The sequence below is a fragment of the Rhinoderma darwinii genome, chromosome 6 (genome assembly GCF_050947455.1).
Source record: "Rhinoderma darwinii isolate aRhiDar2 chromosome 6, aRhiDar2.hap1, whole genome shotgun sequence".
NCBI classification, from domain to species: Eukaryota; Metazoa; Chordata; class Amphibia; order Anura; family Rhinodermatidae; genus Rhinoderma; species Rhinoderma darwinii.
In genome coordinates this window covers 147,492,754-147,547,763 of record NC_134692.1, presented here as the reverse complement: position 1 = coordinate 147,547,763, position 55,010 = coordinate 147,492,754, and the positions used below count along the sequence as shown (strand labels likewise).

The window sequence follows — 55,010 nt, the reverse complement described above, 5'->3', positions numbered from 1 at the left end:
TGCTCCATGCTTTCCAGCACTCCGCCACACTCCTCCCGGGGGCAATCCCGATCATCAGAGCTTCTGCACTTTAGATTGTCCCTCACATACAGTCTCCCATGGAAGCAACGCCAAGCCAGATCCCAAAACTTCTGGGGAATCCTCGCTGAATTTAAAAGTTTTAATCCCACCCCGAGGTCACTACTTGGGCAGTCTTTGAGCGCCAGGGGCTTCTGGAAGTGGGTCATCAGGACCCTCTTGTCAAGAAATTTTCTCGACATGGTCCTGATCTCCCACACCTCCAGACCCCACCGGCGAACAATCTTCAGCACCAGGGTGGCATAAGCCGGGAGATGTCCGTGAGGTGTACGCAGGTCTTTCACTTGCCCTCCTCTCTCCCATTCCTGGAAGAAAGGCCGAAACCACCCCCTGCAGGAGGATATCCACCAAGGAGCCCTCTCTTGCCAGAGGTTTGCCAGGTTGATCTTAACAAAGGTGTTCACTAGGAACACCACCGGGTTAACCATACCTAACCCGCCTAGTGTCCTTGGTAGGTAAGTAACCTCCCTCTTGATTAGGTTGAGCCTGTTCCCCCATAACAGCTGGAAGAACAGGCTATAGACCCGAGTCCAGAGAGGTTCTGGCAAGATGCACACACTGCCCAGGTAAAGCAACATGGGCACCAGGTAGGCCTTGGCCAAGTGAACCCTTTCCCTCAGGGTTAAGGACCAACCCTTCCATTGGTCGACCTTCTGGGCAACTAGATTCAGCCTATCCTCCCAGTTCTTCTTGGGGTAATCACCCGGGCCAAATTCGACTCCTAAGATCTTAGCAGACCCCTGAGGCTCCGGAAGGGTGTCCGGGAGATCAAAACCAGGATCTCCTCCTCCCAGCCAGAGACTTTTGCACTTATCCCGGTTGATCTTGGACCCAGATGCCAATGAGTAACGCTCCACTTCCGACATCACCCACTCTGCTTCCCCTCTCGAGGAGACAAAAATGGAGACGTCGTCTGCGTACGCAACCACCCTCTGAGTGGCCTCCGGCCCCTCCAGGCCAGCCCTGACTCCCGCCAATGGCCCACGATCGATCCTTTTAAGAAAAGGATCAATTGCGAACGCATATAGCAAAGGGCTCAAGGGACAACCCTGGCGGACACCAGACCCAACCTCAAAGGGGGTTCCAACCCAACCGTTCACCAGCGCAAAAGTCTCAGCCCCAGTGTATAAGGTCTGTAGCCAATTGACAAACCCCCCCGGTAGGCCGTACCTCAGAAGGACCGACCAGAGGTACTCGTGGTCCACCCGGTCAAAAGCCTTGGCCTGGTCCAAGGACAGGATGTACCCCTCCCACCGACCAGAATTTCCCTGCTCCACTGCCTCTCTGACACTGAGGACAGCACTAAATGTGCTGCGGCCTGGAACAGAGCAATGCTGGACCGGCGAAAGGAGCCGGGATGCAAACTTCACCAGCCGATTAAACAGCACCTTTGCGAGAACCTTTCTGTCCGTATTGAGCAGCGCTATGGGACGCCAATTCTCAATACGGGTCGAGTCTTTACCCTTCGATAAAACGATCAAGGCCGACCTCCTCATTGACATTGGCAAAGTACCCGAGGAAAGGCACTCATTAAACACCTCAGTCAAGAGGGGAACTAGGGTTCCTTTAAAAGTCTTATAAAACTCGGATGTTAAGCCATCCGGCCCTGGCGATTTTTTGAGGGCAAGCCCATCAATCGCCAATCCCACTTCCTCTTCCTTGATCGAGTCTATCAAAACACCGAGAGAGGGGTCTACCCCTGGCTCAGGGATGGTTTCAGCCAGGAAAGCCGACATCTCGTCTCGGTTTGGATCTTGCTTCCCCAAGAGGTGCGAGTAGAAGGATCTGACGACCTCCAAGATCCCTGATTTGGATCTCTTCAGAGATCCTGTACTATCAATCAGTCCTGTCACAACCTTACGACTCACTGACATCTTACAGTTCCTGTAGGGGTCGGGCGAGCGGTACCTCCCGAAATCCCTTTCAAGAACTAAAGATGTGTGCCTATCATACTGACACCTCCTGAGCAAAGCTTTCACCACGGAGATCTCCTCCCCACTACCCCCGGTTGAGACCAGATGTTCGAGTTTCCTCCTCAGTTCCTGATATAGGCGGTACCTACTCATGGACCTGAGGCTCGAGAGCCTGCGGAAAAATCCTGCCACCCGGACTTTAAACAACTCCCACCACTCAGACTTAGTACCACTGAGATCCAACAAAGGTACCTGGCTCTGAAGAAAATCCTCAAAGTCCTGTCTTATCTCCGCTTCTTCCAAGAGAGTAGAATTCAGCCTCCATATACCTCTTCCCATCTGGAGGGACTCTGCAATGTTCAAAGAGAAAATAATCATACAGTGATCGGAGAACTCCACCTCAACAACGGACACTGGTGAAGAGATGGCTTCCTCCTTCAAAAAAAACCTGTCTATCCTAGACCTACAACTACCTCTACGATAGGTGAAACCCGAGTGGCCTGGGGTATGCCTGATGTGGATATCCACCAGGCGAGCATCGCTAACTATATTTTTTAATGCTACACTATCATAGGTCAATTTTTTATCTCCGGAACCTCCTCTATCTCGGGGCCTCACGACAGTATTGAAGTCCCCTCCAAAGATAACTTGTCGACCTGTAAAAAGGAAAGGCTTAATCCTCATGAAGAGACTTTTACGGTCCCATTTGCTCTGGGGTCCGTATATATTGATTAGTCTTAATTCCTGTCCCCTCATGAGGACATCTAAGATCAAGCACCTCCCCATTTCTAACTCAATCATCCGTCGGCATGTTACCGGTGCGGTGAAAAGGACCGCCACTCCGCTATAGGGCTCAGCCGCAAGAGACCAGTAGGAGGGCCCGCGTCGCCACTCCCTCCTAGATTTAACGACGTCTGCCAAAAGTGACAGCCTGGTCTCCTGCAAAAACAAAATGTCGGCTTCAACTCGGCCAAGAAAATCAAAGGCTGCAAATCTCGCCCTATCTGACTTAATGCTGGCAACGTTAATTGATGCCAGCGTCAACGGAGTGGGTGCCGCCATCATGGATGTTTGAGTTAGACGGCTTTCTTCTTCCCACCCCCCCCTCTATCTGATGAGGACCCCCCTTCTTTGCCTCGCTTCTTGCAAACTGAGGAGTCCATACTCACCACCCTATTCCCATCTTCATCCCCAAGTTCCGGGTCAACCTCCCCCTCTGGGGGCAACGGCCCCTGCAGCAGGGGAGGCTCAACGACTCTGGGGTGCCCTACCATGCCCTCCCTCTTAGTATGGGAGGCTGGAACGTCCACAAGAGCATGGTATCGATCAGTAGAGCGCACCAGGGGGGTACAGGATTTACCTTCCTGGGCCAGGGCGGGGCCAGATGTATTTGGCCCTTGGGTTTTGCCCGGTGTCCCTTTTGCTGTAGGCTGAGTCCTCTCTTCCTCTCCCACACTTTCATAGTGGGAGGACTGAGAGTCCTCAGCCCTCTGCTCCCTTTGGATCCTCCTCATCTCCTCGTTCAATTCGGCCTCCCCAGGGGCATCAGCTTCAGGGGGGTCATCCAGATCCGAATCAGAGGTCGTCCCAGTTTCCTGGAGCGCCCTCTGAATCCTCTCCTTCCTTCGCTTCTCCGCCCTTCTCTGGCGAGAAGGGGGACCCTTCTTTGCATTCTTCCCTTGCCCCTGTGCCCCATCGTCCCTGCCCGCACCCTCACCCACGGAGGCCTCCCTCCTCTCATCCTCTGCAGGTTTGGAACAAGCATTGACAACAGAGCGAGGACACCGACTGAACGGGTGACCTAAGTCACCACACAGGTTGCAGCGAATCCGGTCACACGATGCGGCTAGATGACCAATCCCCCCACAATGAGCACACTTCTGCACCTTGCAGCCTGCACTCAAATGTGAGGGGTCGCCACACCGGTGACACAACTTCGGCTGCCCCTGGTAGAAGACAAGGATCCGATCTCTTCCCAGGAAAGCAGACGATGGTATGTGGGACACCGTCTGTCCCAGACGCTTTAGTTTAACCATGAACGTCCAGGCCCCTGACCAGATGCCAAACTCATCCATGTTCTTCCGTGGCATCTCTACTACCTCTCCGTACCTTCCCAACCAGGTCATGATATCTATACAAGAGAGTGACTCATTACGGGTAAGAACGGTCACTCTCTTGGGACCACTTTGGCGAGAAATTGCTTGTGCAGCAAAGTCTCGCCAGCCAGGCTCGTCCTTCATCAGCTCGTAGTTCCCCCAGAAGACCTCAAGGCCCCCTAGGTGAACAAAGCTGATGTCAAACTCGACCGAGCCATGAGGATGTATCAAGGCAAAGATGTCACTCGCCTTGAAGCCCATCCCCAGCAGCAGCTCCACCACCCTCTTTCTGGGAGGGCACGCATCATTGCCACGCCACCGGAGACGGACCACATTCCTCCTGGCTACAGCCTGCCCGGCTGTTGGGAGCGACCACTGATCTCCTCGTTGCTCTCGGAAGGCATTTAGACCATATCTGTCTATCCAGAAAGACAGGTCCTTCTGCACTCCCCCTATGGTTAGGGTTTGCTTTCCCTCTCTTAAAGCGTCCAAGAGACGTTGTTGCAAGTTACCGTCCCCGGACCTTGAGGATGAAGATGGGTGGGCCCGCTGTCCCCCCGCTGCCACACCAGCATAAGACCTGCCGGATGTCACAGCAAGAGGAGCGCCAGGCCCATTGCCCCTGGTTGATACCCCATCCCCACCACCCACCACCTCACCACCTACAGACACAGCACTCAACACCCCATTACCAGCAGACACTCCAGCAACTTTATTTACAGACACCTGCATACCCCCAGCAGTTCCCACATCCACAGCCGCAACTTTTTTATTTAACCCACCAGGTCCCCCTGCAGTCATCCTTCTGGCCAGGCCTGGTCCTATGTTATGTATTTTTCCTGTACATTTTGTGTGGGTAGACACTGCTTCAGTCTCCGCATCATCAGGCACCTTTGCAGGGACGCCACCAGATGTTATAAGCGGTGTCCCCGCTGTGCCCTCCGCCTCATTAACCTCCATCTTTTCTATGTGCGGAACATTTTTGGGAAAGGGGCCACCGCCGCCCCCGACGCCAGCAGCCCCCTTCTCGCCTACACCACTTTTCAGTGATGCGGACGAAGGAGCCACTGATGTCACTGGAGCCGCCTCCGGCGCCGGACCACTCCCCCCTCCCACAGAGGAGTGGCCAACAGAGCCGGAGCCCCCTCTGTGACCGCCCTTGTCCGGAATGTCTGACGGCTTTACTGCGACACCGACAGACTTCCGGCTTTCAGACACCACATCCGGTTTCTGGTTTACCCGTTCTCCAGACCGCTGACTCGCATCAGAGACCAGTTTCCCGGGCTCGCCATTAACCGGACACGGGGACACACCCCCTTGCGTCACCAGGCCACCAGTACCGCCCCCTTTGCAGGGGTTGGCGTCCGGCGCCATTTTGACCACCACGTGTTCTAATGCCGGACCCGTAACACTCTCCCCGCATTCCCGCTCCAGCCCCACTGCAGAGGCTTGAGCTGGGGGTCTTGCGGGACCTGCGCCCTGATCCTGACTTGCATCTGGCTCAGAGCACAGGAAGGATCTTGCTGTATACACCATTTTAAATGAACCTTCAGCAGATTTTTTTTCCTTTGTCTTTTTTTTCTTCTTAAATTTTTTTTTCTTTTGCTTTTCCTCCTCTGCGGGTAACTCTGCACCGAAACAAAATCCCTGGAAGGATACCGGCGACTCCACGTTACGGATCTGTGTAAGTAATCCTGGAGGCCGCTCACTGTCAGTATCAAAACTCTCCTGATTTCTCCCAGCTGTGAGTCCACCCTCCTCCTCCTCACTGCTCCTGGGTGCCTCAGAATCTGAGCCTTCTCTGGACTTTGCATTCTCATGCTCCATTTTCTCCCCCACAATTTCCTTTGTTGTGTCTGGGGCTCTGCTGTCTTCCTCCACACTTTCTATTTTTATAGGTTCTGCCATCTCGGCAAACCTCTCTTCATTTTTTAATTTTTCACCAAACACCCCTCCGCCTGCCAAAATCTCCTCACGTCTCTCTTCCACTTCTTTTATTTCCTCCAACAAGGATTTCACATTTAAAAGGTATCGGGACCTCTTACCTCCTGAGGCTTTTGCAGCTCTTCCTCTGGCGACCGCCAAGTCCGCACGGAGCCGTTGCAGCGACTTCCTGAGGTCCCGATACTCCTCCAACCGCATAGCCAGACGGGAGCTGAAGTTCTCCACCGTCTCTCCGGTCCTCAGCTGTCCCCATTCCTCCACACGACCGTCATTCAAATGTCCGGACGGCGCTGGTCCTTCTCCAGATGACAACACCTCGATCACCCTGCCGGACCGCGTCTCCATACCCTTATCCAGGGTTCCAGCGTCAGGGGGAGCCAGGACAGCCTTGCCCCGAGATGATCTCCTCACCCCCGCGACTGTTTGCATATTCCCAGCCAGCTGGGATGACCCTCTACTCCCCGCTGGCATGCTCCGGGAGGTAGAGGTCTGAGGCTCCATCCTAGGATGGAACCCCCCTCAGGGTACTTTCCAAGCCCAGGCAGATGGTATGAGGCCTGGGCAGATAGAATAAGGAAAGTCCCTGGATCCAAGGCCTGCACGGTAGTCTCAGCAGCTCTCTCCACACCTCCTACTCCACCCACTCCAGAGCTGCACTGACTATTCTGCTGGTGGAGTCACTGTGTACATACATTACATTACTTATCCTGTACTGATCCTGAGTTATATCCTGTATTATACTCCAGAGCTGTACTCACTATTCTGCTGGTGGAGCCACTGTGTACATACATTACATTACTTATCCTGTACTGATCCTGAGTTACATCCTGTATTATACTCCAGAGCAGCACTCACTATTCTGCTGGTGGAGTCACTGTGTACATACATTACATTACTTATCCTGTACTGATCCTGAGTTATATCCTGTATTATACTCCAGAGCTGCACTCACTATTCTGCTGGTGGAGTCACTGTGTACATATATTACATTACTTATCCTGTACTGATCCTGAGTTATATCCTGTATTATACTCCAGAGCTGCACTCACTATTCTGCTGGTGGAGTCACTGTGTACATACATTACATTACTTATCCTGTACTGATCCTGAGTTATATCCTGTATTATACTCCAGAGCTGCACTCACTATTCTGCTGGTGGAGTCACTGTGTACATATATTACATTACTTATCCTGTACTGATCCTGAGTTATATCCTGTATTATACTCCAGAGCTGCACTCACTATTCTGCTGGTGGAGTCACTGTGTATATACATTACTTATCCTGTATTATACTCCAGAGCTGCACTCACTATTCTGCTGCTGGAGTCACTGTGTACATACATTACATTACTTATCCTGTACTGATCCTGAGTTATATCCTGTATTATACTCCAGAGCTGCACTCACTATTCTGCTGGTGGAGTCACTGTGTACATACATTACATTACTTATCCTGTACTGATCCTGAGTTACATCCTGCATTATACTCCAGAGCTGCACTCACTATTCTGCTGGTGGAGTCACTGTGTACATACATTACATTACTTATCCTGTACTGATCCGGAGTTACATCCTGTATTATACTCCAGAGCTGCACTCATTATTCTGCCTCTTTCAGAGCTGAAATCTCTACCCTGATATAGCCGGGACGTGGACCCTGTGGTCGGCAGCTTCTTCAGGGGGTCGGGATACTCCTCGTTTGACTGCTTTTTCACCTTTCTCCATTATATTTGTTCTCCAGTTTACTCCGTCTAATGACCTCAGGAGACGCGGAGACTCGAGAGGGCGCCCCCCACAGCTGGGATGGTGGCATGGCTTCTCCCACCATGGAGGAACATTTTTACCCATTCTTGATAGAAAGACGACCCTCCTACCTAGAAGAGGATGACGAGGAGCGGCGGGAGGAAGACCTGAGTCTCGCCCTGGAAAGGAAGGACAAGGACCTTCTCCTGGCAGCAGAACTCGGTAAAGCTCTTCTGGAGAGGAACGACTACCTGGAAAAAAGCCGGGAGGCCCTAGAGGAGGAACTGAGAGAAACCCAAGAGGTGAGCGGAGGGCGGCTATGCCTGATATATATCCTCTACTTGTCTGATACTCCAGTCACATCCAGAGCTGCAGTCACAATTCTGCTGTTCGTGTGCTATACTCCAGTCACATCTAAAGTTTGTCACGATTCACGTAGATTCCCATGGTGCTTCCGTTTTGCACTTTTTCAGCCTGCAAATATTAGGGAGCGAAAATGAAAAACTGCGTCGCTAAAAAAACGCCATGTCGCTCCTTGAGGTGTTTTCCGTATTTCACAGCGTCGTGCAGCCGCAGGCCGGTTTTACCGAGGAATACACTTGGATTACGGATTTGAGGCAGATTTGTGTAGAAACGTGTATAACATCTGAAAGGTGTGAAAGGCGCCCGGAGGTTCTACGTGAGCAGATAGTCACCCGTGTTTACCACATTAAACCAGCGCCATCTAACAACACAGTTGCCGGTCGGAGTGCGGGGATATCCGGTCACTACGATCGCTCGTAGTCGGTGGTTTGTCGCCGTTTACACGGAGAGATGTGCTGCCGACCAGCCACCATTTTTTTTTGCCGCATAAAATATGCGATCAGTGGACGATCGAGTGCTCGATCATTCATCGGCTGACCTTTTCCCTGTACGCAGCTAGTTCGCCTGATCGTTGGCTCGTGTAAAATGACGGTTTTGACGTTTCGTTAGTGACCACCTGCAGTGCATTGTGGGAGAAATAGAACTACATGTCCCACAATGCAACGTGCATCCCTCCCCTCCCCATGGAGATATGAGATCCAACCGGATCATGTTTTGTGTTGCAGCGTCTGGAGCAGGAGAAGCACGCGCTTCGCCTAAAGATGGAGGCGAAAGATGGCGAATGGAAAGCGCAAATCACGGACCTGGAGAGCGACCTGACCGAGGCCCGACTACAAATACGACAACTGGCGTCCGAGCACAAGGACTGCGGCCGGGAGAGCGCGAGCGCCGTGCAGGAGCTGTCCGAGCAGAACCAGAGGCTCATGGAACAGGTGGTGCAGGTGAGCGGGTCGTAGCACACCAGGCTTAGATACAGCAGACCGTATCACACAGGATCGGATTAGATACACAGCAGACCGTATCACACAGGATAGGACTAGATACACAGCTCAGCAGGGAGTATCACACATGATAGGATTAGATACACAGCTCAGCAGACAGTATCACACATGATAGGATTAGATACACAGCTCAACAGGGAGTATCACACATGATAGGATTAGATACACAGCTCAGCAGACAGTATCAAACATGATAGGATTAGATACACAGCTGAGCAGACAGTATCACACATGATAGGATTAGATACAGTGGCTGAGCAGACAGTATCACACATGATAGGATTAGATACAGTGGCTGAGCAGACAGTATCACACATGATAGGATTAGATACACAGCTTAGCAGACAGTATCACACATGATAGGATTAGATACACAGCTCAGCAGGGAGTATCACACATGATAGGATTAGATACACAGCTCAGCAGACAGTATCACACATGATAGGATTAGATACACAGCTCAGCAGACAGTATGACACATGATAGGATTAGATACAGCAGCTCAGCAGACAGTATCACACATGATAGGATTAGATACACAGCTCAGCAGACAGTATCACACATGATAGGATTAGATACACAGCTCAGCAGACAGTATCAAACATGATAGGATTAGATACATGGCTCAGCAGACAGTATCACACATGATAGGATTAGATACACAGCTGAGCAGACAGTATCACTCATGATAGGATTAGATACACAGCTCAGCAGACAGTATCACACATGATAGGATTAGATACACAGCTCAGTAGACAGTATCACACATGATAGGATTAGATACACAGCCCAGCAGACAGTATCACACATGATAGGATTAGATACACAGCTCAGCAGACAGTATCACACATGGTAGGATTAGATACAGCAGCTCAGCAGACAGTATCACACATGATAGGATTAGATACACAGCTCAGCCGACAGTATCATACATGATAGGATTAGATACACAGCTCAGCAGACAGTATCACACATGTTAGGATTAGATACACAGCTCAGCAGACAGTGTCACACATGATAGGATTAGATACAGTGGCTCAGCAGACAGTATCACACATGATAGGATTAGATACACAGCTCAGCAGACAGTCAGGTTTGGTCATTCTGATCGTAAAAGTGAAATGAAGTAAGGTGTGTGAAGGGCTTAGATACAAGTTACATACATGTTCGGGCCTGTGGTCAGTGTAGCAGTAATGGGGACAGAATCCTCTTATCATGTAATCCTATAATCCGGAGTGCTGGGGGAGGGGTGACAGCTGGTGGCTCTGCCGCCCTCTAATCCTCAGGACTGGGGGGGGTGTCGTGATATCAGGGCGGCAGTTCCCGGCGTCAGGCCCCCAGGTATCACAGGCCTCTCACCCGCTGCTGTTCTCTGGTGTTCACTACATGCCCTCCGCGATCATACACCGTATGTAGCAGTCAGTATCACACATGATAGGATTAGATACACAGCTCAGCAGTCAGTATCACACATGATAGGATTAGATACACAGCTCAGCAGTCAGTGTCACACATGATAGGATTAGATATACAGCTCAGCAGACAGTATCACACATGATAGGATTAGATACACAGCTCAGCAGTCAGTATCATACATGATAGGATTAGATACAGGGCTCAGCAGACCGTATCACACATGATATGATTAGATACACGGCTCAGCAGTCAGTATCATACATGATAGGATTAGGTACACAGCTCAGCAGACAGTATCACACATGATAGGATTAGATACAGTGGCTCAGCAGACAGTATAACACATGATAGGATTAGATACACAGCTCAGCAGACAGTATCACACATGATAGGATTAGATACAGGGCTCAGCAGACAGTATCACACATGATAGGATTAGATACACAGCTCAGCAGACAGTATCACACATGATAGGATTAGATACAAAGCTCAGCAGACAGTATCACACATGATAGGATTAGATACACGGCTCAGCAGACAGTATCACACATGATAGGATTAGATACAGTGGCTGAGCAGACAGTATCACACATGATAGGATTAGATACAGTGGCTGAGCAGACAGTATCACACATGATAGGATTAGATACACAGATCAGCAGACCGTATCACACATGATAGGATTAGATACACAGCCCAGTAGACAGTATCACACATGATAGGATTAGATACACAGCTCAGCAGACAGTATCACACATGATAGGATTAGATACACGGCTCAGCAGACAGTATCACACATGATAGGATTAGATACACAGCTCAGCAGACAGTATCACACATGATAGGATTAGATACACAGCTTAGCAGTCAGTATCACACATGATAGGATTAGATACACAGCTCAGCAGACAGTATCACACATGATAGGATTAGATACACAGCACAGCAGACAGTATCATACATGATAGGATTAGATACACGGCTCAGCAGACAGTATTACACATGATAGGATTAGATACACAGCTCAGCAGACAGTATCACACATGATAGGATTAGATACAGTGGCTGAGCAGACAGTATCACACATGATAGGATTAGATACAGTGGCTGAGCAGACAGTATCACACATGATAGGATTAGATACAGCTCAGCAGGCAGTACCACACATGATAGGATTAGATACACAGCTCAGGAGACAGTATCACACATGATAGGATTAGATACACAGATCAGCAGACAGTATCACACATGATAGGATTAGATACAGCGGCTCAGCAGACAGTATCACACATGATAGGATTAGATACACAGCTGAGCAGACAGTATCACACATGATAGGATTAGATACACAGCTCAGCAGACAGTATCACACATGATAGGATTAGATACACAGCTCAGCAGACAGTATCACACATGATAGGATTAGATACAGCAGCTCAGCAGACAGTATCACACATGATAGGATTAGATACACAGCTCAGCCGACAGTATCATACATGATAGGATTAGATACACAGCTCAGCAGACAGTATCACACATGTTAGGATTAGATACACAGCTCAGCAGACAGTGTCACACAGGATAGGATTAGATACAGGGCTCAGCAGACAGTATCACACATGATAGGATTAGATACACAGCTCAGCAGACTATCACACATGATAGGATTAGATACACAGCTCAGCAGACAGTATCACACATGATAGGATTAGATACACAGCTCAGCAGACAGTATCACACATGATAGGATTAGATACACAGCTCAGCAGTCAGTATCACACATGATAGGATTAGATACACAGCTCAGCAGACAGTATCACACATGATAGGATTAGATACAGTGGCTCAGCAGACAGTATCACACATGACAGGATTAGATACACAGCTCAGCAGACAGTATCACACATGATAGGATTAGATACACAGCTCAGCAGACAGTATCACACATGATAGGATTAGATACACAGCTCAGCAGACAGTATCACACATGATAGGATTAGATACACAGCTCAGCAGACAGTATTACACATGATAGAATTAGATACACAGCTCAGCAGACCGTATCACACATGACAGGATTAGATACAGTGGCTCAGCAGACAGTATCACAAATGATAGGGTTAGATACAATGGCTCAGCAGACTGTATCACACATGATAGGATTAGATACAATGGCTCAGCAGACAGTATCACACATGATAGGATTAGATACAGTGGCTCAGCAGACAGTATCACACATGACAGGATTAGATACAGTCTTCTCTGGGGGGGGGTCGTGTGTAATAATCGGTCTCTTCTCTCTCTTTAGACCTCTCTGCTGGAAAAGTCTCTCACTCTGCAGCTGGAGTGTCTGAGAGAAGAAAACCGAGAGCTGATACTGAGACGAGGACAGTTCACCCCCGTGCTGCAAAGTCTGCAGAGCGAGGTGAGGGGATCATGTCATACAGCAGATGATGAGAGTGCAGTGTGGGGTCAGATAAGTGAGGATACATGGAGGATGATGAGAGTGCAGTGTGGTCGATGAAAGTGCAGTGTGGTCGATGAGAGTGCAGTGTGACGACTGTGCAATGTGAAGGATAAGAATGCAGTGTGGGGTCAGATAAGTGTGGCTACGTGGATGATGATAGTGCAGTGTGGATGATGAGAGTGCAGTGTGGATGATGAGAATGCAGTGTAAATTATGACCGTGTAATGTGGATGATGAGAATGCAGTGTGGATGATAAGGGTTTAGTGTGGATGACAGTGCAGTGTGGATGATGAGCATGCAGTGTGGGGTCAGTTACGTGAGGATAATGACAGTGCAGTGTGGATGATGAGAATGCAGTGTGGGGTCATATAAGTGAGGATACATGGAGGATGGTGAGAGTGCAGTGTGGATGATGACAGTGTAGTGTGGATGACCGTGCAATGTGAAGGATAAGAATGCAGCGTGGATGATGAGAATGTAGCGTGGATGATGAGAATGTAGCGTGGATGATGATAATGCAGTGTGGGGTCAGATAAGTGAGGATACATGGAGGATGATGAGAGTGTAGTGTGGATGATGAGATTGCAGTGTGGAAGATAAGAATGCAGTGTGGATGATAGTGTAGTGTGGATGATGAGAATGCAGTGTGGATGATAGTGTAGTGTGGATGATGAGAATGCAGCATGGACGATGACAGTGCAGTGTGGATGACAGTTCAGTGTGAAGGATAAGAATGCAGCGTGGATGATGAGAATGCAGTGTGGGGTCAGATAAGTGTGGATGATGAGAATACAGTGTGGATGATGTTGAGAATTCAGTGTAGATGATGAGAATGCAGTGTGGACGAGGACAGTGCAATGTGGATGATGAGAATGCCGTGTGGATGCTAAGGGTTTAGTGTGAATGACTGTGCAGTGTGAAGGATAAGAATGCAGTGTGGATGATGAGAATGCAGTGTGGGGTCAGATAAGTGAGGCTACATGGAGGATGTTGAGATTGTAGTGTGGATGTTGAGAGTGCATTGTAGACGATGACAGTGCAGTGTAAATGATGATCGTGCAGTGTGGGCGATGACAGTGCAGTGTGGATGGCAGTGCAATGTGGATGATGAGAATGCAGTGTGGGGTCAGATAAGTGAGGCTACATGGAGGATGTTGAGAGTGCAGTGTGGATGTTGAGAGTGCATTGTAGATGATGACAGTGCAGTGTAAATGATGATCGTGCAGTGTGGGCGATGACAGTGCAGTGTGGATGGCAGTGCAATGTCAATGATAAGAATGCAGTGTGGATGATGAGAATGTAGCGTGGATGATGACAGTGCAGTGCGGATGATGGGAATGCAGTGCGGATAATGAGAATGCAGTGTGGATGACAGTGCCGTGTGGATGATGTTAAGGCAGTTTGTATGATGACAGTGCAGTGTGGATGATGAGAATGCAGTGTGGGGGGGTCAGATGAGAGTGCAGTGTGGGCGATGACAGTGCAGTGTGGATGACAGTGCAGTGTGGATGATGAGAATGCAGTGCGGGTGATAAGAATACAGTGTGGTTGATGAGAATGCAGTGTGGGTAATGAGAATGCAGTGTGGATGATGATAATGCCATTTGTATGATGACAGTGCAGTGTGGATGATGAGAATGCAGTGTGGGGTCAGATAAATGTGGATACGTGGATGATGATGATAGTGCAGTGTGGATGATAGTGCAATGTGGATAATGAGAATGCAGTGTGGGGTCAGATGTGAGGATACATGGAGGATGATGAGAATGCAGTGTGAATGATGATGAGAATTCAGTGTAGATGATGAGAATGCAGTGTAAATGACGACAGTGTAATGTGGATGATGAGAATGTAGCGTGGATGATGAGAATGCAGTGTGGATGAGAAGAATGCAGTGTTGGGTCAGATAAGTGAGGATAGATGGAGGATGATGAAAATGCAGTGTGGATGATTAGAATGCAGTGTGGGGGGGGTCATATAACTAAGGATACATGGAGGATGATGAGAGTGCAGTGTGGATGATGAGAGTGCAGCGTGGACGATGACAGTGCAGTGTGGATGACAGTTCAGTGTGAAGGATAAGAATGCAGCGTGGATGATGAATGCAGCGTGGATGATGAGAATGCAGTGTGGATGATGAGAATGCAGTGTGGGGTCAGATAAGTGAAGATGATGAGAGTGCAGTGTGGATGGTGAGAATGCAGTGTGGATGATGAGAATACAGTGTGGGGTCAGATAAGTGAGGATGATGAGAGTGCAGTGTGGATGATGAGAATGCAGTGTAGGGTCAGATAATTGAGGATACATGGAGGATGGTGAGAGTGCAGTGTGGATGATGACAGTGCAGTGTGGATGACCGTGCAATGCGAAGGATGAGAATGCAGCGTGGATGATGAGAATGTAGCGTGGATGATGAGAATGCAGTGTGGATGAGAAGAATGCAGTGTGGGGTCAGATAAGTGAGGATACATGGAGGATGATGAGAGTGCAGTGTGGATGATGAGAATGCAGTGTGGATGATGAGAATGCAGTGTAGGTTCAGATAAGTGAGGATACATGGAGGATGGTGAGAGTGCAGTGTGGATGATGAGAATGCAGCATGGACGATGACCATGCAGTGTGGATGACAGTTCAGTGTGAAAGATAAGAATGCAGCGTGGATGATGAGAATGCAGTGTGGATGAGAAGAATGCAGTGTGGGGTCATATAAGTGAGGATACATAGAGGATGATGAGAGTGCAGTGTGGATGATGAGAATGCAGCATGGACGATGACAGTGCAGTGTGAATGACAGTTCAGTGTGAAGGATAAGAATGCAGCGTGGATGAGGAATGCAGCGTGGATTATGAGAATGCAGTGTGGATGATGAGAATGCAGTGTGGGGTCAGATAAGTGAGGATGATGAGAGTGCAGTGTGGATGGTGAGAATGCAGTGTGGATGATGGTGAGAATTCAGTGTAGATGATGAGAATGCAGTGTGGACGAGGACAGTGTAATGTGGATGATGAGAATGCAGTGTGGATGATAAGGGTTTAGTGTGAATGACAGTGCAGTGTGAAGGATAAGAATGCAGTGTGGATGATGAGAATGTAGCGTGGATGATATGAGAATGCAGTATGGGGTCAGATAAGTGAGGATACCTGGAGGATGATGAGAGTGCCGTGTGGATGATGAGAATTCAGTGTAGATGATGAGAATGTGGTTTGGATGATGACAGTGTAATGTGGATGATGAGAATGCAGTGTGGACGATGACAGTGCAGTGTGGATGACAGTGAAATGTGAAGGATGAGAATGCAGTGTGGATGAGGATAATGCAGTGTGGATGATGATAATGCAGTGTGGGGTCAGACAAGTGAGGATACATGGAGGATGATGAAAGTGCAGTATGGATGATGAGAGTGCAGTGTGGATGATAAGGGGTTAGTGTGGATGACTGTGTAGTGTGAAGGATAAGACTACAGTGTGGATGATGAGAATGCAGTGTGGGGTCAGATAAGTGAGGATACATGGAGGATGATGAGAGTGCAGTGTGGATGATGAAAATGCAGTGTGGATGATGATAATGCAGTGTGGATGATGAGAATGCAGTGTGGGGGTCAGATAAGTGAGGATACATGGAGAATTATGAGAATGCAGTGTGGATGATGAGAATGCAGTGTGGACGATGACAGTGCAGTGTGAAGGACAAGACGGCAGCGTGGATGATGAGAGTGCAGCGTGGATGATGAGAGTGCAGCGTGGATGATGAGAATGCAGTGTGGACGATGACAGTGCAGTGTGGGGTCAGATAAGTGAGGATACATGGAGGATGATGAGAGTGCAGTGTGGATGATGAGAATGCAGTGTAGGGTCAGATAAGTGAGGATACATGGAGGATGATGAGAGTGCAGTGTAGATGATGAGAATGCAGTGTGGATGATGATGAGAATTCAGTGAAGATGATGACAGTGTAATGTGGATGATGAGAATGCAGTGTGGGGTCAGATAAGTGAGGATACATGGAGTATGATGAGAGTGCAGTGTGGGTGATAAGGGTTTAGTGTGGATGACAGTGCAGTGTGAAGGATAAGACTGCAGTGTGGATGACGGGAGTGCAGTGTGGATGATGAGAGTGCAGATGATGAGAATTCAGTGTGGACGATGACAGTGCAGTGTGGATGGCAGTGAAATTTGAAGGATAAGAATGCAATGTGGATGATGAGAATGCAGTGTGGGGTCAGATAAGTGAGGATACATGGAGGATGATGAGAATGCAGTGTGGGGTCAGATAAGTGAGGATACATGGAGGATGATGAGAGTGCAGTGTGGGGTCAGATGAGTGCAGTGTGGATGATGAGAGTGCACTGTAGATGATTGCAGTGTAGTTGTACACTGCTCAGCTCTCTTGTTTGTTGTATAGAACGCTCTCTTGCTGGAGAAGAAGATAGACATGGAGTCTCAGATTAAAAATCTTCGGGAGGTCAATGAGAGTGGACAGATGATGATGTTCCGCCTGAAAGAGACAGTCCTGCAGCAGGAGAGACAGCAGAACGGGACAGAAGCAAAGGTAACAAGTGAAAGGGACAGAGGGTGAGAAACTGAGAAGCTGTCCCTAGAGTCCCGTCACATCACAAATCTGTATGGAAAACACCCTGACCCGGTGCAAAATATTCCATCCACGTCATGTCCCTGGATCTCACCATCAGACAGTCCTTAATACTAGACTGTTCCTTACGATGAAGCATTAAGAAGATGAATGTCTCTTCCAGTTGCAGGAAAAACAGTTAGAAGTTGAGGGTCTAAGAGAAAGTCAGAGATCACTGCAGACACAAGTGCAAGATCTCCAGGACGAGCTGAAGCTGAGAGACAGTCACCTGCCTATGCAAGACAGCCAGCACTCTCTACATTCTGAGATGCAAGAGACATCAAGTGGCCCAGAACATGAGGTGAGGAACCTTCAAATCTGCCACCTCATCACTCCACCACATCACCCCATCATCAGTCCTCCACATCACCCCATCATCAGTCCTCCACATCACCCCATTATCTGCACTCCACATCACCCCATCATCTGCACTCCACATCACCCCATCATCTGCACTCCACATCACCCCATCATCTGCACTCCACATCACCCCATCATCTGCACTCCATCACCCCATCATCTGCACTCCACATCACCCCATCATCTGCACTCCACATCACCCCATCATCTGCACTCCACATCACCCCATCATCTGCACTCCACATCACCCCATCATCAGTCCTCCACATCACCCCATCATCTGCACTCCATCACCCCATCATCTGCACTCCACATCACCCCATTATCTGCACTCCACATCACCCCATCATCTGCACTCCACATCACCCCATTATCTGCACTCCACATCACCCCATCATCTGCACTCCACAACACCCCATCATCTGCACTCCACATCACCCCATCATCTGCACTCCACATCACCCCATCATCTGCACTCCACATCACCCCATCATCTGCACTCCACATCACCCCATCATCTGCACTCCACATCACCCCATCATCTGCACTCCACATCACCCCATTATCTGGACTCAACATCACCCCATCATCTGCACTCCACATCACCCCATCATCTGCACTCCACATCACCCCATCATCTACACTCCACATCACCCCATCATCTGCACTCCACATCACCCCATTATCTGCCCACCCCATCACCCCATTATCAGTCTCTACATCACCCCATCATCAGTCCTCCACCTCCCCCTATTATCTGCCCTCCACATCAACCCCATCATCAGCCCTCCACATCACCCCATCATCAGTCCTCCACATCACCCCATCATCAGTCCTCCACATCACCCCATCATCAGTCCTCCACATCACCCCATTATCTGCCCTCCACATCACCCCATTATCTGCCCTCCACATCACCCCATCATCAGTCCTCCACATCACCCCATCATCAGCCCTTCAAATCACCCCATCATCAGTCCTCCACATTACCCCATTATCTGCCCTCCACATCACCCCATCATCTGCCCACCACATCACCCCATCATCAGTGCTCCACATCACCCCATCATCAGTCCTCCACGTCACCCCATCATCAGTCCTCCACATCACCCCATTATCTGCCCTCCACATCACCCCATTATCTGCCCTCCCCATCACCCCATTTTCTGGCCTCCCCATCACCCCATTATCTGCCCTCTTCATCACCCCATTATCTGCCCTCCTCATCACCCCATTATCTGCCCTTCACATCACCCCACTATCTGCCCTCCCACATCACCCCATTATCAGTCCTCCCCATCACCCCATTATCAGTCCTCCCCATCACCCCATTATCTACCCTCCACATCACCCCACTATCTGTCCTTCACATCACCCCACTATCTGCCCTCCACATCACCCTTTTATCTGCCCTCCACATCACCCTTTTATCTGCCCTCCACATCACCCCATTATCAGTCCTCCACATCACCCCTTTATCTGCCCACCGCATCACCCCATCATCAGTCCTCCACATCACCCCATCAGTCCTCCACATAACCCCATCATCAGTGATCCACATCACCCCATCATCAGTCCTCCACATCACCCCATCATCAGTCCACATCACCCCATCATCAGTGCTCCACATCACCCCATCATCAGTGTTCCACATCACCCCATCATCTGCCCACCACATCACCCCATCATCAGTCCACCACATCACCCCATCATCAATCTTCCACATCACCCCATTATCTGCCCTCCACATCACCCCATTATTTGCCCTCCACATCACCCTATTATCTGCCCTCTACATCACCCCATTATCTGCTCTCGACATCACCCCATTATCTGACCTCCACATCACCCCATTATCTGTCCTCCCCATCACCCCATTATCTGCCCTCTTCATCACCCCATTATCTGCCCTCCTCATCACCCCATTATCTGTCCTCCCCATCACCCCATTATCTACCCTCCCCATCACCCCATTATCTGCCCTCCCCATCACCCCATTATCTACCCTCCACATCACCCTATTATCTGCCCTCTTCATCACCCCTTTATCTGTCCTTCACATCACCCCATTATCTGCCCTCCCCATCACCCCATTATCTGCCCTCCCCATCACCCCATTATCTGCCCTCTTCATCACCCCATTATCTGCCCTCCTCATCACCCCATTATCTGTCCTCCCCATCACCCCATTATCTACCCTCCCCATCACCCCATTATCTGCCCTCCCCATCACCCCATTATCTGCCCTCTTCATCACCCCATTATCGGCCCTCTTCATCACCCCATTATCTGCCCTCCCCATCACCCCATTATCTACCCTCCCCATCACCCCATTATCTGCCCTCCACATCACCCCATTATCTGCCCTCCACATCACCCCATTATCTGCCCTCCCCATCACCCCATTATCTGCCCTCCACATCACCCCATTATCTGCCCTCCACATCACCCCATTATCTGCCCTCCACATCACCCCATTATCTGCCCTCCCCATCACCCCATTATCTGCCCTCCACATCACCCCATTATCTGCCCTCCCCATCACCCCATCATCTGCACTCCACATCACCCCATTATCTGCCCTCCACATCACCAAATTATCTGCCCTCCCCATCACCCCATTATCTGCCCTCCACAACACCCCATTATCTGCCCTCCCCATCACCCCATTATCTGCCCTCCACATCACCCCATTATCTGCCCTCCTCATAGGGCTGGACGATTATAACCTAAATCAAAATCACGATTAATTGAACATGTGACCTCGATTACGATTATTGACCGATTATTTAGGGCACGCTCCCTACTTGCATATTACACCACTGAATTAGTATTTATCCCCCTGAACCTGCTGTATATAATATACCCCCCTGACACTGCCCCCACACAGTATAATGCCCCCATAGCTGCCCCCCCCACAGTATAATGCCCCATAGCTGCGCCCACACAGTATAATGCCCCATAGCTGCGCCCCACAGTATAATGCCCCCATAGCTGCCCCCACACAGTATAATGCCCCATAGCTGCGCCCCACAGTATAATGCACCTATAGCTGCCCCCACACAGTATAATGCCCCCATAGCTGCTCCCCACACAGAATAATGTCCCCATAGCTGCCCCCACACAGTATAATGCCCCCATAGCTGCCCCCACACAGTATAATGCCCCCATAGCTGCCTCCACACAGTATAATGCCCCATAGCTGCCCCCCCCCCACAGTATAATGTCCCCATAGCTGCCTCCACACAGTATAATGCCCCCATAGCTGCCTCCACACAGTATAATGCCCCCATAGCTGCCCCCACACAGTATAATGTCCCCATAGCTGCCCCCACAGTATAATGCCCCCATAGCTGCCTCCACACAGTATAATGTCCCCATAGCTGCCTCCACACAGTATAATGTCCCCATAGCTGCCTCCACACAGTATAATGTCCCCATAGCTGCCCCCACACAGTATAATGTCCCCATAGCTGCCCCCACACAGTATAATGTCCCCATAGCTGCCTCCACACAGTATAATGTCCCCATAGCTGCCTCCACACAGTATAATGCCCCCATAGCTGCCTCCACACAGTATAATGTCCCCATAGCTGCCTCCACACAGTATAATGTCCCCATAGCTGCCCCCACACAGTATAATGTCCTCATAGCTGCCACCACACAGTATAATGCCCCCATAGCTGCCTCCACACAGTATAATGTCCCCATAGCTGCCTCCACACAGTATAATGTCCCCATAGCTGCCTCCACACAGTATAATGTCCCCATAACTGCCCTCCACACAGTATAATGTCCCCATAGCTGCCTCCACACAGTATAATGTCCCCATAGCTGCCTCCACACAGTATAATGTCCTCATAGCTGCCTCCACACAGTATAATGCCCCATAGCTGCCTCCACACAGTATAATGTCCCCATAGCTGCCCCCACACAGTATAATGTCCCCATAGCTGCCTCCACACAGTCTAATGTCCCCATAGCTGCCTCCACACAGTATAATGTCCCCATAGCTGCCCCCACACAGTATAATGCCCCCATAGCTGCCCCCACACAGTATAATGCCCCCATAGCTGCCTCCACACAGTATAATACCCCATAGCTGCCCCCACACAGTATAATGCCCCCATAGCTGCCCCCACACAGTATAATGCCCCATAGCTGCCCCCACACAGTATAATGTCCCCATAGCTGCCCCCACACAGTATGCCCCATAGCTGCCCCCACACAGTATAATGACCCCATAGCTGCCCCACACAGTATAATGCCCCCATAGCTGCCTCCGCACGGTATAATGTCCCCATAGCTGCTCCCCACACTGAATAATGTCCCCATAGCTGCCCCCACACAGTATAATGCCCCATAGCTGCCCCCACACAGTATAATGACCCCAATAGCTGCCTCCACACAGTATAATGTCCCCATAGCTGCCTCCACACAGTATAATACCCCATAGCTGCCTCCACACAGTATAATGACCCCAATAGCTGCCTCCACACAGTATAATGCCCCCATAGCTGCCTCCACACAGTATAATGTCCCCATAGCTGCCTCCACACAGTATAATGACCCCAATAGCTGCCTCCACACAGTATAATGTCCCCATAGCTGCCTCCACACAGTATAATGTCCCCATAGCTGCCTCCACACAGTATAATGTCCCCATAGCTGCCTCCACACAGTATAATGCCCCCACACAGTATAATGCCCCCATAGATGCCTCCACACAGTATAATGTCCCCATAGCTGCCTCCACACAGTATAATGTCCCCATAGCTGCCTCCACACAGTATAATGCCCCCACACAGTATAATGCCCCCATAGATGCCTCCACACAGTATAATGCCCCCATAGCTGCCTCCACACAGTATAATGCCCCCACACAGTATAATGCCCCCATAGATGCCTCCACACAGTATAATGTCCCCATAGCTGCCTCCACACAGTATAATGTCCTCATAGCTGCCTCCACACAGTATAATGTCCCCATAGCTGCCTCCACACAGTATAATGTCCCCATAGCTGCCTCCACACAGTATATGCCCCCATAGCTGCCCCCACACAGTATAATGCCCCCACAGCTGCCTCCACACAGTATAATGTCCCCATAGCTGCCTCCACACAGTATAATGCCCCCATAGCTGCCTCCACACTGTATAATGCCCCATAGCTGCCCCCACACAGTATAATGTCCCCATAGCTGCCTCCACACAGTATAATGCCCCCATAGCTGCCTCCACAGTATAATACCCCCATAGCTGCCCCCACACAGTATAATGTCCCCATAGCTGCCTCCACACAGTATAATGTCCTCATAGCTGCCTCCACACAGTATAATGTCCCCATAGCTGCCTCCACACAGTATAATGTCCCCATAGCTGCCTCCACACAGTATAATGTCCCCATAGCTGCCTCCACACAGTATACTGTCCCCATAGCTGCCCCCACACAGTATAATGTCCCCATAGCTGCCCCCACACAGTATAATGCCCCCATAGCTGCCACTACACAGTATAATGTCCCCATAGCTGCCACTACACAGTATAATGTCCCCATAGCTGCCCCCACACAGTATAATGCCCCCATAGCTGCCCCCACACAGTATAATGCCCCCATAGCTGCCTCCCCACACAGTATAATGCCCCCATAGCTGCCTCCACACAGTATAATGCCCCCATAGCTGCCCCCACACAGTATAATGCCCCCATAGCTGCCCCCCACACAGTATAATGCCCCCATAGCTGCCCCACACAGTATAATGCCCCCATAGCTGCCCCCCACACAGTATAATGCCCCCATAGCTGCCCCACACAGTATAATGTCCCCATAGCTGCCTCCACACAGTATAATGTCCCCATAGCTGCCTCCACACAGTATAATGCCCCCTGACACTGCCCCCGCACAGTATAATGCCCCCATAGCTGCCGCCACACAGTATAATGTCCCCATAGCTGCCCCCACACAGTATAATGCCCCCATAGCTGCCTCCACACAGTATAATGCCCCCATAGCTGCCTCCACACAGTATAATGTCCCCATAGCTGCCTCCACACAGTATAATACCCCATAGCTGCCCCCACACATTATAATGTCCCCATAACTGCCTCCACACAGTATAATGTCCCCATAGCTGCCTCCACACAGTATAATGTCCCCATAGCTGCCCCCACACATTATAATGTCCCCATAGCTGCCCCCACACAGTATAATGTCCCCATAGCTGCTCCCACACAGTATAATGTCCCCATAGCTGCCTCCACACAGTATAATGTCCTCATAGCTGCCTCCACACAGTATAATGCCCCCATAGCTGCCTCCACACTGTATAATACCCCATAGCTGCCCCCACACACTATTATGCCCCCATAGCTGCCCCCACACATTATAATGCCCCCAAACACTATAATGCCCCCATAGCTGCCCCCATACAGTGTAATGCCCCCATAGCGGCCCCCACAGTATAATGCCTCCATAGCTGCCCCCACACAGTATAATGCCCCCATAGCTGCCCCCACACAGTATAATGTCCCCATAGCTGCCTCCAGACAGTATAATGCCCCCATAGCGGCCCCCACAGTATAATGCCTCCATAGCTGCCCCCACACAGTATAATGTCCCCATAGCTGCCCCCACACAGTATAATGTCCCCATAGCTGCCTCCACACAGTATAATGTCCCTATAGCTGCCCCCACACAGTATAATGTACCCATAGCTGCCTCCACACAGTATAATGCCCCCATAGCTGCCTCCACACAGTATAATGTCCTCATAACTGAACCCCACACAGTATAATGCCCCCATAGCTGCCCCCACACAGTATAATGTCCCATAGCTGCCTCCACACAGTATAATGCCCCCATAGCTGCCCCCACACAGTATAATGTCCCCATAGCTGCCCCCACAGTATAATGCCTCCATAGCTGCCCCCACACAGTATAATGTCCCCATAGCTGCCCCTACACAGTATATTGTCCACATAGCTGCCCCCACACAGTATAATGTCCCCATAGCTGCCCCCACACAGTATAATGCCCCCATAGCTACCCCCACACAATATAATGTCCCCATAGCTGCCCCCACACAATATAATGTCCCCATAGCTGCCCCCACACAGTATAATGCCCCCATAGCTGCCCCTACACAGTATAATGCCCCATAGCTACCCCCACACAGTATAATGCCCCCATAGCTGCCTCCACACAGTATAATGCCCCATAGCTGCCCCCACACAGTATAATGCCCCCATAGCTGCCCCCACACAGTATAATGCCCCATAGCTGCCCCCACACAGTATAATGTCCCCATAGCTGCCTCCACACAGTATAATGTCCCCATAACTGCCTCCACACAGTATAATGCCCCCATAGCTGCCACCACACAGTATAATGTCCCCATAGCTGCCGCCACACAGTATAATGCCCCCATAGCTGCCTCCACACAGTATAATGTCCCCATAGCTGCCTCCACACAGTATAATGTCCCCATAGCTGCCCCCACACAGTATAATGCCCCCATAGCTGCCCCCGCACAGTATAATGTCCCCATAGCTGCCTCCACACAGTATAATGTCCCCATAGCTGCCTCCACACAGTATAATGTCCCCATAGCTGCCTCCACACAGTATAATGTCCCCATAGCTGCCCCCACACAGTATAATGCCCCCATAGCTGCCCCCACACAGTATAATGCCCCTGTAGCTGCCTCCACACAGTATAATGTCCCCATAGCTGCCCCCACACAGTATAATGCCCCATAGCTGCCACCACACAGTATAATGCCCCCATAGCTGCCCCACACAGTATAATGCCCCCATAGCTGCCTCCACACAGTATAATGCCCCTGTAGCTGCCTCCACACAGTATAATGCCCCTGTAGCTGCCTCCACACAGTATAATGTCCCCATAGCTGCCTCCACACAGTATAATGTCCCCATAGCTGCCCCCACACAGTATAATGCCCCCATAGCTGCCCCCGCACAGTATAATGTCCCCATAGCTGCCTCCACACAGTATAATGTCCCCATAGCTGCCTCCACACAGTATAATGCCCCATAGCTGCCGCCACACAGTATAATGCCCCATAGCTGCCGCCACACAGTATAATGCCCCCATAGCTGCCCCACACAGTATAATGCCCCCATAGCTGCCCCCACACAGTATAATGTCCCCATAGCTGCCCCCACACAGTATAATGCCCCATAGCTGCCACCACACAGTATAATGCCCCCATAGCTGCCCCACACAGTATAATGCCCCCATAGCTGCCTCCACACAGTATAATGCCCCTGTAGCTGCCTCCACACAGTATAATGCCCCTGTAGCTGCCTCCACACAGTATAATGCCCCTGTAGCTGCCCCCACACAGTATAATGCCCCTGTAGCTGCCTCCACACAGTATAATGCCCCTGTAGCTGCCCTCACACAGTATAAGGCTGACGGTTCCCATTTGGTTTCTTTTTCCTGAAGACGCAGATACCGTTAAGACCAGGACATAACTGAACAATAAAAAAACAAAATGCGCAAGATGGCGTCGGTTATCTGCTCTGAATTACGGTTTCATTTTTTTTCTTCTGATTAATTGCCCAGCCCTATCTTCACATCACCCAACTATCTGCCCTTCACACCACCCCATCATTACTCCTCCACATCACCCAACTATCTGCCCTTCCCACCACCCCATCATTACTCCTCCACATCACCCAACTATCTGCCCTTCCCACCACCCCATCATTAGTCCTCCACATCACCCAACTATCTGCCCTTCCCACCACCCCATCATTAGTCCTCCACATCACCCAACTATCTGCCTTTCCCACCACCCCATCATTAGTCCTCCACATCACCCAACTATCTGCCCTTCACACCACCCCATCATTACTCCTCCACATCACCCAACTATCTGCCCTTCCCACCACCCCATCATTAGTCCTCCACATCACCCAACTATCTGCCCTTCCCACCACCCCATCATTAGTCCTCCACATCACCCAACTATCTGCCCTTCCCACCACCCCATCATTAGTCCTCCACATCACCCAACTATCTGCCCTTCCCACCACCCCATCATTAGTCCTGCACATCACCCAACTATCTGCCCTTCACACCACCCCATCATTAGTCCTCCAGATCACCCCAAACTATCACCCCATCATCATGATGATGATCTGCACAGAGTGGCATCTAAACTGCGGCTCACACATAGATGAAGCAGTTCTGGTTCTGTAGGACTAATAACGGTACAGATAATCGTCCAGATGATCCCCTAATGTCATGGAATCCTGTGTGTCGCCCCCTAAAGGAGCTTTCGTCCTGCCCATCTCTATTATATCATGTTTCTCATTCTCAGAGCGCCTCAATGAACCCCTCACTTCAGTTTGGGGGACAGACGAGAGGAGTTTCTGCTGCTAGTCACATGTCCTCATATAAAACCCAAAGAGAAAGAGAAGTGATCCAGGAGAAGGAAGAGGAGATTGTCAGGCTGCAGGATCTGGTGAGGACATATATATATATATATATATATATATATATATATATATATATATATGCTCATAGACTGTATATAGGGTCTCCACTCCTCACACCTAATGTCCACTCTCTTCATAGGTCAACCTTCAATTTATAGAGATAAAATCTCTGCAACAGGAACTTCAGAAACTACGGGAAATGTTTCAGCAGAATGACCGCGACACCGTCCTGAGACAAGCCGTGTCCGACCGCGATGAAGCCATTATGAAGTGAGGAGGAACTGAGTGACTACAGTGCCAGGGGATGAGAAGTAGATGACCAGTGACTGAAATGAGAAGTAGATGACCGGTGACTGAAGTGAGAAGTGGCTGACCGGTGACTGGGATGAGAAGTGGCTGACCGGTGACTGGGATGAGAAGTAGATGACTGGTGACTGGGATGAGAAGTAGATGACCGGTGACTGCGATGAGTTGTAGATGACCGGTGACTGGGATGAGTCGTAGATGACCGGTGACTGGGATGAGAAGTGGATGACCGGTGACTGGGATGAGTCGTAGATGACCGGTGACTGGGATGAGAAGTGGCTGACCGGTGACTGGGATGAGAAGTAGATGACTGGTGACTGGGATGAGAAGTAGATGACCGGTGACTGCGATGAGTCGTAGATGACCGGTGACTGGGATGAGTCGTAGATGACCGGTGACTGGGATGAGAAGTAGATGACTGGTGACTGGGATGAGAAGTAGATGACCGGTGACTGCGATGAGTCGTAGATGACCGGTGACTGGGATGAGTCGTAGATGACCGGTGACTGGGATGAGAAGTGGATGACCGGTGACTGGGATGAGAAGTGGCTGACCGGTGACTGGGATGAGAAGTAGATGACTGGTGACTGGGATGAGAAGTAGATGACCGGTGACTGCGATGAGTCGTAGATGACCGGTGACTGGGATGAGTCGTAGATGACCGGTGACTGGGATGAGTCGTAGATGACCGGTGACTGGGATGAGAAGTGGATGACCGGTGACTGAAGTGAGAAGTGGCTGACCGGTGACTGGGATGAGAAGTGGCTGACCGGTGACTGGGATGAGAAGTAGATGACTGGTGACTGGGATGAGAAGTAGATGACCGGTGACTGCGATGAGTCGTAGATGACCGGTGACTGGGATGAGTCGTAGATGACCGGTGACTGGGATGAGAAGTGGATGACCGGTGACTGGGATGAGAAGTGGATGACCGGTGACTGGGATGATGTAGAAGTGGATGACCGGTAACTAGGATGATGTAGAAGAGGATGACCGGTGACGGAGATGACGTAGAAGTGGATGACCGGTGATTGGGATGATGTAGAAGTGGATGACCGGTGACTGGGATGACGTAGAAGTGGATGACCGGTGACTAGGATGATGTAGAAGTGGATGACCGGTGACTGGGATGAGAAGTAGATCACCGGTGACTGGGATGAGAGGTGGATGACCGGTGACGAGGATGATGTAGAAGTGGATGACCGGTGACGAGGATGATGTAGATGTGGATGACCGGTGACTGGGATGATGTAGAAGAGGATGACTGGTGACTGGGATGATGTAGAAGAGGATGACCGGTGACTAGGATGATGTAGAAGTGGATGACCGGTGACGGGGATGATGTAGAAGTGGATGACCGGTGACTAGGATGATGTAGAAGAGGATGACCGGTGACGGGGATGATGTAGAAGTGGATGACCGGTGACTAGGATGATGTAGAAGAGGATGACTGGTGACGGAGATGACGTAGAAGTGGATGACCGGTGATTGGGATGATGTAGAATTGGATGACCGGTGAAGTGGATGATGTAGAAGTGGATGACCGGTGACTGGGATGTTGTAGAAGTGGATGACCGGTGACTGGGATGATGTAGAAGTGGATGACCGGTGACTGGGATGATGTAGAAGAGGATGACCGGTGACTGGGATGATGTAGAAGAGGATGACCAGTGACTGGGATGATGTAGAAGTGGATGACCGGTGACTGGGATGATGTAGAAGTGGATGACCGGTGACTGGGATGATGTAGAAGTGGATGACCGGTAACTGGGATGATATAGAAGTGGATGACCGGTGACTGGGATGATGTAGAAGTGGATGACCAGTGACTGGGATGATGTGGATGACCGGTGACTGGGATGATGTAGAAGTGGATGTCTGGTGACTGGGATGATGTAGAAGTGGATGTCTGGTGACTGGGATGATGTAGAAGTGGATGACCGGTGACTGGGATGATGTAGAAGTGGATGACCGGTGACTGGGATGAAGTAGAAGTGGATGACCGGTAACTGGGATGATATAGAAGTGGATGACCGGTGACTGGGATGATGTAGAAGTGGATGACCAGTGACTGGGATGAAGTAGAAGTGGATGACCGGTGACTGGGATGATGTAGAAGTGGATGTCTGGTGACTGGGATATGACAATATAGACCAGTAATGGTCAATCAGATATATTTTGGGGCCTCAAATGGAGTCCTTGGCTCCAGCCACGTTCATCCATAGCTGGGTAAGCGGATGGACGTCTGTAATGACTAAAAATTCTAGAGCTGTTCTTAATTTAAGTCAAATACATTTGGAGGGAACACGGTCCAGGTATATAAGAGACTCCATACACCCACTATGTGTAGAAACACAGCGCCCCCTACAGAGCAGGCGATGGGGCTGAGCATACAGAAGTTCATGTCTGATAACTGTCCTGGAAAAGGCAGCTGCACCGTATCAATTTGCTTGGTCCTGGGGGCTACACATCAGGCTCATGAGGGCCACCTCTTTGCTCTAGATGGTGTCATTGGCAGCAGATCTTGCTATGATTGATGTCTCACACTCCGTGGTCCTGATTGCTGCTTTTCATCCACAGGAAAGGAGAGCTGGAATTGGAGTTGGCAAAATGTCGCCTGGAGAAGGAGTCGATGAGTCGGCAGCTTCTCAGCGCGGTGGAGCAGAAAGTGTTACTGAGCCAGGAGCTGGAGGCATGGCAGGTGAGGCACAGACGAGCAGAATAAAGCTGCCCAGAGTCTTCTCTTACTGTGGACAATAGTGCTGCCCCCTACGTGACCAGCCTTGCCCCATATCAGTGGAGCCGGGGCCGACCGCTCCTATGTCTGTGCCACCTTAGTCAGTGACTAACAAGCATCAGCGACAACCTGTAGATACTTTCTACCCTTCTCTGTATATGCTTGTACCATGAAGGCCACCTCTCTGCGTTGCTGTAGAGAATACAGGTAATGCAGTTGGCTCCGCCCTTATTCTATAACTACTATATGTCAGTGAATGACATCTAACCTGTCCCATCCTGGGGGTAAGATTTTGGGGGTACTGGTGCATGTTGTAGCCGGAGCTGTTGGGGTTCTGGTCAGATTTCCATGCGTTGACCTTTGTTACTGTTCTCCGCACAGGACGATATGCAAATTGTGATCAACCAGCAGTTGAAGTCCCAGCGAGAGCAGGAGAAGACCTCCGAGACCTCACCATCCACCCCCATCAGAAGAGACAGCCGCAGAACGCCACGTGATGGGGGCATCTTCTCCATCTTCAGGAGGATCTAAGAAGACGTCCTCCATGTCTATATCTGCCAGCACAGGAGATCCAAACCTTCTCTAATATATAACACCCAATGGGTGATCAGAGCAATCTGCACAGACCAAAGTGATCAGCTGACTCTAATATGTCACCCTGCAGTGGGAGGAGCCAGCTTCATGTCACCCTGCAGTGGGAGGAGCCAGCTCCATGTGTCATATAGCCCTCTGTATGTCACCCTGCAGTGGGAGGACCAAGCTCAAGTGTCCATGTGGTAGTGAGAGGGGGCTGCACAGAATGATTGAGCAGCGATTGTATGACTATGTATATACCCTCCGTTATGTATATAAATATAGGCCTATTTTGAAATGTCTCAGTGTCTGTAAAGATCAGGTGGCTCATATGTGCAGGGAGTCGGGTCACTAGGGATGGGGTCCAGGTACCTGCCAGCAGAAAGCACCGGCTATACTTCTACTGCAGTATATATGGATGGGTGGACAGTACACAGAGTACACCTAGGAGCTGCGGGACGACGGGGGCTGACTGTTTCCAATGGTAACCAGCAGAATAGTGAGTACAGCTCTGGAGTATAATACAGAATGTAACTCAGGATCAGTACAGGATAAGTAATGTAATGTATGTACACAGTGACTCCACCAGCAGAATAGTGAGTGCAGCTCTGGAGTATAATACAGGATATAACTCAGATCAGTACAGGATAAGTAATGTAATGTATGTACACAGTGACTCCACCAGCAGAATAGTGAGTGCAGCTCTGGAGTATAATACAGGATGTAACTCAGGATCAGTACAGGATAAGTAATGTAATGTATGTACACAGTGACTCCACCAGCAGAATAGTGAGTGCAGCTCTGGAGTATAATACAGGATATAACTCAGGATCAGTACAGGATAAGTAATGTAATGTATGTACACAGTGACTGCACCAGCAGAATAGTGAGTGCAGCTCTGGAGTATAATACAGGATGTAACTCAGGATCAGTAATGTAATGTATGTACACAGTGACTCTACCAGCAGAATAGTGAGTGCAGCTCTGGAGTATAATACAGGATGTAACTCAGGATCAGTACAGGATAAGTAATGTATGTACACAGTGACTCCACCAGCAGAATAGTGAGTGCAGCTCTGGAGTATAATACAGGATGTAACTCAGGATCAGTACAGGATAAGTAATGTAATGTAATGTACACAGTGACTTCACCAGCAGAATAGTGAGTTCAGCAGAATAGTGAGTGCAGCTCTGGAGTATAATGCAGATGTAACTCAGGATCAGTACAGGATAAGTAATGTATGTACACAGTGACTCCACCAGCAGAATAGTGAGTGCAGCTCTGGAGTATAATACAGGATGTAACTCAGGATCAGTACAGGATAAGTAATGTAATGTATGTACACAGTGACACCACCAGCAGAATAGTGAGTGCAGCTCTGGAGTATAATACAGGATGTAACTCAGGATCAGTACAGGATAAGTAATGTATGTGCACAGTGACTCCACCAGCAGAATAGTGAGTGCAGCTCTGGAGTATAATACAGGATATAACTCAGGATCAGTACAGGATAAGTAATGTAATGTATGTACACAGTGACTCCACCAGCAGAATAGTGAGTGCAGCTCTGGAGTATAATACAGGATGTAACTCAGGATCAGTACAGGATAAGTAATGTAATGTATGTACACAGTGACTCCACCAGCAGAATAGTGAGTACAGCTCTGGAGTATAATACAGGATGTAACTCAGGGATCAGTACAGGATAAGTAATGTAATGTATGTACACAATGACTGCACCAGCAGAATAGTGAGTGCAGCTCTGGAGTATAATACAGGATGTAACTCAGGATCAGTACAGGATAAGTAATGTAATGTATGTACACAGTGGCTCCACCAGCAGAATAGTGAGTGCAGCTCTGGAGTATAATACAGGATGTAACTCAGGATCAGTACAGGATAAGTAATGTAATGTATGTACACAGTGGCTCCACCAGCAGAATAGTGAGTGCAGCTCTGGAGTATAATACAGGATGTAACTCAGGATCAGTACAGGATAAGTAATGTAATGTATGTACACAGTGACTCCACCAGCAGAATAGTCAGTGCAGCTCTGGAGTGGGTGGAGTAGGACGTGTGGAGAGAGCTGCTGAGACTTCCGTGCAGGCCTTGGATCCAGGGACTTTCCTTATCCTATCTGCCCAGGCCTCATACCATCTGCCTGGGCTTGGAAAGTACCCTGAGGGGGGTTCCATCCTAGGATGGAGCCTCAGACCTCTACCTCCCGGAGCATGCCAGCGGGGGGTAGAGGGTCATCCCAGCTGGCTGGGAATATGCAAACGGTCGCGGGGGTGAGGAGATCATCTCGGGGCAAGGCTGTCCTGGCTCCCCCTGAGGCTGGAACCCTGGATAAGGGTATGGAGACGCGGTCCGGCAGGGTGATCGAGGTGTTGTCATCTGGAGAAGGACCAGCGCCGTCCGGACATTTGGATGACGGTCGTGTGGAGGAATGGGGACAGCTGAGGACCGGAGAGACGGTGGAGAACTTCAGCTCCCGTCTGGCTATGCGGTTGGAGGAGTATCGGGACCTCAGGAAGTCGCTGCAACGGCTCCGTGCGGACTTGGCGGTCGCCAGAGGAAGAGCTGCAAAAGCCTCAGGAGGTAAGAGGTCCCGATACCTTTTAAATGTGAAATCCTTGTTGGAGGAAATAAAAGAAGTGGAAGAGAGACGTGAGGAGATTTTGGCAGGCGGAGGGGTGTTTGGAGAAAAATTAAAAAATGAAGAGAGGTTTGCCGAGATGGCAGAACCTATAAAAATAGAATGTGTGGAGGAAGACAGCAGAGCCCCAGACACAACAAAGGAAATTGTGGGGGAGAAAATGGAGCATGAGAATGTAAAGTCCAGAGAAGGCTCAGATTCTGAGGCACCCAGGAGCAGTGAGGAGGAGGAGGGTGGACTCACAGCTGGGAGAAATCAGGAGAGTTTTGATACTGACAGTGAGCGGCCTCCAGGATTACTTACACAGATCCGTAACGTGGAGTCGCCGGTATCCTTCCAGGGATTTTGTTTCGGTGCGGAGTTACCCGCAGAGGAGGAAAAGCAAAAGAAAAAAAAATTTAAGAAGAAAAAAAAGACAAAGGAAAAAAAATCTGCTGAAGGTTCATTTAAAATGGTGTACACAGCAAGATCCTTCCTGTGCTCTGAGCCAGATGAAAGTCAGGATCAGGGCGCAGGTCCCGCAAGACCCCCAGCTCAAGCCTCTGCAGTGGGGCTGGAGCGGGAATGCGGGGAGAGTGTTACGGGTCCGGCATTAGAATACGTGGTGGTCAAAATGGCGCCGGACGCCAACCCCTGCAAAGGGGGCGGTACTGGTGGCCTGGTGACGCCAGGGGGTGTGTCCCCGTGTCCGGTGAATGGCGAGCCCGGGAAACTGGTCTCTGATGCGAGTCAGCGGTCTGGAGAACGGGTAAACCAGAAACCGGATATGGTGTCTGAAAGCCGGAAGTCTGTCGGTGTCGCAGTAAAGCCGTCAGACGTTCCGGACAAGGGCGGTCACAGAGGGGGCTCCGGCTCTGTTGGCCACTCCTCTGTGGGAGGGGGGAGTGGTCCGGCGCCGGAGGCGGCTCCAGTGACGTCAGTGGCTCCTTCGTCCGCATCACTGAAAAGTGGTGTAGGCGAGAAGGGGGCTGCTGGCGTCGGGGGCCCCTTTCCCAAAAATGTTCCGCACATAGAAAAGATGGAGGTTAATGAGGCGGAGGGCACAGCGGGGACACCGCTTATAACATCTGGTGGCGTCCCTGCAAAGGTGCCTGATGATGCGGAGACTGAAGCAGTGTCTACCCACACAAAATGCACAGAAAAAATACATAACATAGGACCAGGCCTGGCCAGAAGGATGACTGCAGGGGGACCTGGTGGGTTAAATAAAAAAGTTGCGGCTGTGGATGTGGGAACTGCTGGGGGTATGCAGGTGTCTGTAAATAAAGATGCTGGAGTGTCTGCTGGTAATGGGGTGTTGAGTGCTGTGTCTATAGGTGGTGAGGTGGTGGGTGGTGGGGATGGGGTATCAACCAGGGGCAATGGGCCTGGCGCTCCTCTTGCTGTGACATCCGGCAGGTCTTATGCTGGTGTGGCAGCGGGGGGACAGCGGGCCCACCCATCTTCATCCTCAAGGTCCGGGGACGGTAACTTGCAACAACGTCTCTTGGACGCTTTAAGAGAGGGAAAGCAAACCCTAACCATAGGGGGAGTGCAGAAGGACCTGTCTTTCTGGATAGACAGATATGGTCTAAATGCCTTCCGAGAGCAACGAGGAGATCAGTGGTCGCTCCCAACAGCCGGGCAGGCTGTAGCCAGGAGGAATGTGGTCCGTCTCCGGTGGCGTGGCAATGATGCGTGCCCTCCCAGAAAGAGGGTGGTGGAGCTGCTGCTGGGGATGGGCTTCAAGGCGAGTGACATCTTTGCCTTGATACATCCTCATGGCTCGGTCGAGTTTGACATCAGCTTTGTTCACCTAGGGGGCCTTGAGGTCTTCTGGGGGAACTACGAGCTGGTGAAGGACGAGCCTGGCTGGCGAGACTTTGCTGCACAAGCAATTTCTCGCCAAAGTGGTCCCAAGAGAGTGACCGTTCTTACCCGTAACGAGTCACTCTCTTGTATAGATATCATGACCTGGTTGGGAAGGTACGGAGAGGTAGTAGAGATGCCACGGAAGAACATGGATGAGTTTGGCATCTGGTCAGGGGCCTGGACGTTCATGGTTAAACTAAAGCGTCTGGGACAGACGGTGTCCCACATACCATCGTCTGCTTTCCTGGGAAGAGATCGGATCCTTGTCTTCTACCAGGGGCAGCCGAAGTTGTGTCACCGGTGTGGCGACCCCTCACATTTGAGTGCAGGCTGCAAGGTGCAGAAGTGTGCTCATTGTGGGGGGATTGGTCATCTAGCCGCATCGTGTGACCGTATTCGCTGCAACCTGTGTGGTGACTTAGGTCACCCGTTCAGTCGGTGTCCTCGCTCTGTTGTCAATGCCTGTTCCAAACCTGCGGAGGATGAAAGGAGGGAGGCCTCCGTGGGTGAGGGTGCGGGCAGGGACGATGGGGCACAGGGGCAAGGGAAGAATGCAAAGAAGGGTCCCCCTTCTCGCCAGAGAAGGGCGGAGAAGCGAAGGAAGGAGAGGATTTGGAGGGCGCTCCAGGAAACTGGGACGACCTCTGATTCGGATCTGGATGCCCCCCCTGAAGCTGATGCCCCTGGGGAGGCCGAATTGAACGGGGAGATGAGGAGGATCCAAAGGGAGCAGAGGGCTGAGGACTCTCAGTCCTCCCACTATGAAAGTGTGGGAGAGGAAGAGAGGACTCAGCCTACAGCAAAAGGGACACCGGGCAAAACCCAAGGGCCAAATACATCTGGCCCCGCCCTGGCCCAGGAAGGTAAATCCTGTACCCCCCTGGTGCGCTCTACTGATCGATACCATGCTCTCGTGGACATTCCAGCCTCTCATACTAAGAGGGAGGGCATGGTAGGGCACCCTAGAGTCGTTGAGCCTCCCCTGCTGCAGGGGCCGTTGCCCCCAGAGGGGGAGGTTGACCCGGAACTTGGGGATGAAGATGGGAATAGGGTGGTGAGTATGGACTCCTCAGTTTGCAAGAAGCGAGGCAAAGAAGGGGGGTCCTCATCAGATAGAGGAGGGGGTGGGAAGAAGAAAGCCGTCTAACTCAAACATCCATGATGGCGGCACCCACTCCGTTGACGCTGGCATCAATTAACGTTGCCAGCATTAAGTCAGATAGGGCGAGATTTGCAGCCTTTGATTTTCTTGGCCGAGTTGAAGCCGACATTTTGTTTTTGCAGGAGACCAGGCTGTCACTTTTGGCAGACGTCGTTAAATCTAGGAGGGAGTGGCGACGCGGGCCCTCCTACTGGTCTCTTGCGGCTGAGCCCTATAGCGGAGTGGCGGTCCTTTTCACCGCACCGGTAACATGCCGACGGATGATTGAGTTAGAAATGGGGAGGTGCTTGATCTTAGATGTCCTCATGAGGGGACAGGAATTAAGACTAATCAATATATACGGACCCCAGAGCAAATGGGACCGTAAAAGTCTCTTCATGAGGATTAAGCCTTTCCTTTTTTCAGGTCGACAAGTTATCTTTGGAGGGGACTTCAATACTGTCGTGAGGCCCCGAGATAGAGGAGGTTCCGGAGATAAAAAATTGACCTATGATAGTGTAGCATTAAAAAATATAGTTAGCGATGCTCGCCTGGTGGATATCCACATCAGGCATACCCCAGGCCACTCGGGTTTCACCTATCGTAGAGGTAGTTGTAGGTCTAGGATAGACAGGTTTTTTTTGAAGGAGGAAGCCATCTCTTCACCAGTGTCCGTTGTTGAGGTGGAGTTCTCCGATCACTGTATGATTATTTTCTCTTTGAACATTGCAGAGTCCCTCCAGATGGGAAGAGGTATATGGAGGCTGAATTCTACTCTCTTGGAAGAAGCGGAGATAAGACAGGCCTTTGAGGATTTTTTTCAGAGCCAGGTACCTTTGTTGGATCTCAGTGGTACTAAGTCTGAGTGGTGGGAGTTGTTTAAAGTCCGGGTGGCAGGATTTTTCCGCAGGCTCTCAAGCCTCAGGTCCATGAGTAGGTACCGCCTATATCAGGAACTGAGGGGGAAACTCGAACATCTGGTCTCAACCGGGGGTAGTGGGGAGGAGATCTCCGTGGTGAAAGCTTTGCTCAGGAGGTGTCAGTATGATAGGCACACATCTTTAGTTCTTGAGAGGGATTTCGGGAAGTACCGCTCGCCCGACCCCTACAGGAACTGTAAGATGTCAGTGAGTCGTAAGGTTGTGACAGGACTGATTGATAGTACAGGATCTCTGAAGAGATCCAAATCAGGGATCTTGGAGGTCGTCAGATCCTTCTACTCGCACCTCTTGGGGAAGCAAGATCCAAACCGAGACGAGATGTCGGCTTTCCTGGCTGAAACCATCCCTGAGCCAGGGGTAGACCCCTCTCTCGGTGTTTTGATAGACTCGATCAAGGAAGAGGAAGTTGGATTGGCGATTGATGGGCTTGCCCTCAAAAAATCGCCAGGGCCGGATGGCTTAACATCCGAGTTTTATAAGACTTTTAAAGGAACCCTAGTTCCCCTCTTGACTGAGGTGTTTAATGAGTGCCTTTCCTCGGGTACTTTGCCAATGTCAATGAGGAGGTCGGCCTTGATCGTTTTATCGAAGGGTAAAGACTCGACCCGTATTGAGAATTGGCGTCCCATAGCGCTGCTCAATACGGACAGAAAGGTTCTCGCAAAGGTGCTGTTTAATCGGCTGGTGAAGTTTGCATCCCGGCTCCTTTCGCCGGTCCAGCATTGCTCTGTTCCAGGCCGCAGCACATTTAGTGCTGTCCTCAGTGTCAGAGAGGCAGTGGAGCAGGGAAATTCTGGTCGGTGGGAGGGGTACATCCTGTCCTTGGACCAGGCCAAGGCTTTTGACCGGGTAGACCACGAGTACCTCTGGTCGGTCCTTCTGAGGTACGGCCTACCGGGGGGGTTTGTCAATTGGCTACAGACCTTATACACTGGGGCTGAGACTTTTGCGCTGGTGAACGGTTGGGTTGGAACCCCCTTTGAGGTTGGGTCTGGTGTCCGCCAGGGTTGTCCCTTGAGCCCTTTGCTATATGCGTTCGCAATTGATCCTTTTCTTAAAAGGATCGATCGTGGGCCATTGGCGGGAGTCGGGGCCGGCCTGGAGGGGCCGGAGGCCACTCAGAGGGTGGTTGCGTACGCAGACGACGTCTCCATTTTTGTCTCCTCGAGAGGGGAGGCAGAGTGGGTGATGTCGGAAGTGGAGCGTTACTCGTTGGCATCTGGGTCCAAGATCAACCGGGATAAGTGCAAAAGTCTCTGGCTGGGAGGAGGAGATCCTGGTTTTGATCTCCCGGACACCCTTCCAGAGCCTCAGGGGTCTGCTAAGATCTTAGGAGTCGAATTTGGCCCGGGTGATTACCCCAAGAAGAACTGGGAGGATAGGCTGAATCTAGTTGCCCAGAAGGTCGACCAATGGAAGGGTTGGTCCTTAACCCTGAGGGAAAGGGTTCACTTGGCCAAGGCCTACCTGGTGCCCATGTTGCTTTACCTGGGCAGTGTGTGCATCTTGCCAGAACCTCTCTGGACTCGGGTCTATAGCCTGTTCTTCCAGCTGTTATGGGGGAACAGGCTCAACCTAATCAAGAGGGAGGTTACTTACCTACCAAGGACACTAGGCGGGTTAGGTATGGTTAACCCGGTGGTGTTCCTAGTGAACACCTTTGTTAAGATCAACCTGGCAAACCTCTGGCAAGAGAGGGCTCCTTGGTGGATATCCTCCTGCAGGGTGTGGTTTCGGCCTTTCTTCCAGGAATGGGAGAGAGGAGGGCAAGTGAAAGACCTGCGTACACCTCACGGACATCTCCCGGCTTATGCCACCCTGGCGCTGAAGATTGTTCGCCGGTGGGGTCTGGAGGTGTGGGAGATCAGGACCATGTCGAGAAAATTTCTTGACAAGAGGGTCCTGATGACCCACTTCCAGAAGCCCCTGGCGCTCAAAGACTGCCCAAGTAGTGACCTCGGGGTGGGATTAAAACTTTTAAATTCAGCGAGGATTCCCCAGAAGTTTTGGGATCTGGCTTGGCGTTGCTTCCATGGGAGACTGTATGTGAGGGGCAATCTAAAGTGCAGAAGCTCTGATGATCGGGATTGCCCCCGGGAGGAGTGCGGCGGAGTGCTGGAAAGCATGGAGCATTTCCTGCTTCATTGCCCTTTCAATACAGAGGTATACAAAAGGGTGGGAGCCTCCATTGGTTGGCCAGGCCTAACCAGCCTCTCCTATGCTGGGTGGGCCTATGGAGTGTTCGGAGACCTCGGTGGTAGGGACCATTGCACCTTGTTTCTAGTCAGTATAGTGGTCAGGCACTTTATGTGGAATGCACGATGTCTAGTTTCTACCCAGAAGAAAATCCTCCTAGTGGATGAGGTTGTTAGCAATATCATGGGTGACCTGGTGAAGGTGCATTCTTTGGAGGTTGGCAGATTGGGAGCATCCAAAGCCTCTCGTCTTTGGAGGGGCTTTTCCTTTTGGGTGCCTTAATGTGTCTGCCTTCATGAGGGAAGGGGGGGGGTCGTCACCGGTGCTCAACTGGAGGTGGGGGTCTGCGTTCCGCTGAGGCACCAAAAAAAAATATAGCGATAGGGCTCGGAATAAGGGAAAGGTGAGGGTCAGCATAGGGTCAGCTTTCAATAGGGTCAAGAAAGGGCTAGTAATAGGGTAAGGAGATAGGGCAAGCGATAGGGAGGTTGCAGCGGTGGACGTGGTACCTTGGCCTCTGGGGGGGGTGCTGGGGGGGGCTTTCCCTTCTCTCTATCTGGTGATGGGCTAGGTAAGCACAGGAAGATTTTTGTTTTGTTTAGGATTGAAATGGCAGGAAAAAGGTTTACAAGTGACCGAACTTGGTGCTTTCGGGTACGGTGTATTTTGTATATGGTCTGGTATTTGGACAAGTTGGTGATGTGTATTGTATTATAATGTAGAAATGTTGTTAGAATAGGGATAGACTTAAGGGGGTTAATAGATAGGTTGGGAGGGGTCGGGGGGGGGGGGGTTTGCCTGACCCAGCCCCGGACTATGCGGACATGGGAGGACATGGGGCGGGGGGCTGGGCTGGGGTGTTGGGTGTGGTGGTGGGGGCCAGCATCTGGACTATGCGGACGTGAGAGGACATGAGGCGAGATGCTGGCTGGGGTGGTGGAGTTTAGGTAAGAAGGGTAAGGTTAAGGAAAGTCAGGATGTGTATAGTGTGATTAAAAAAAAAAAAAAAAAAAAAAAACATTTTTAAAAAAAATATATAAAAAAAAAAAAAAATTGGGATTAGTATTATTATATTTTGGATTGTTTTTGTTATTATTATTATTATTTTATTTGTTATTATTATGTTGTTTGATTATTATTATTATGTTGTTTCTTTAGGCCCTTGGTTGACGCGGGTCGGGGGATTTTCTGTTGGTACTTTTGATTACGTTTATATGATGTTTGTATATATTCTAGTTATTGTTTAGTTTCGGATGAAGTGTAGATGTAAGTATATAAGAGTGGGGTGTATGTGGCCGGGTCTGGTATAGTTTTCTCTTCTCATATACAGAGATGTATATAAGAAAATTTGTTTATAAGAATTGGGTTGTGACTTTTTGGTTATATGGAATTAGTTATGTATTTGTTTTTCAGTTTATGTTTTGTAAATTTATATAAAATAAAGAGATACAGGATGTAACTCAGGATCAGTACAGGATAAGTAATGTAATGTATGTACACAGTGACTCCACCAGCAGAATAGTGAGTGCAGCTCTGGAGTATAATACAGGATATAACTCAGGATCAGTACAGGATAAGTAATGTAATGTATGTACACAGTGACTCCACCAGCAGAATAGTGAGTGCAGCTCTGGAGTATAATACTGGATATAACTCAGGATCAGTACAGGATAAGTAATGTAATGTATGTACAGTGACTCCACCAGCAGAATAGTGAGCACAGCTCTGGAGTATAATACAGGATGTAACTCAGGATCAGTACAGGATAAGTAATGTATGTACACAGTGACTCCACCAGCAGAATAGTGAGTGCAGCTCTGGAGTATAATACAGGATGTAACTCAGGATCAGTACAGGATAAGTAATGTAATGTATGTACACAGTGGCTCCACCAGCAGAATAGTGAGTGCAGCTCTGGAGTATAATACAGGATGTAACTCAGGATCAGTACAGGATAAGTAATGTAATGTATGTACACAGTGGCTCCACCAGCAGAATAGTGAGTGCAGCTCTGGAGTATAATACAGGATGTAACTCAGGATCAGTACAGGATAAGTAATGTAATGTATGTACACAGTGGCTCCACCAGCAGAATAGTGAGTGCAGCTCTGGAGTATAATACAGGATGTAACTCAGGATCAGTACAGGATAAGTAATGTATGTAGACAGTGACTCCACCAGCAGAATAGTGAGTGCAGCTCTGGAGTATAATACAGGATGTAACTCAGGATCAGTACAGGATAAGTAATGTAATGTATGTACACAGTGACTCCACCAGCAGAATAGTGAGTGCAGCTCTGGAGTATAATACAGGATGTAACTCAGGATCAGTACAGGATAAGTAATGTAATGTATGTACACAGTGACTCCACCAGCAGAATAGAGAGTGCAGCTCTGGAGTATAATGCAGAATGTAACTCAGGATCAGTACAGGATAAGTAATGTAATGTATGTACACAGTGACTCCACCAGCAGAATAGTGAGTGCAGCTCTGGAGTATAATACAGGATGTAACTCAGGATCAGTACAGGATAAGTAATGTAATGTATGTACACAGTGACTCCACCAGCAGAATAGTGAGTGCAGCTCTGGAGTATAATACAGGATGTAACTCAGGATCAGTACAGGATAAGTAATGTAATGTATGTACACAGTGACTCCACCAGCAGAATAGTGAGTGCAGCTCTGGAGTATAATACAGGATGTAACTCAGGATCAGTACAGGATAAGTAATGTAATGTATGTACACAGTGACTCCACCAGCAGAATAGTGAGTGCAGCTCTGGAGTATAATACCGGATATAACTCAGGATCAGTACAGGATAAGTAATGTAATGTATATACACAGTGACTCCACCAGCAGAATAGTGAGTGCAGCTCTGGAGTATAATACAGGATGTAACTCAGGATCAGTACAGGATAAGTAATGTAATATATGTACACAGTGACTCCACCAGCAGAATAGTGAGTGCAGCTCTGGAGTATAATACAGGATGTAACTCAGGATCAGTACAGGATAAGTAATGTATGTACACAGTGACTCCACCAGCAGAATAGTGAGTGCAGCTCTGCAGTATAATACAGGATATAACTCAGGATCAGTACAGGATAAGTAATGTAATGTACACAGTGACTCCACCAGCAGAATAGTGAGTGCAGCTCTGGAGTATAATATAGGATGTACACAAAACACTCCTGCCACAAAATAAGTTTATTCTGCACTATTAATCAACAGAATAATTAGATACCATGGAATAATTCTAAAACGTAACTTTTATTTGATACGTCCAGTAACGTGACGCACATATAAAAGGTATGTGTCCTGTAACAATGTACAGATTCTGCCCCCTCAGTAGAAGTATTGCGGCGCAGGTAACATTAGACCGTGCGGTATTATAATAGGCTGATAGAAGGGGCTGTGTCTGCAGTATAATTACCCCCCCGTGTATGAGTACGGTGCCCACCCCCCTCTCCATGTTTCACAGCGAATCTGGCGTCTTCAGGGTTAATGGGGCAACACACAAAGAGGCACCGGGACAGAGGCTTAAAAGACCTCGGATTACGTCACAGCGAAGGATTTCCCTACCACCGACCAATCAGCTTTATCGTTTAGAAAAAGATCATTGACAATCGGTACAGCCAATGGCTCCTCTCTCCACTACACCGAATCCCCAAAACCTCATTCATTGACTGCGTCTCAGGCCCTGTTCACACAGAGTTTATTTTACACGGAAACGTCGGAAAATGCGCCAAAAAACGCCTCCCATTGATTTCAATGGGAGGCGGAGGAGTTTTTTCCCTGTGAGTGATGAAGCCAGCTCGCGGGAAAAAGAAGCGACATGCCCTGTCTTTGGGCGTTTACGTCTCGGACCTCACATTGACATCAATGGGAGATAGAGAGAGTTTTTCGCAATGTTTTTGTGCCCGCGGGCGAAAAACTTGGCAAATGGCGTGTAGGCAACGCAAAATCTGCCTCAAAATTCCAGACGGAGTTTTGAGGCAGAATTTTCAGCCTACAAAAAAACTCTGTGTGAACAGGTCCTAAGGGTCAGTTCACACGCAGGGTAAATACTGCGGATTCTCTGCAGCGTCCGCAGCTTAATCCGGTAGCAGCCGAGTGGATGTGATAGAACAAATTTCATCCGCACGCCGCGCAAATGCTGAGCGGGAAAAAACGCTAAAATATTGACGCGTGGTCTCTTACTCCACCGCATGTCAGTTGTATTTGCGTAATCGCTGCTTATTTGTGGGTTTTCTGTTGGATGAGGCGGTAAATCCCGCAGCAATAACAGACGTTGCGATTTTTGCAGTGGAAAAGCTGCGATTCTGACGCAAAAAATCTTATACTTACCCATAATCCTGTGTTTCTTCATTCAGCCCGGCCTCCTGACTACTGCAGCCAATCACGAGGCAGCCAATCACAAGCTGCAGCGGTCACATGGGATGAAACGTCGTCCCAGGGCTGCAGTGTCATGAGGTCGGAGGGACGCGTCGCCATGGTTACTATGACTATTCATGTGCAGCTTTCCACAGTGGACACCACAATTTGGTGCGGTTTTCGGCTGGAGTTCCGTGTGGCGCCCGGGGTGGATACACCGTGAGAACAGCCTCATCGTGAAGCCAGAGCTCTGTGATAGGTAGGGATCCGACTGCCAGGACCCCCACTGATGTCACAGCTGAGGCGGCCGCATCCCCTTCTGTGGTTTTCCTGCCCAGCCGCTAATGGGAATAACCTGTAAGAAAACGGTCCACCCGCTTACCACAGACCCTGAAGGACAGGGAGATAGCTTTAGGCTGTGAACAGGGGCAGCGGTTTTCATGTGTTGCTTATCTTTCTGGGTACATCTGCATATCTCTATACTGCGCCGGCTCTGCTATGTCGTATACACGGCACTGTACACAATCCACCATGTCTGGTCTGTACATCAAAGTCCTTTATTGATGATGTTATTTGCCCCTTGGCAGCAGCTGCCTGGCACTGAGTGCTACAGTCGGGTTTGTTATCCACCAATATCCCTACGTTCTTTCCAAATCATTGTCCTCCATTCAGAAAGTTATAATGATACGAGACTTCTAAATTCTATATATATATATTCCATCTGATAGATTTTACTGCTGATCAGTGAGGGTCTCAGTGGTCAAACATTTATAGTCTTAATGGGAAGACCGCTCTAATACTGCCCCCTGTGGTCACCACTAGTAACTGATCTAATACTGCCCCCTGTGGTCACCACTAGTAACTGATCTGTCCAATACTGCCCCCTGTGGTCACCACTAGTAACTGTGATCTAATACTGCCCCCTGTGGTCACTACTAGTAACTGATCTGTCCAATACTGCCCCCTGTGGTCACTACTAGTAACTGATCTGTCCAATACTGCCCCCTGTGGTCACCACTAGTAACTTATCCCTCCAATACTGACCCCTGTGGTCACCACTAGTGACTGATCTGTCCAATACTGCCCCCTGTGGTCACTACTAGTAACTTATCCCTCCAATACTGCCCCCTGTGGTCCTAACTAGTAACTGATCCCACCAATACTGCCCCCTGTGTTACCCCACTAGTAACTGATCTCTCCAATACTGCCCCCTGTGGTCCTCACTAGTAACTGATCCCACCAATACTGCCCCCTGTGTTACCCCACTAGTAACTGATCTCTCCAATACTGCCCCTTGTGGTCCTCACTAGTAACTGATCCCACCAATACTGCCCCCTGTTACCCCACTAGTAACTGATCCCTCCAATACTGCCCCCTGTGGTCCTCACTAGTAACTGATCCCACCAATACTGCCCCCTGTGGTCACCACTAGTAACTGTGATCTAATACTGCCCCCTGTGGTCACCACTAGTAACTGTGATCTCCTCCAATACTGCCCCCTGTGGTCTCTACTAGTAACTGTGATCTAAAACTGCACCCTGTGGTCACCACTAGTAACTGTGATCTCCTCCAATACTGCCCCCTGTGGTCACCACTAGTAACTGTGATCTAATACTGCCCCCTGTGGTCACCACTAGTAACTGTGATCGAATACTGCCCCCTGTGGTCACCACTAGTAACTGTGATCTAATACTGCCCCCTGTGGTCACCGCTACTGTGATCCCTCCAATACTGACCCCTGTGGTCAATACTAGTAACTGATCCCACCAATACTGCCCCCTGTGTTACCCCACTAGTAACTGATCCCTCCAATACTGCCCCCTGTGGTCCTCACTAGTAACTGATCCCACCAATACTGCCCCCTGTGTTACCCCACTAGGAACTGATCTCTCCAATACTGCCCCTTGTGGTCCTCACTAGTAACTGATCCCACCAATACTGCCCCCTGTTACCCCACTAGTAACTGATCCCTCCAATACTGCCCCCTGTGGTCCTCACTAGTAACTGATCCCACCAATACTGCCCCCTGTGTTACCCCACTAGTAACTGATCTCTCCAATACTGCCCCTTGTGGTCCTCACTAGTAACTGATCCCACCAATACTGCCCCCTGTTACCCCACTAGTAACTGATCCCTCCAATACTGCCCCCTGTGGTCCTCACTAGTAACTGATCCCACCAATACTGCCCCCTGTGGTCACCACTAGTAACTGTGATCTAATACTGCCCCCTGTGGTCACCACTAGTAACTGTGATCTCCTCCAATACTGCCCCCTGTGGTCTCTACTAGTAACTGTGATCTAAAACTGCACCCTGTGGTCACCACTAGTAACTGTGATCTCCTCCAATACTGCCCCCTGTGGTCACCACTAGTAACTGTGATCGAATACTGCCCCCTGTGGTCACCACTAGTAACTGTGATCTAATACTGCCCCCTGTGGTCACCACTAGTAACTGTGATCGAATACTGCCCCTGTGGTCACCACTAGTAACTGTGATCCCTCCAATACTGACCCCTGTGGTCTCTACTAGTAACTGTGATCTAAAACTGCCCCCTGTGGTCACCACTAGTAACTGTGATCGAATACTGCCCCCTGTGGTCACCACTAGTAACTGTGATCTAATACTGCCCCCTGTGGTCACCACTAGTAACTGTGATCGAATACTGCCCCCTGTGGTCACCACTAGTAACTGTGATCTAATACTGCCCCCTGTGGTCACCGCTACTGTGATCCCTCCAATACTGACCCCTGTGGTCACTACTAGTAACTGTGACCCCCTCCAATACTGCCCCCTGTGGTCACTACTAGTAACTGTGACCCCCTCCAATACTGCCCCCTGTGGTCACCACTAGTAACTGTGACCCCCTCCAATACTGCCCCCTGTGGTCACCGCTAGTAACTGTGATCCCTCCAATACTGCTCCCTGTGGTCACCACTAGTAATTGTGATCCCTCCAATACTGCCCCCTGTGGTCACCACTAGTAACTGTGATCCCTCCAATACTGCCCCCTGTGGTCACCACTAGTAACTGTGATCTCCTCCAATACTGCTCCCTGTGGTCACCACTAGTAATTGTGATCCCTCCAATACTGCCCCCTGTGGTCACCACTAGTAACTGTGATCTCCTCCAATACTGCTCCCTGTGGTCACCACTAGTAATTGTGATCCCTCCAATACTGCCCCCTGTGGTCACCACTAGTAACTGTGATCCCTCCAATACTGCCCCCTGTGGTCACCGCTAGTAACTGTGATCTCCTCCAATACTGACCCCTGTGGTCACCACTAGTAACTGTGATCCCTCCAATACTGCCCCCTGTGGTCACCGCTAGTAACTGTGATCTCCTCCAATACTGACCCCTGTGGTCACCACTAGTAACTGTGATCCCTCCAATACTGACCCCTGTGGTCACCACTAGTAACTGTGATCCCTCCAATACTGACCCCTTGTGGTCACCACTAGTAACTGTGATCCCTCCAATACTGCCCCCTGTGGTCACCGCTAGTAACTGTGATCTCCTCCAATACTGACCCCTGTGGTCACCACTAGTAACTGTGATCCCTCCAATACTGACCCCTGTGGTCACCACTAGTAACTGTGATCCCTCCAATACTGACCCCTTGTGGTCACTACTATTAAAGAGGCTCTGTCACCAGATTTTGCAGCCCCTATCTGCTATTGCATGTGATCGGCGCTGCAATGTAGATTACAGTAACGTTTTTATTTTTAAAAAACGAGCATTTTTGGCCAAGTTATGACCATTTTTGTAGTTATGCAAATGAGGCTTTCTAAAGTCCAAGTGGGTGTGTTTAAAGTAAAAGTACAACTGGGCGTGTATTATGTGTGTTACATCTGGGCGTGTATTATGTGTGTACATCGGGGCGTGTTTACTTCTTTTACTAGCTGGGCGTTAGGAATGGGAGTGTATGATGCTGACGAATCAGTGACCAATCCGCATCATCCACTTCTCTTCGTTACCACCCAGCTTCTGGCAGTGCAGACAGCGTGTTCTCCAGAGATCACGCTGTGACGTCACTTCCTGCCCCAGGTCCTGCATCGTGTCGGCCACATCGGCACCAAAGGCTACAGTTGATTCTGCAGCAGCATCGGCGTTAGCAGGTAAGTCGATCTTACCTGCAAACGCTGATGCTGCTGCAGAATCAACTGTAGCCTCTGGTGCCGTCACGATGCAGGACCTGTGAGTGACGTCACAGTGCTGCACTGCCAGAAGCTGGGCGTTCTGAAGAGAAGTGGATGATACTTCTATACACAACGCCCAGCTAGTAAAAGTATTAAAAACGCCCCGATGTACGCACATAATACACGCCCCGATGTACGCACATAATACACGCCCCGATGTACGCACATAATACACGCCCCGATGTACGCACATAATACACGCCCCGATGTACGCACATAATACACGCCCAGTTGTACTTTTACTTTAAACACGCCCACTTGGACTTTTGCAAGCCTCATTTGCATAACTACAAAAATGGTCATAACTTGGCCAAAAATGGTCGTTTTTAAAAAATAAAAACGTTACTCTTATCTACATTGCAGCGCCGATCACAGGCAATAGCAGATAGGGGTTGCAAAATCTGGTGACAGAGCCTCTTTAACTGTGACCCCCTCCAATACTGCCCCTGTGGTCACTACTAGTAACTGTGACCCCCTCCAATACTGCCCCCTGTGTTCACTACTAGTAACTGTGATCCCTCCAATACTGCCCCCTGTGGTCACTACTAGTAACTGTGACCCCCTCCAATACTGCCCCCTGTGTTCACTACTAGTAACTGTGATCCCTCCAATACTGGAAACTGTGGTCACCACTAGTAACTGTGATCCCTCCAATACTGCCCCCTGTGGTCACCGCTAGTAACTGTGACCCCCTCCAATACTGCCCCCCTTTGGTCACCACTACTATGATCCCTCCAATACTGCCCCCTGTGGTCACCGCTAGTAACTGATCTCCTCCAATACTGCCCCCCTTTGGTCACCACTACTATGATCCCTCCAATACTGACCCCTGTGGTCACCGCTAGTAACTGATCTCCTCCAATACTGCTCCCCTGTGGTCACCACTACTGTGATCCCTCCAATACTGACCCCTGTGGTCACTACTAGTAACTGTGATCCCTCCAATACTGCCCCCTGTGATCACTACTAGTAACTGTGATCCCTCCAATACTACTCCCTGTGGTCACTACTAGTAACTGTGACCACCTCCAATACGCCCCCTGTGGTCACCACTAGTAATTGTGATCCCTCCAATACTGCCCCCTGTGGTCACCACTACTGTGATCCCTCCAATACTGCCCCCTGTGGTCACCACTAGTAACTGTGACCCCCTCCAATACTGCCCCCTGTGGTCACCACTATTAACAAAATGGGGGGATATAGAGGAGACATCGGGGGGATATAGAGGAGACATCGGGGGGGGGAACGACAGAGGAGACATGGGGGGGGACAACGACAGAGGAGACATGGGGGACGACGACAGAGGAGACATGGGGGACGACGACAGAGGAGACATGGGGGACGACGACATAGAGGAGACATCGGGGGGGGGACGACATAGAGGAGACATCGGGGGGGGGGGGGACGACATAGAGGAGACATCGGGGGGGGGGACGACATAGAGGAGACATCGGGGGGGGGGGGACGACATAGAGGAGACATCGGGGGGGGGGGACGACATAGAGGAGACATCGGGGGGGGACATAGAGGAGACATCGGGGGGGACGACATAGAGGAGACATGGGGTGGGGATTATAGAGGAGACATGGGGTGGGGATATAGAGGAGACATGGGGGGGGGGACATAGAGGAGACATCGGGGGGGGGGACATAGAGGAGACATCAGGGGGGGGGACATAGAGGAGACATCGGGGGGGACGGACATAGAGGAGACATCAGGGGGGACATAGAGGAGACATCAGGGGGGACATAGAGGAGACATCAGGGGGGGGATATAGAGGAGACATCAGGGGGGGGATATAGAGGAGACATCGGGGGGGGGGGGGGATATAGAGGAGACATCGGGGGGATATAGAGGAGACATCGGGGGGGATATAGAGGAGAGACATCGGGGGGGGATATAGAGGAGAGACATCGGGGGGGATATAGAGGAGAGACATCGGGGGGGATATAGAGGAGAGACATCGGGGGGGGGGGATATAGAGGAGAGACATCGGGGGGGGATATAGAGGAGAGACATCGGGGGGGGGATATAGAGGAGAGACATCGGGGGGGGGGGGGGATATAGAGGAGAGACATCGGGGGGGGATATAGAGGAGACATCGGGGGGGATATAGAGGAGAGACATTGGGGGGGGGGGGAGATATAGAGAGACATCGGGGGGGGGGGGGGGGGGATATAGAGGAGAGACATTGGGGGGGGGGGATATAGAGGAGAGACATCGGGGGGGGGATATAGAGGAGAGACATCGGGGGGGATATAGAGGAGAGACATCGGGGGGGATATAGAGGAGAGACATCGGGGGGGGGGGGATATAGAGGAGAGACATCGGGGGGGGGGATATAGAGACATCGGGGGGGGGGGGGGGGAATATAGAGGAGACATCGGGGGGGGGATGTAGGGGAGACATGGGGGGGGAATTGGGGAGACATCAGGGGGGGGTTGGGGTTTGACATGGGTGGGGGTAGGGGCGACATCGGGGGGGGGGATATAGAGGAGAGACATGGGGGGTGGATATAGAGGAGATATCGGGGGGGGGGGAATATAGAGGAGACATCGGGGGGATATAGAGGAGAGACATCGGGGGGGGATACAGAGGAGAGACATCGGGGGGATATAGAGGAGAGACATCGGGGGGGGGGGGATATAGAGGAGAGACATCGGGGGGGGGATATAGAGGAGAGACATCGGGGGGGGGGGGGATATAGAGGAGAGACATCGGGGGGGATATAGAGGAGAGACATCGGGGGGGGGGGGGGGCGATATAGAGGAGAGACATCGGGGGGGGGGGGGGATATAGAGGAGAGACATCGGGGGGGATATAGAGGAGAGACATCGGGGGGGGGGGATATAGAGGAGAGACATCGGGGGGGGGGATATAGAGGAGAGACATCGGGGGGGGGGATATAGAGGAGAGACATCGGGGGGGGGGGATATAGAGGAGAGACATCGGGGGGGGGGATATAGAGGAGAGACATCGGGGGGGGATATAGAGGAGACATCGGGGGGGATATAGAGGAGAGACATCGGGGGGGGAGATATAGAGGAGAGACATCGGGGGGGGGGATATAGAGGAGAGACATCGGGGGGGGGGGGGATATAGAGGAGAGACATCGGGGGGGGGGATATAGAGGAGAGACATCGGGGGGGGGATATAGAGGAGAGACATCGGGGGGGATATAGAGGAGAGACATCGGGGGGGATATAGAGGAGAGACATCGGGGGGGGGGGGGATATAGAGGAGAGACATGGGGGGGGGATATAGAGACATCGGGGGGGGGGGAATATAGAGGAGACATCGGGGGGATATAGAGGAGACATCGGGGGGGGGGATGTAGGGGAGACATGGGGCATGGGGGGGAATTGGGGAGACATCAGGGGGGGGGTTGGGGTTTGACATGGGTGGGGGTAGGGGCGACATCGGGGGGGGGATATAGAGGAGAGACATGGGGGGGTGGATATAGAGGAGATATCGGGGGGGGGGGGAATATAGAGGAGACATCGGGGGGATATAGAGGAGAGACATCGGGGGGGGGATATAGAGGAGAGACATCGGGGGGATATAGAGGAGAGACATCGGGGGGGGGGGATATAGAGGAGAGACATCGGGGGGGGATATAGAGGAGAGACATCGGGGGGGGATATAGAGGAGAGACATCGGGGGGGATATAGAGGAGAGACATCGGGGGGGGGGGGCGATATAGAGGAGAGCCATCGGGGGGGGGGGATATAGAGGAGAGACATCGGGGGGGGGGGATATAGAGAGACATCGGGGGGGGGGGGGAATATAGAAGAGACATCGGGGGGATATAGAGGAGACATCGGGGGGGGGATGTAGGGGAGACATGGGGGGGAATTGGGGAGACATCAGGGGGGGGGGTTGGGGTTTGACATGGGGGGGTAGGGGCGACATCGGGGGGGGGGATAAAGAGGAGAGACATGGGGGGGTGGATATAGAGGAGAGACATCGGGGGGGGGATATAGAGGAGAGACATGGGGGGGTGGATATAGAGGAGACATGGGGGGGGTATATAGAGGAGATATCGGGGGGGGGGAATATAGAGGAGACATCGGGGGGATATAGAGGAGAGACATCGGGGGGGGGATATAGAGGAGAGACATCGGGGGGATATAGAGGAGAGACATCTGGGGGGGATATAGAGGAGAGACATGGGGGGGGATATAGAGGAGAGACATCGGGGGGGGGATATAGAGGAGAGACATCGGGGGGGGGGATATAGAGGAGAGACATCGGGGGGGGGGGATATAGAGGAGAGACATCGGGGGGGATATAGAGGAGAGACATGGGGGGGGGGCGATATAGAGGAGAGACATCGGGGGGGGGGGGCGATATAGAGGAGAGACATCGGGGGGGGGATATAGAGGAGAGACATCGCGGGGGGGATATAGAGAGACATCGGGGGTGGGATATAGCGGAGACATCGGGGGGATATAGAGGAGACATCGGGGGGATATAGAGGAGACATCGGGGGGGTTGGGGTTTGACATGGGGGGTAGGGGCGACATGGGGGGGGGGGATATAGAGGAGAGACATGGGGGGGTGGACATAGAGGAGACATGGGGGGGGGGGGTATATAGAGGAGACATGGGGGGGGGGGAAATATAGAGGAGACATCGGGTGGGGGGGGAATATAGAGGAGACATCGGGGGGGGGGGAATATAGAGGAGACATCGGGGGGGATGTAGGGGAGACGTGGGGGGGAATTGGGGAGACATGGGGGGGGGGGTGTAGCGCCGACATCGGGGGGGGGGGGGATAGGGGAGACATCGGGGGGGGGGGGGGGATAAGGGAGACATCGGGGAGGATAGACTTTTCCGCCAGGATCTGACCGCAGGGAGAGACGAGGAGATTTCTGCCGGACTGTCCGGGGAGGAGATAAGGAGAGGAAGAGGAGGAGACAGCGGAGACAGCCCGGAGCTGTAAGTACAGACACCGGGACTGAGCGACTGCGGGGAGGAGGAGAGACAGCCCGGAGCAGGGGGAGAGAGATGAGACTGCGGGGGGAGAGAGACAGCCCGGAGCAGGGGGAGAGAGATGAGACTACGTGGGGAGAGAGATGAGACTACGTGGGGAGAGAGATGAGACTGCGGGGGGAGAGAGACAGCCCGGAGCAGGGGGAGAGAGATGAGACTACGTGGGGAGAGAGATGAGACTGCGGGGGGAGAGAGATGAGACTGCGGGGGGAGAGAGACAGCCCGGAGCAGGGGGAGAGAGATGAGACTGCGGGGGGAGAGAGACAGCCCGGAGCAGGGGGAGAGAGATGAGACTGCGGGGGGGGATCACATATATTATATGTTCTTGGTTAATATGTGAAAAAAACCGTGTACAGTAACTCCATCTATACACTTATAACATATCCATATATATCCTCCTCATTATATACTGACCTGTGTACATATATATCCTCTCATCATATACTGACCTGTGTACATATATATCCTCTCATCATATACTGACCTGTGTACATATATATCCTCCTCATTATATACTGACCTCCTGTGTACATATATATCCTCATTATATACTGACCTGTGTACATATATATCCTCTCATCATATACTGACCTGTGTACATATATATCCTCCTCATTATATACTGACCTCCTGTGTACATATATATCCTCATTATATACTGACCTGTGTACATATATATCCTCCTCATTATATACTGACCTGTGTACATATATATCCTCTCATCATATACTGACCTGTGTACATATATATCCTCTCATCATATACTGACCTGTGTACATATATATCCTCCTCATTATATACTGACCTCCTGTGTACATATATATCCTCATTATATACTGACCTGTGTACATATATATCCTCTCATCATATACTGACCTCCTGTGTACATATATATACTCCTCTCATTATATACTGACCTGTGTACATATATATCCTCCTCATTATATACTGACCTGTGTACATATATATCCTCATTATATACTGACCTGTGTACATATATATCCTCATTATATACTGACCTGTGTACATATATATCCTCTCATTATATACTGACCTGTGTACATATATATCCTCTCATTATATACTGACCTGTGTACATATATATCCTCCTCATTATATACTGACCTCCTGTGTACATATATATCCTCTCATCATATACTGACCTGTGTACATATATATCCTCTCATTATATACTGACCTGTGTACATATATATCCTCATTATATACTGACCTGTGTACATATATATCCTCCTCATTATATACTGACCTCCTGTGTACATATATATCCTCATTATATACTGACCTGTGTACATATATATCCTCTCATTATATACTGACCTGTGTACATATATATCCTCATTATATACTGACCTGTGTACATATATATCCTCTCATTATATACTGACCTGTGTACATATATATCCTCCTCATTATATACTGACCTCCTGTGTACATATATATCCTCATTATATACTGACCTGTGTACATATATATCCTCTCATTATATACTGACCTGTGTACATATATATCCTCCTCTCACTATATACTGACCTCCTCTGT

The 55,010-nt window shown here is 50.3% G+C and overlaps 1 protein-coding gene across 2 annotated transcripts; it reads left to right on the top strand.

The window, feature by feature from the left end:
* The first annotated feature begins 7,787 nt into the window (after positions 1 to 7,787).
* On the top strand, positions 7,788 to 31,372 carry BICDL2 (BICD family like cargo adaptor 2). Of its 2 annotated transcripts, XM_075831498.1 has the most exons (9): positions 7,788 to 8,078; positions 8,865 to 9,080; positions 12,865 to 12,981; positions 17,426 to 17,572; positions 17,775 to 17,951; positions 27,357 to 27,500; positions 27,614 to 27,744; positions 30,361 to 30,481; positions 30,899 to 31,372. In XM_075831498.1, the coding sequence occupies exons 1-9, from the start codon at positions 7,788 to 7,790 to the stop codon at positions 31,046 to 31,048; spliced, it is 1,494 nt and encodes a 497-aa protein (XP_075687613.1). In that variant the 3' UTR covers positions 31,049 to 31,372. The 2 variants fall into 2 exon arrangements, with proteins under 2 accessions (XP_075687613.1, XP_075687614.1); XM_075831499.1 differs by lacking the exon at positions 27,357 to 27,500 and having other exon boundaries at positions 7,829 to 8,078.
* The last annotated feature ends 23,638 nt before the right edge of the window (positions 31,373 to 55,010 follow it).

Coding starts and splice junctions, on each gene's coding strand:
- BICDL2 (XM_075831498.1), top strand. CDS start 7,788: ATGACCTCAGGAGACGCGGAGACTCGAGAGGGCGCCCCCCACAGCTGG. Junction 12,982..17,425: donor TGCAAAGTCTGCAGAGCGAG/GTGAGGGGATCA, acceptor TTTGTTGTATAG/AACGCTCTCTTGCTGGAGAA. Junction 27,745..30,360: donor CGCGATGAAGCCATTATGAA/GTGAGGAGGAAC, acceptor TTTCATCCACAG/GAAAGGAGAGCTGGAATTGG.